At 39.2% G+C, this 72,089-nt stretch overlaps 2 protein-coding genes across 5 annotated transcripts; one reads left to right on the top strand and one right to left on the bottom strand.

Annotated features, from left to right (window-relative positions):
• Positions 1-23,022: 23,022 nt before the first annotated feature.
• On the top strand, positions 23,023-40,543 carry SUF4 (zinc finger (C2H2 type) family protein). Of its 4 annotated transcripts, none has more exons than XM_028255738.2 (8): positions 23,049-23,587; positions 24,130-24,202; positions 32,076-32,176; positions 37,296-37,407; positions 38,054-38,466; positions 39,146-39,300; positions 39,407-39,460; positions 40,173-40,543. In XM_028255738.2, the coding sequence occupies exons 1-8, from the start codon at positions 23,458-23,460 to the stop codon at positions 40,242-40,244; spliced, it is 1,110 nt and encodes a 369-aa protein (XP_028111539.2). In that variant the 5' UTR covers positions 23,049-23,457; the 3' UTR covers positions 40,245-40,543. The 4 variants fall into 4 exon arrangements, with proteins under 4 accessions (XP_028111541.1, XP_028111540.1, XP_028111539.2 ...); XM_028255737.2 differs by having other exon boundaries at positions 37,293-37,407; XM_028255740.2 differs by lacking the exon at positions 24,130-24,202 and having other exon boundaries at positions 23,023-23,587.
• Positions 40,544-41,847: 1,304 nt separating this feature from the next.
• LOC114309867 (putative NAD(P)H dehydrogenase (quinone) FQR1-like 1) lies at positions 41,848-50,153 on the bottom strand. Its single transcript, XM_028255736.2, has 4 exons — positions 49,969-50,153; positions 43,481-43,574; positions 42,497-42,759; positions 41,848-42,391 (listed from the first exon to the last, which is right to left on the bottom strand). Exons 1-4 carry the CDS (start codon positions 49,989-49,991, stop codon positions 42,160-42,162), a joined length of 612 nt encoding a protein of 203 aa, XP_028111537.2. The 5' UTR covers positions 49,992-50,153; the 3' UTR covers positions 41,848-42,159.
• Positions 50,154-72,089: the final 21,936 nt, after the last annotated feature.

The following is a 72,089-nucleotide window of genomic DNA, read 5'->3' as shown; positions in this document are numbered from 1 at the left end:
AAATCATGTTAGAATGATGGTCTAAAGCATGATACACATTAGGCTAGTTCATGGAAATGCACTACAAGTGCATGGAGCATGCAAGGGGCTATCAAACCAACCCAAAACAGATTTAAGGCATGGAAAAAAAACACCAAAAACCTACTGAAATGGACTCAAAACATGCTAGAAAGGCATGCTCAAACATGAGGCATACAAAGCTAGTTTGTGAGGATTACATTACAAGTGTATTAAGCATGCATGAGGTGACAAAACCAAACCAAAATAGTGGTATGACATGCTGAAATAACCCCAAATACATGCTAAGATATGGCCAACATAAGCTTAACAAACATGCTCAAACATGAGGCATTCAAAGCAAGCAAATAAGATACAAGAAGAGGGGATACCCTCTCCTATTTGGGACCTCAAAACACCATTTCCACCACTGAAATTCCTTTGGAATTTAGTGGTAGAAAGGTCATGCAAAGGCTAAAACAAGAGCCAAAAGGGATGGCTCAAAACAAGGCCTAAGAGAGGGTAGACTACCCCCAACACAAAAGTGACCTTAAACAAACATCTTAAGCATGCAAAAACAAAACTTTTTGTAGTTAAAAGTTAGGCTTAAATAAACATGCAAATAGGTCCAAAAGCTTAAGCAAAGATAAGGGTTTAAAGGGTTAGAAGCTCACCCTTGAAGAACACCTTCAAAGCTGTAACTCCAACAACTTCTTTGAGCTCAAACCAGTCCAAAAACTCCAAAACAAACCTCAAGAAGCCTCAGCAACAAAAGGATGGTGTTTGAGTGTGTGTTTGTGTGTTAAAGTGTGATAAAACTACACTTTTGAAGCACAAAATAAAGAACAAGAGCAAGATAGAGACAAATGTGTATGTATAACTCTCAAGCCCTAAAATTTGAACCTGGGGGAGGGAGGGGGAGGTTCTCTCTTATAGAGAACAAAGAACAAGCTTGTTGGACAAGCTTTTAGCCTAAAGCCATCCCCCCATACACGTGTATGGAGGATGGCTTCTGTGCCTTATAGCTGGCACAACTGGCCTAAAAATATCTCCAAAAAGGTGATGAAAAGCAGCCGACCACTTCAAGTGGTCGACCAGCTATTTGAAGTGGTCGGCTGACCACCACAAGTGGTCTCCCAAGACAAAAAGTGGTCGGCCATGGGGGGAGAAGGTCTACAGCATGAAAGAAAACTAATGGTGTGGTGGCCGACCAAAAAAGGTGGTCCAAAGACCAAGAAAACCAGTTGGCCAATCAGAAAACTGGCTGGCGGGGAGGAAAGTAGTCTCCTAGGGGAAGAACTGGTCTCCCACCCTTGTACCACCTTCCAAACAAGGAAAACAAGGTTTGTACCAAAAATAAACCAAAAAGGATACAAGACGAAAGTTCGGGAGGCAAAGCGCGCAGCCGAAAGCCTCGAAAACTAGTCTACTGGCATCAAAAGTGGTCTCCCAGACCACAGTGTCCCTCTAGGCAGAGGCAACAAGGCATGGTTCAAAAACCAAGCCAAACAGAGAACGTTAAGCGGTCTTGAGACAAGGCGCGTGGCCGAAGGCTCCGAAAATCAAAAACTAGTCTCCAAGCATGAAAAGTGGTCTACGACCACGAGAGGGGGTTTATAAGACCCCTCCCTCCCTCCAAGGAAGGAAAACAAGGCTTGATCCACAAACCGAGCCAAAGCACAAAAAGTTTAGAGGCCCAGAGGCAAGGCTTTCAGCCGAAACTCTAGAAACTCGAAACAAGCACAACATGCACAATCACCGAGCGCTCAATCGATGATGTCTAAGTCTTAAGGTCGGTCAGAAATGGGGTGTCTACAAGGGGTTTTCGAATTAATGTAATGGAAATGGTTATGGGAGTAGATATGAACTTCCATATTGTGTTAAAATAGTTAATTTTGATGTTTGGAATGAACTTGGGAAAAAGGGAAGTTTTACCCTAAAATGACTCAAATGATTATTTTATATAAATAAATGGCTCAAATGATTATTTTATATAAATAATGGAATTGGTATTGAACATGTGAAACTGGGAGGTTGCTTACATAAATGGTGTAGTTGGATTTGTTTAATCTCTCACCTATAGAAGTTTGGATAATTTATCTGTTGTAAAAATTGTATATCTGTTTAGAAATATTGGTCTTGGGCTATCGGCGGATGATAGCTATAATTGTTGTAGAAATTGCATGAGGATTAAGTGAATTGAAACTAATCACTTGGCCGTTGTCATTGAATATGATTATGAATTGTATACATTGTATATGTATGATATTTCGAAGGAGAAAGCGGATATACTCCATGTTTGGGAGAAGAAAAGGGATAGACTCCATTAAGTTAAGTTAGCCCATGTGTTCAGGGTGAAAATCCCGAAAATAGCACGTATACATGGGTGCCGATTTCTGTGGACGAAATTTCTGTAAAATGGCAAGTAAATGTAATTGTATGTTAATTATATTGGTTGGAGGCCTATGGGGTGTATCCTTTGTTTTGTTGATTAAATTAAGTGGGTATATCTGATGAACTGAGATAAAATAGATTGAGATGTAAGTTTGGCACAACCTGGTTTTAGAAAAGAGTTGTAAAAGATTTTGTCATTTGAGCATTGAACATGTGCATTATACTTATATGTTTGTTAAGATTCATATATTGTGCTAGATTGTCTCTATTGGGTCTTGGCTCACCCTACTTGGGAAAATCATTTTCAAATGCTGGTGACATGCCCTCCTCCAAGGACTTAGCTTGGAAGGACTTGGGAGCTGAAGGCTCTGTTTTGTTATTTTGTATTTGATATTTGTACAAGTCTAGGACTTTATATGTATGGAGCTTAAGACTCTCCCTTTTGTTGTAACTAAGCATAGTCTTGGAAAGTTGTAAGCCTGGAGGATATTTATTGGTTGATCATGAAGTTGGTATCACATGCTATAAATTTAGGGTAAAGCTTATGAATGTATATCACATGTATTACCTTTTTGTAATTTAACTCTAATTAATGAAAGTCTATTATTTTTGTTTAAGTCACCTTGTATGAGTCATTCGTAGTTGAATATTTGTAATTATTTTTGGGACGTTACATAAAAAAACAAATTTTGAATTAACATATTGAATAAAAAAACATTTCTACGTGGGTTATACGTGGGTTACAGAATTTAACTATTAACCTATTAGTAGCTTATCCATTAATTTTTCATGGGAACTTTCCCATCAAATGTAAATTGCGCGTACCACCTAATTATAGGTCTGAGAATTTAAGGTTGATTTATAAGTTGGTACCACATTTGATATTACGTATCCTTTGTGAATCCTTCAGTAGGACTATAATGTATTCATTTTAAATTTTGGACCGTTTTAAATCTTCCGAATAAGTCTCTTTTTTTTTTGTTTTATAAATATACACTAAAAACTTGTTTTTAGCGATTTTTTTTTTTTTGTAAATTAGTTAGATTTTTTTTTTCTTATCCGGTGTAAATGACTTTAAAAATATTTTTTTCTTTTTTCTTTTGAAAAAATCCAAATAATTTACTGAAAAAGTCAAAATTAATCCAAAAAATTCACTATTTTTTACTTCTTTTAAAAAAATTTCTAGAACTTTGAAGAGAACGTAGAAAAGTTTGAACCTATGTAGCTGAAATGAATTTAATGTTTACAATAATAAATGGTTAAGGCATCTCCAATGGTGTATCAATTTTGGCATTAGGAACACTTACAAAATGAAGAACTATTTGTCAAAAAACAAAAACAAAATGTGGTTGGTGACACAAATTACAATTCCATTTCACACATTACAAATAACAGGAATAATACATACAACACTAACAAACAATTCTTGACATTATTTGTAGACATCACACATCTACCCATGACCAACATGATTTTCCCAAATAGCATTAGCAATTGCGTCCCTCAAGTTTGATTGGTACGTCAACCCATGTTGTGGCAAATCTACATGCTCAACTTCACCTCCACCAAACCTCTTTGTAACCGCTTCAGCCGCCATTTGATTATCAACTTCCTTGAAGAATGGGTCCATAGCTGTATGCAAACGGATCTAATTGTGCACTACACAACATGCAATCACGAGGGGTCCTTGTCGTGTTGATTTGTAATTAGGCATGGACCACAATATTGGAAAGTGTTTCTTCAGTACCTCAAATGTTCTTTCTATAACATTCTGTAATGATGAATGTCGGTGGTTAAACAATTTCTTAGGTCTAAAACAATGACAACCATGGAACTCTTGCAATTTTTAGCATTGTGAACGAAATGGGGCAAGAAATCCTAGCATGTTGGTGAACCCAATATCCACTAAATAATACTTGTCTACATGTGAATAATGTGCTCCGTCAAATACATGTACACAAATATCGTACAAGCAAAAGTATAGTATCTTATTTTGTAACACTGACCATGGGGTGAGTATGAGAAATGTACATCAGCTCTTGTAATTAAGTCAACTAAAATTGCGTGGGCACTTCCTTCCCATCCAGAATTGATAAATGTGAACAACATGTCGAAGTTGCAAGCTGCGAGTACATTTTGTTATACCGTGGCCTTGTGACCACGGAATGTGTTCTATCTTGAGGTAGGGACCCACGCATCTACCAATGTGCCATCAATAGCACCGATACAATCCTACATCATATTAGAAGTTTTCCGTCAAACGCGTCACAAACATAGATTTCACTTTGGAAAAATAACAAACAAATTTATTTGTTGCCGTTATTGCAAATTTGCAAGTCGAACATATAGTCAGACCTTGAACCAAGGGTAAAACCTCCTATCATTTAAAATTTTTGCCGGTATTTTCGATTGGTTTCGTGGTTTGATAACCATTGATGCAAGCTTGCATAATGCCTGCATAATGATTTTAACGTGCCAACAAATTGTTTCAGTGGAGTGTTGAAATCTATCGGCCAATTACTTATGCCGGTCATTTTGTGCATATGTATATAAAAAAATAGCAAGTGATTCCTCCACACTGATATGCATCTTTTCAATATTAACAAGGCCATTTTGCAGTAAGGCGTCTTTCAATGAAATGAAGGTTGGGGCATCCATTCGCATGATGTCCATCATTGTGTTAGGGTGGCCACTTAGTAAACTGTAGATAAAATCATCACCTTTGAATGGACAAGTTCACTACGGTCATGTTGTGGTTGATGCATTCATATGTTCATTGATAGAAGCAATCATCAAGAAGTCCATGACATCTTCCATTACCTCATCCTCCTCTGATGAGCTTACCATTGCATTGTTTTCTGTATCATATGATATAGTGTTTTGGCTAAAAAACAATAAAAGCACAGTTATTCTGACTTATTACAAAGAGGATAAGTAATGTCGTTATTGATGAACATGAAATTAGCCTCTGTGTATACGTCCCCGAACGCCCCGGGAGGGTGAGTCCCGTTCTGTTCATTTGTGGGGTCACTACAGCTCGGACTCTCAAATTGTCACGGTTCTTAATCTGAACCAAAGAGTCCAAATCCGGCAAATCGTTTTGAGAAACAGATTTTTGAAAAGTAGTGCCAAACATGGACTGCTTTGCCAGATACAGAGTCGCCACCTAAATATTTTTTTAAATGGGGAAATTTAGGAAACCCTGACTCGGTGCCGAAGGCCACATGTCCGTCATCACCGGAGTTGTCTCGGCTCGGGAGCTTGGGTACGATCGGGGAAGGTCAGCTATGAGCACCCCCTTTCGCCCGGTCCGAAGACCGGCCTCTACTAACCATGATATCCGATTTTGAAAACGTTATGTGTTATTATTCCATTTATTAGCCTAGAATTACTATGTTATGCGCGCAGCAAACAAGTATAGACTAGATTGCCTAATTTGGAAAGAAACATTGCATATCCGTTCGTTTTGAAAATGCTTTGGAATTTGCTACTCGCAAGTAGGCTAAAACACGGATTTCAATGAGTTTTTCCAACTCAAACAATCTAACATTCACCCACAGGCATTCAAAACAGTTTAACACATAAGCACTTAGCCGCATGGCAAGCATACTGTCATGTTAACATTCACACACATGTGAGATGCTAAAGCATAAATACTTACATTGTACTCCGTGCCAAAACAGTAAACTAGTTAGCAAACATGCGTGTCCTAGTTCATGTTAAATTGCCTAATGCAACACATACAGGATGCAATTAGATAGGCTCGGCTAACCTAAGCATGGCATGTGAAATGCGATCAACTATCACAGATTCAATTTTTGAATTAAAGTACAAATGCGGTTAGCATGATGTACCGAGCCTAATGCATGCAATACAAATGCATGGATGCACACATGCATAGCATAAGGTATGCTAATTTTAAAGATGCCCTAATCTACCGTCATAAGCAGGTAAATAAAAGGGAAAAAAGAAGTGGGGATTGGAAGACATACACACCACCCACACACGCTTATTACAGATTTACCCTCGCTCGGAGGGACCAAATAAATATTACAAATTAATATTACAAATTGCCTAATCAACTAAGCAAAATAACTTAAACTAAGAAAAATAGGAAAACCGCCACGGGGAACGCGCCGCCATGCATAGGCTGCCTCTGTTTTCCTTCCTTCACTCCTCTGGAGGCTGTCAAAACCTCAGGACTGCATCCCTGGACACTGGGGAGTGCCACCGGCTGAGTGGAATTACCACCGGCATTGGTGTGTGGCCATCGGCACAAAATGAAGCTGTCGGCAGAGGAATTATTGTCGGTCGGCACCTTACACTGCCGGTCGGCAGAGTGTTCCTGCAGAATCTGCAAATGACAGCAACAGAGGGCAAGGCAAAGCATGGTAGCACAATTCAAGGCATATATGCACCAACCATGTCCCTTATCATGATAATGACTCAAAGGGGCATGTGCCTCGATTCTCGGACCACCAATCACGCATTTCCATGCATAATGGCCCAAAGAACCAAGTATGCAACTTTGATTTCAAATGCAATGCAAACCAATCAAACCAAACAAGGCCCAATTCCTATCATCAAGTCAAGGAACAAGGCATGCGTGCAAGATGTAATGCAACCTAAGCATGCAAGCTAAGGATGCAACATGGCATGGCAACTAACTTATGCAAGCATACAAGCAAACATAGGGGCATGCAAATGGATGCAAAGATGGACTTATGCATGAATTAGGCAGCTCTAAATAGGCCTAAAACAGTAGCCAAAATGCTATAATATGAGGGACCAAATACATGCACACATGCACCTAATTGAAGGACCAACACTTAAGCGCAAATTGAACAACCCTCAAACACATTTGAAAGGGGGATAGCATGGGCAATTAATATGCAACATGAGCTCTAAAAATGCATGTTAGGATGGTGCCAAACCAAGCAACAAAATCAAGCCAAACATGCAACAAATAGTCCAAATGTTCAAAGCAAACCAATGGGGCATTGAACTACACTTAGCAAGACCAAACATGGCATGAACTCATTGACCAAAAACAGAGTTTTGGGACATTAATACAAGGCCTAAGGACCACTTAGATGGCATCCAAATGACTCAAAAAACAAAGGCATGCATAATGGTCAAAACATGGAGCATTGCTACACAAGCTTCCAAAGCATTAAAGAGGCATGCAAGGCAATCAAACAAGCATGGAAATGGGACTGAAATAACATGTGGGGGGACCCCAAGTCACCAAATCAATGCAAAGATGTCATGCTACACATGCACATACTCAAGGCCAACAAGCCCAAATACAAAGGAGCTATATCAAGCATGCCAAAATCAACCCAAACAACCTAGGACAGACCTAGAACATGGCAAAACATGCACAAAATCTTCACAAGACTAAGCCTAAAACATGCTCCAACAAAGGCTGACAACCTAAGACATGTTAAGGCATAACAAGGCATTACAAGGCAACTATGCTAAGCATGCATGGAGTACCAAAACCAATTTAAAATCATGTTATATTATGGATATATAAGCATGAAAAACAGCCTAAACATGCTCAACACACACTCAAGCATAATGCTCTCTCAAGAGGCCAAAACATGCCCTTTTCAAGGACAACAAGGAGAGGGGGTGGCCCTCTCCTTCTTGGGACTTTAAGGCATCATCTTCACCACTGAAATCCCTCAAGATTTCAGTGGTGAAGAGACCCCAACACCAAAATCCCGGAGCTAGCACAAAATGGCTCAGAATGAGGCCTTTCAAGGCCTAAGGGGGGTCAACCACCCTCAAACAGCAAAACACTCTTAATAAACAATAAAGAGGGCCTAAAAAAAGAACTTTTTTGTATTATACAATAAGCACAAAAACAGCTCTAAGATAGGTAGAAAATCAATGCAAAAATGGGGAAAAAGGAGACTAGGTCTTCACCCTTGAAGACCCCTTCACAAATGGTGCTCCAATGGCCTCCTTTAGCTTGAATCCAACACCAAAACTTCAAAATCAGTCCCTTAGAACCTCAGTTCCAAGAGGAAGGTGAAACACTATGTGTTTGTGTGCAATAGTATGGACTAAACACACTAAAACACACACAAGAGGGAAAAAGAGAGAGGTAAGGTGTAACAAACCCTAACCCTAGATCTCAAACCCTAACAATGGCTGTCTAAGCTCTCAAAATATCTTAAAAATGTCTCTCCTCAAGCCAAGAGACAACCCCTCTCTCTATATGGCACTTCTTGTCTTGTAAAGCTTACAAGACAAGCTTCATAAGAGGGAGATCCCTCCATACACGTGTATGGAGGGGAGCAAAAGCAAGACAGCTGTCTTAAAATATCTGCAAAAGTAGATGCACAGTAATCGGCCGGCCAAAAATGCCATCTTGGCCAAAAAGAATGCCGGCCGGCACTAAAAAGTGCTGACCGGCAACAAAAAGTGCCAGCCGGCAATATACATTGCCAGTGGCAGCAAAAACCAGCCGGTGGCCTCTAGCCACTGCCGGTGATGGGTAGGGATGGTCCACAAGCCCTACCCTGCCCTTCCAAGGCAAAACACAAGTGTTTGGTGCAAAACCAGACACTAAACGGTCGAGTTCGGAGATCCTGAGGCAAGGCACGCGAGCCGAGGCCTCCGGGAACTCCAAACGAACACAAACATGGATAATCACCGAGTGTTCCAAGCGGTGACGTCCAAGTCTTGAGGACGGTCAAAAATGGGGTGTCTACACTCTGTAATTAATTATATGACCTTAGTCATTTCAATATTGAATTAAATTGAAATATGCATTCAATGTATACAGGTTAACATTTGTTTTTCTTGTTTGACATACTGATACAGAAAACAAGATAGATAGAAATTTGAATGGGAGATAGGAAAAGGGACATGAATCAATGAAGTTGTAGAAGATAACATAAATAGAAATTAGACATAAATAAATGAGACATGAATCATTATATGCAATGTATTTATGTGACAAGAGGGTCACAGAAGTAGAAAACACAAACATACTAAGAAGGAAAAAAATCAGAAGACATGAATGAAACAGAAAAAAAATAAAAAGACTAACTCATAAAAGCATGTTTCACAACCATTGAAAAAACCTCAAACCCCACCAAAGACACAGCTTCACAGTTCACTACAAAGCTTGGATCATTGATAGGCGCATATGCGAAGGAGTGCGCATAAAAAACCTCCGCCAATCCTTATCTTTGAATAGTGTCAATGCCTTAACATACTGCACTGGTGGTACGTCTCTCAGCTGAAGCAGGGCATCTTGACATACATCAAGGAAATAGTCATCACCACCTGTGCTTACAGCCTCCGTGTCTATTGATCGTGCACGGGATTGTTCCGTCTTTGCCGATACATAGGCAGTGAAAGCCGCGTAAACATCATCGAAGCCACTTGACCGTGACTTTTTGGAACGACCACTATCACTTTGGCTATGGCCCCTCCTCTGACTTTTGTCGTTACCTGTTTCCATGTACTCATCTCCACACAAATCAACAGGAATATCATCAACCGCATTGCTACCTCAAGCTCCAGGTGACCAAAATTTTTTAAGCATATCATCCTCTTCATCGAAGTCAAGGGCCCCCTGTGTGGATGCATGAGCCAAGGCCCCTGTTGCATAGCAGTTTTCAACAATTTCGGTCATTTCATGAAAATTCTCAAATCTTTTAGTCTTGAATTTCTTTACATTTTTTAATGCCTACCTCCAATTAGAAAATATGAACATAAGCATATGGTACGTGTGAAAACATTTTACAAATAAATCTAATAATAGGGAATAGGTCAATATGATACCTTATCCCAAAAGTCATCAAGTGCAATAACCGTGCCTACAATCGGATCCCATCCAAGACCAGTCTGTGCCTGAAGCCGCTTGAAAGTTAAGTAATCAGCTTTGAGTCGCTGACCCATATGCATTTTGCAACTCCGTTGCAAAATGGGTCTAATTCCTAGGCGTTAGACAGTACTACAGTCTTTTGATTGGTTTTTTTGCACCTCGTCTCTCAACATGTTAATAAGCCTTAATTCAATTCTGGAGCTCCACATTTTGTATCTTGATTATCATTTGAATTGTTGGTATCCATCTAACATAGAATTTATATTAAACTAAGCCTAGGCAAGAAATTGAAAAATAGAACTAAATTTAATCAACTTCTCTATAAGTCTTAAGAAACTTGTTTCCATCAAACCTCATCCACCACTAAAAAGGTAAGAAAATCATATGAAAATTCAAATATGATAAATGAAGATTAATCATAACAAAATTGAAAGAGTGCTGGGAAATCGAAATTTTAATATGATAAATGAAGATTAATCACAACAAAATTGAAAGAGTGTTGGGAAATCGAAATTGAAACATTCTTATAAGAAAACAGAATAAGTGCAGAAGAAGAAACCAAAAGCAGAACAAGAAGCAGCTGAACCAAAAACTAAACCACCGAGTTGGCGGTCGACCGACCAGTCGACCTGGCGGAAGTCCAGGTGGATGATCAAAGAGATGTCCTGGTGGATGACCGGCTTAGCCAATTTTTTCCCAGATCAGAGATAACCCATTACACTTCTAAGCTATTCCACAACAGATCGACTGAATGACATACATACCATAGGAGCAGAAGCTAAATAATTGTCACCGGTGACGGAATGGGTACAATTGATTGATCTGCATTGCTTCGGACACCCTCTGATTCGAGAAAACGCTTTAGAACTTTAACCTGTGCTAGACACATTTCGGAAGTAAGCACAGAATGAATCAATTGCAAAACCCATATATATTTGTGGACAGAAATTTATGAACATTGTACCTCTTTGTTGTCGTTGTTTCGTTGCTCGGAGGGTGAATCGACCACAACACACAAACTGACAGTCACTTGATTTGTGAGAGCTCATCGAAGCCAATTTATGGATGGGAAGGAATCAGTTCGCAGGCATTGTTTGGATTTGAAGGTCAGAGATTCGTTCAAAGAGATGAAGAAGTAATTGAAGAGCTGCAGCTCACCCGTGAAGTATCTTCAGCTTTGTTCTTCTTTGGTACGTGAACCTTTTCAAAATGGAGAAGACGAATCTGAGCGTATGTACGAAAATGTGAGAGCTTTGGCTTGCAAATAGTTCTGCCAAACGTGAAACGTAAGTGTGTTTTGAAAACTGTGGTGAAATTAATATTTGAACACTCTATCCAAACAAACGGTTCAGGGGAAAGGGTGGAATCATATTTCAAAAGCTCCTCCAAACATAACCTAAAAATTCCTTAGTGTACTTTTTCCAAATGTGACAACATGGCAGCTATGATGTGACACTCCAAAATTTTTACTCATTCTTAGTATACTTTTTCCAAATGTGACAACGTGGTAGGTATGATGTGACATTCTAAAAAAAATAAAAACTCCTTAATATATTTTTTTCAAATGTGATAGCGTGGTGGGTATGTGGTGACACTCTAAAAAAATTAAAAAATCCTTAGTGTACTTTTTCTAAACGTGACACGTGACACTCCAATGTGGTGGACCTAATTTGATTGAATTACTACATGTCTTCACGTCACGCACCAAAAAACCATTAGTAAGGAATTCACGTCCCACACGCGTGTTAAAAACAACCAAACTTTAAATAGATACTAGTGCGCTTTTTGAACAACGTGACACACAAACACCCCACCACCTTCCCCATACATAACCACACCACCTGTCCCCCAACTGTACTAACAATGGCAAAACAGTCAACAAATAATTTAAGGGACTACTCAGTCACCAAAAAAACATTTAGGACCTTATGGATTACAAGTCTACAAAACGTGATTTACCGGTCAATTCTCCTTCTTTTTTTTTTCATGTCTAATTTATAAGTTGAATGAAAAATGGTCAAAAATAATAAAAATTTGTAAGAAAGCGAATTCTCTTACAAAACTCATTTCACTTATCACCAAAAGTAGTGAGATTTTCTGACAAACAAGTTGATTCGTTATAAAATATTTATAATATCAAAAATGTCCCTTAACATACGATGGAGAAAATAAAGGGGAATTCTATTAGGGTGTGTACCACATGCATATCTATTTACATTTTTTGTGTGTTTAGTTATGATCTATTGTCTTGTTAGCTATGACATATTATGATACTAATTATAACTCTCTCTTTTTTTTGTTATGATTCAAGAGTTGTTTGGTCATACCTCACATATTATTGTCTAGTTATAACTCAATTTTATTTTTAATAGTTATGATTGCTATAGTGTTGAGTTATACCATTTGTGACAACCAAACTCACAAATGACATAACTTGCATCTACTATATTATTTTCCAAAAATAAATATTACCCACATTACTCCCTCATATGTTTTAATTTTTCACCTATCTAAACACCATAAAATAAAATCATTTAATTTTATTTATTATAAATTACACTTTGCACCCCTATGCTTTGCACCAAATCTCACTTTGGCCCCTACACATGAAATCATGATAGTTAACCCCCTATACTTCTGGTCAAATACCACTTTCATGAAATCCTAAGTCAACCTCCTGCACTTTTACTTAAATCCCACTTTGATTCCTACACAAGTGTTAATGTCTCTCTTCTGTTACTTCATTTTCAAATCTTTAACAATATCTAGTCATGTAACAAAAATGTGACTATGAAATGAGGATAAGAGGGGAAAATTATCCATATTTTCCACCAATACAGTTTGTCCTATGTGATAAACACATGAGAGTTATATTATATATATATATATATATATATATACATATATAATATGTTCGTATAGTAAAAATTGAGACAAAAAGGCAAGGAAGTAGAGCTTTTAAAATAATAAAAAAAATGCAACAACAAAATCAAAGAGAAAGAAAAATGAATAGATAGATAGAAAACTGTCTTACCATGAAAAATAGGGTTTCGTGATTCTAATTTATGCAAAACCCTAGTTCAATTTTTTAATTGTTCATAATCTGCATTTTGTTTTAGCCTAATACAGTCATATTTTGATGTACATTTTGAAATAAAGTGTGTATTGATGGAAAATGTAGATGATTTTCCTTTCTTACATTCATGTCGTAGTCACATTCTTATCACATGACTAGATTATGTTAAATATTTAAACAATTGAGTAACAGAAATGGGACATTGACACTTGTATAGAGACCAAAGTGAGATTTAACCAAAAGTACATGGAGTTAACTATTACAATTTCAATTTCATATGCAGGGACTAAAGTAGAATTTGACCAGAAGTATAGGGGGTTGACTGTCATGATTTCTTGTGTAGGGGCTAAAGTGAGATTTGGTACAGAGTGCAAGGGTACAAAGTGTAATTTATTCTTTTATTTATAATTCGAATGAGAAAACCATAATAATTTCTTTTCCTTTCTCACATGCAATCCAAATGAGTGTAAAAGAAATTGTGAGCACCTATAATTTGGTGTAAGTTCTTACAAATATATGTAAATTACTCCACAAAATTGCGTAACTTAACACAAATTCATGTAAGTTAACCCATAAAATGTGTCGTAAGTTCTCACAAAATTGTATTACTTAAATCACAAAAATACATAAGTAAATGATATATTATATGCCTTGTCCACACAAGAATTTTCCAAATATAATAAATTACAAAAGGCTATAATATAGGAGAATTCTACAATACACACTCCTTATCATATGCACCCTTAGTTATGTTATTTCTTTATTAGTTATGATCAATTTTTTTAATTACTCATGACATTATTTTGAGATTTTTAGTTATGCTTCATATTGTGTTTGATTATTACTTTTATTTTTTTAGTTATGACTCAAAAAGTATAGAGTTATGCCATTTTTTCTATAATTATAATTAGGGTAAATTACATTTTTCACCCTTACACTTTGCACCAAATCTCACAGTGGCTCCTACACATGAAATCATGATAGTCAACCTCTTGCACTTTTAGTCAAATCACACTTTGGTCCCTACACGTGAAATCGTGACAGTCAACTCCCTATACTTTTACTCAAATCCCACTTTGGTCCCTTCACGAGCGTCAATGTCTCTCTTTTGTTATTTCACTTTTAAATCTTCAAAAAAATCCCTGCATTTTCACTTTAAAAAAATCCCCGCATTTCCATCAATACACACTTTATTTCAAAACTCTAGTTCATCTTCTTAATTATTCACAATCTGCATTTTGTTTTAACCTAATATAGTCAAATTTTCATGCAAATTTGGGATAAAGTGTGTATTAGTGAAAAATATAGATGATTTTCCTTTCTTACCCTCATGTCGTAGTCACATTCTTATCATATTACTAGATTCTGTTAAAGAGTTAAACAATTGAGTAATAGAAATGGAACATTGATATTTGTGTAGAGACTTAAGTGAGATTTTATCAAAAGTACAGGGGTTAACTGTGATAATTTCATGAACATGGACCAAACTGGGATTTGACCAGAAGTGTTGGGGTTGATTGTCATGATTTCATGTGTAGGGACCAAAGTAAGATTTGGTGCCAAGTGTAATTTACCCTTATAATTATAAGGTGGATATGGGGTGCCTCTATTTGCACACCACCTTTTATCTCAAGGCACACCACTACTCAAAATACACCTTAAATAAATTGATAAATAAGCAATTTGCTCAATACATACCACAACTTTCCACCTTTACCCTTACTCACACATCCCACCCACAATCTTCCATCTTTACCCTCACTCACTCACTCGCACACTCCACCCCTACCCACGATCCATCACCCCCCCTTTCTCTGTTTGATTGTCACCCTCACACACCGGTGAACAAAACCAGTGGTGAAGACTCCTCAAGAAGCCGATGGTGCTCGTTGTCATCACAGTTGGAAACCACATTGGAGATACAGTAGGTGAGAATTCTCATTTGGCTTAGATTTTAGGGTTTTATGTACTTTTTTCCATTGCCATCAGATTTGTATTTGAATATTTCAGTTTGCGAACCATTCGACTCTGGACTTTTGAACCTTAACAATTTGTTCGAATTATTTCTGTCGAACCTTAGCCATTTGTCCGAAGAGTTTCTTTCGAACATTAACCATTTGTTCGACATTTTAGTGTCGAACCTAAGTACAAAATTCGGTTGTAGACTGTCGAACATAATTAGTTTGTTCGAAGTTAGAGTGTTGAACATAATCTACATAAACCAGTAGCTCCCTGATTCTTTAATATATAGAAGTACTATACTAAAAATTGGAAAATAATAGTTATTTTAAGGAAAATATTCATAAGAAGGTAAAGTAATTCTTATATGTTTGGAATTAGATTGTTAGAGTTGAAGGAATTAAAGTTAATAGATTGGCAGATCCGTTGGAAAAAGTTGCCATATGAGACATCTGACAGATGTGAATCCATGGTGCTCTGTTTAAGCATAGTGCATAGTGCATGGTGCTCTGTGTAAGCATAGTGCATGGTGCTCTGTTGAATTATTACATATGGAACCTGAAAAGTAAAGGATATGTAAGGAGAAGAATAGAAAGGGGAATTTCAACCTGGACAAAGAAAGGCAGCATAAACAGCAAGCAAAAAATCTTTTTATTTTGTGTTAAATTGAACAGTTAGCAACAAATCTTTTATTTTTCTTCAATAAACTAAACAACATGCAACAAATCATATTCATTATGTACAGATATATCATTAATTCATCCTAACACAAAAGAAATAAATTTTCCAACAAGTGATAAGCACTAGTGCTAGAAGTGTAAATTAGCTGGCGGGAGTGAGCAAAATTGACACTTTGACATAAAAGCTCAATTTGGATATAGAAGGAAAGCTGCAATGAACATGCATTGATCTACGCTCTACAACACATGAGAGGTATACAACTATCAATCGTGAGAATAAATCCCCAAAGGATTGGCCAAGTGGTAAATACTTGAGAATAAGATTAAGGTTTACCTGATTGTTTTTTTTTTAAAAAAAAAGAAGAAGAAGAAGAAGAAGATCAATGCCAACCACTTATAGCTAAACAAGATTAAGGCATTCCATTGAGATAATAATTCCAGCCCAATCCAACCACCCCAAATGGTAAGTTGAGCCGCGATAACTGCCTCAGAGAGCGTAGCTCACGAGTTTGAATTAAGTATGCTTGTTAAACCCCCCTCCCCCCCAAAGTTAATTAAAGCATTCTTTGGAAACTAATGCATAGTGCTCTATTTAATGGTGTGCAACTTAGAAAAATTACTGTGCTAGTTATGCATAAATGATTTGTGTTACTTCTGTTAACTTTACTATTTCCTGTTTCATTTTCAGAAATGGATGACCCTTTGCATATTCCATCCACTGCCTCAGAGAGACGACGTCGTGCATTAACAAATCCTACCTGTGGCCGAGGTCGAGGGAGGGGTCGGGGTAGAGGTTGGGGGGTGATGATATTATGTTAGAGGAAGCACCTCAAATCTTGCATGAGGATGTAATTGATAATGGTTCAGGAGATGATGATGATGATGATGCTGATGTCGATCAAGCTGACGAGAAGGTACTTATTGGTCCGTTTCCTGATGGGCCATCAGATCCATCAGTAGTGAAGAGCTTCAAAGCACATATTGCAGCAGCTATATGGGAGCAAAATGTATTATATATATATATATGTTCCATGTTTCATTCATTTAATTATTTATTGAACCAAATTATTTTTGTTAATTATTACTTACGTTGTAGAAGAGGAATCAATTAAGATGTTATAATCATGCGTCCAAGATTCTTGAGTGGTGGTGTTGGTTAAGAACCGACAATAGAAGGTTTAGAGACATTGTGCAGCAGTCAGGCTTATCTTCTTTGGTTCATTGCACATATCGGTTCGTGAGTAAGATTGTCATATCTACATTTGTTGAGCGCTGGCAACCAAAGACAAATACTTTCCATTTGACAGTTGGTGAAATGACAATGAGATTGGATGATGTGAGTACCATCTTGGGGATCCCTATCACAGGTAGATCAATTAGTGCTGCAACTTTGATAGATGAACAGGCACATGCACTTGTGGTAGCTATCTTAAGAGTTGATGATGATGAAGCAACTGATGAGCTATCATCTGCTAGGGGACAATCAATAAAGCTGGAGTAGTTATGGAGCAAATTCAGTGGTTCCAAAGATTCAGACACCGAGAAATCTATACCTTGTGCTGCCAGAGCGTATTTGTTATTTCTATTGGGATGTACATTGTTTAGTGACAAGACTGGGACAAAATTTCCTATTATGTACTTGCAGTTGTTGATGGATTTGGCTGATATTCATACATATGCTTGGGGTGTAATTGCATTGGCATATTTATACTGATAGTTGGGATTTGCCACGGGATCAACTGTTTGACAAATGGCTGGGTACATGACATTGTTGGAGGCATGGATTTATGAGCATTTCCGGCCATTTAGACCTCACCAAAACATGGAATATATTGTACAATTGCCTTACGTGTATCGATAGACTCCTCGTCGGGAAGCTGGTACAACGGTATCACACCTACAGACGTTACGGGAGGAGCTTGATAAATTGGCATTTGATAAGGTATAACAATTAATATTAGTTTAATTACGTGTTCTCATTACATGTCACTCTTCAAGATTTCATTTGTGTTTCTCTCTTAGGTTACTTGGGATCCATATCGAGATTGCCGTTAACATCACCCATGTCATGAGATCACATTCTATAACGGCCGTTTGAAGTGTTTGGATATAGTTGAATCCTATCATCCTAAAAAGGTTCTTAGACCATCCCACCTACGCCACTCGACCTTGTTCATGCTGTTAGAGGTGTCATAATAGGTTGATATAAAGTGATGTATCATTATCTTGATCAGATATGAGAGAGTTAGGATAATCATGTTTTATCTGCTCGGAGGAGGAGTACCCCAGTCAGACGTCTATCTAATTGTGTTAATGGTTACATGCAGTGGTATACAAGTATCACACACTTGTATATCCAAAACCCCATACATGGGTTTGGTTTTGACCCACGTACACAGGATAGTCGATATGATGTGCAGGATGCTGAGGTACGACAATATTGCACACAAATTGCTTACATTTTTTTAAAGACGTTTAGCTAATTATAATTGTATTTGTACTTAATAAAGCGTATTGATCACACGCACTACGGATTGCACATCCTATCATCGAGGCGGGCCATGATGCTAGTGTTCATGACCCAGATAGGTTATATGAGGCCATTGAGAGGATGACACGTGTTCCACAAGGTCAACAAATCGACGAGGCTGGATCTAGTTCTGTTCTATTTAGAACATACAATTATAGGAGATGAGTAGATGATAGGTAGTAGGTTTTATGGTAATATTGTTTGGTTATTTTTGTAATGGAAGAGAAGTACTATTTTGATGTCTTTGTTATTTTGTAATTAACAAGAAGTATTGAACCAAATTATTTTGTAATGAATATTTGGCAATGAAAAAAAAGTATTATGCCAATGCGTTTGATACACCACAATGAACAAGCAGTACCATGTGCATTACATTAACTCAAAATGCTAATCGACAAAAAAATGTATCGGTAACTATTTGAATTGCATAACCACAACTCAACTCACATACATCATTACTCATCAAGGTTAATACAATCAAATGTCTCGCTAGTAGCTACCCCTGAATGAACAACTTTTTTAAAATGCTCAATTCGGCGACTATATGTAGTACCCTATCCAGCCACACAAGAATGAGGAAACTTGCACCAATTGGTAGCTATCAGTGGAATTGGATGACCCGATAACATGAACACCTACATTGATAAAGCTTTAAGTATGAGATCGATGCAGTACAAAATGATAAATGTATTACACAAATCATAATGCTATACCTGGACAAAATGATTTCCATTAATAAACCCAACAGCAATCTCACGCTGTTGAACTTGTGATATTGGCACTGATCGTAGGGGGAGGAATGTAAGGCATTGTTGTGCAGATAAATGGTGCAATACCACATTATAACATGATGCAATAAGATGACCCATGTCAGGCATAGTCATCCAACGGTGATACCCTGGATTGGGCTCAAAGTATGATAGAATATGGGTCAGCTCTTCAATCCTATCATATGAACCATATAGATGACTGTAATGGTCTCTGCGTGTATGCAATTCTTGTAAGAGATCATGCTTGATTTGACCCCATTTAGCCTCTGTAAGCCCCATTAAGCCAGCAATGGCCCTAAAACCACAATTGCCATCGACATCTACATCTTTGATAAGACGTATGAATGGCTTCAATCCAACTGGGAGGGGATCAACATATGAATAAGTCGTAGCTGTATGATACCTATTCAACAGGGAAGACATCAACACATGAACAATAAAACACGTAATTTATCATCAACGAAAATGTAAGTAAAAAATGATTACATGTACTTTCTCTTTGGCAGGCCGTTTTTTATGTACTTCGACAAAATCCTGTGTGGGGATTTGGGTGCCCATAGGTGAGTGGCTATCATGTCCAGACTGAACCAACTCAAATGTACATGGGTCTCGACGCGTAGATACATCTATCTTTTTATGTCCCTTACCTCAAGGGTTGGACTTCACATCTGGCTCAATGAGAAAAGTACTTTGCAGATTTGCAATCTCTCCTAACTTATGCAGAATTTCCAACTTCATGGTATAATCAGATGCATTGAATTGCTTAAGTATGAGATCAAACTTTGGTTCATAACTTAATTCCACTTTATTATTCTTCAACTTTTGTACTATCTCAAGAGTCCTCCAGTGCAGGTTAATGCTATCAAGTGGTATTGAACGACCCTATCAGATGTAATTCGCAATCTCATGGGCACAAGGTAACTTGTGTGTTCGTCGAACAACACATCCACATACTGAAGCATCAATGCCAACATCATCCTCTCGTTTACTCTTCGCTAAGACATGATCTAATGTAGTAATAGAGATATTGCCTCGAAGCTCTCTAAAATGGGATGGATTGAACTGGTGTTGTATAACGGTTAAACTCTTCTCAAACGATGCCTTAATATCAACGTGTTGTAACTCAAGCAAACTATGGATCTTGGTCCAAGAATACTCAAAATTGATTTGATTAGAACCAAGTTGCCGTTTACAGTTTGCATGTACGCTTTCAGCCTTGTGTACAATGGAAATAATTAACATAATTAAGTTTAAATAATCAAAATCATAATGATCAATAGTGTAAGATAGACAAATATATATTACCTGTTGGTTGTAACATTCTCGAAGTGCATACAACTATCTGTCCATACGGTAACAAACTTATCCTTATATGGAAATAACCAACTTTGTGACACATATTACACTGCCTCAGGATATGTATCAAAATCCGCAAGTAGCATAGCAAGGCGTTCATTATATTCAAGCTTAGTCGAAGAGAGTACTAAGAAATTCAATGAGGAGATAAACTTGTCATATTTCTCCTTACTATCAAACATTTTCTTGCATTTCACCAGTACATTTATACTAATATGCCATCAGCATAATAAATGTCGATATGTAGAAAATACCCTGTCAATAGTATTCATCAAAGCAAGCTCCATGTCCGTGACAATCACCTCAGGAATATCAATGTCATCGAAGAGACTATGCAATGTAGTTAACACCCAAACGTAGTTATCAATCCGCTCAAATTGGAGATATGCAAAAGGCTACGGAGAATGACGTATTAGTAGATGTTACACCAACTATCTCAAGAAGATGAAGACGATATTGATTTGTCTTATATGTGCAGTCCATACTCAACACCTTTGGAAACGAATGGAGCAAATCTAAACTGACAGGATGCGCCCAAAACAAGTCTGTGACAGTCATTGTGTTGTTGTCACACCTATGTCACTCAATGTAATTATGCTTTTCTAATTCACCCAACAACTATTGCATCTGTGATCTCCTAGCTTTCTCAATAGCATTATTCCTATGACATACATTGTAAATGGTTTTCATAGTGGTTACATTCAAATCATCATTTTGTTTCAAGGTAACCAAAATCTCTTTTGGTCTGACCATGCTTTTGGACATATCCACTAAACTGTTAGGATGTGCCCAAAACAAGTCAACGACAGTCATCGTCTTGTTGTCACACCTATGATGCTCAATGTAATTATGCTTTTCTAATTCACCCAACAACTGTTACATCTATGATCTCCCAACTTTCTCAATAACATTATTCTTATGACGTATATTGTAAATGATTTTCATAGTGGTTACATTCAAATCATCATTTTGTTTCAGGGTAATCAAAATCTCTTTTGGTCTGACCATGCTTTTGGACATATCCACTAATAATGATGTTTTCTCCTCAGATAATCTCCCTGCAAATGAGTGTCCTTCAAAATGTTTAGCAGGAGCATGGTTATGCATTCCACATGCTACATCTAGCATCTAATAATCATCAGCCATCAACTTACGAGCCCTCAACTCAAAGGGACACCTACATTTCTTTATACCTATTATCTTCACAATTTTTTTGTTTGAATCATCTCCTTTAAATTTCTTATGAGCTCTGTATTAACCACTTCTCTTACAGGCAAAATATATCCTTGGTGTCCTATGACCACCACTATAGTCCGATGTCTTGATGACAATCACAAAATCATTTTTCCTTCCAATGTCTCGTACCCAACTCAGCAATTCTCCTTTGCTCTTGAAAACCTACATGTCAAATTCACCAAAGTCATTAAATATGCGGGGAAAAAAAAATACTAATTTTTGACCTCATTAGTAATAAATTGACTTGTGTAGTCAACAAGACACTCGGATCCAATATTATTGTATTCCGTAGATGCACATTTCTGGAAAAAGCACAAAAAAAAATGTTATATGTATTCGGCAGTACAGAGTTGAACGGAACGAAACGAAACCGTTTGATTTTTTATAGCCGAACATTTGTTGTATGTTCGACACTTAAAACCCGAATCATTGGCTCATTTTCGACACTACTAAATCGAACAATTACAATTTGTTCAGTTGTAGATAGTCGAAGATGAGTACTTTCTTAGACACTGGGTTACCGAATGGATACAAACGGTTTCCCATTTAGCAAGTAAACGAAAATGAAATTTTTTTTTTTTGAAAAACTAACATTTTCCTTGCTCCGTTGTTCCAAATTAATATTGCCAGACGCATCCGTCATTCAGTTCAATTAAAATCTTCAATAATATGATGTTTTTTGGTTGTTTCTTTAAGGGTATTTGGTTTTTGTCTCAGAGTTTTTAGATTCTTGAGAGAGAAGATACGGAAGTAACATTTGAGATTCTTGGTATGTATTGTATTCATTATTATCATTTATGGTAATTTTACAAAAGGTGTATATCATAACCCTTTGTCCTTTGTGGTCATTTTAAATAAGGTTAATATTGTAATAAAAAATAAACTAATTAATGGTTTGTCATAAGATGAAATGTGGTGTGCAAATAGAGGCACCGGTGCATATGATACACATGCCTAAGGCTCTGTTTGGGAAGAGAGTTGTGCTAAAATACTCTATTAAAAGACAAAAAAAGTTAAAATAATTAATAAGACAAAACGTCACATCTAACTCATAATCATATCACTTTTTTTTATACAACCATCAAATCAACTATAAAAAAAATTAATTATCTTCTAAAATACAATTATTTTAACCATATTAAAATAAATAATAATAAAAAAAAAATCAAACAACCAACTAAAATGGCTAACTTTTCAAACCAGGCCGGTCTTTCCCCAAATCGGACTAGGAGAGAGCAACACGCCGAGACGCTGCCTGGAAGAGCGAGAGAGAGAATAACGACAAACCCTAACCTCAGACGCGCTCGCGCACAAAACACACACAAACGCACACACAAACACGAGAACACAGAAAACCAGCAAACCCTAGATTGATCTCGGTGACTCATTGGTTCATCATAGCAAGAAAGTAATTGATTTGCGGAGAGAGAAGCAAACCCTAGATTGATCTCGGTGACTCATTGATTCATCATAGCAAGAAAGTAATTGATTTGCGGAGAGAGAGAGAGAGAGAGAGAGAGAGAGAGGAGAGAGGAGATTGAGAGATATGGGGAAGAAGAAGAAGAGAGCTCCATCGAAGGTATGGTGCTATTACTGCGACAGAGAGTTCGATGACGAGAAAATATTGGTTCAGCACCAAAAAGCCAAGCATTTCAAGTGCCATGTCTGCCACAAAAAGCTCTCCACAGCCGGTGGCATGGTCATTCACGTTCTCCAGGTTCACAAAGAGACCGTCACCAAGTAAACTACTTTCATCTCTCTCCATTCAACCTCTTCTAATCCTCAATTGATTCTGATTTCTTTTTATGTTTCTCATGTTTAATTGAAGATTAAAATTGAAAATGTGAAGCTCGGCAAGATTTAGTATGCTGTTCCAGTTTTTTCTAACCCGAAAGTGTTTTTTATTAAATTTTTGTGTGTATATTTTTTTATAAAAAAAAAAGTTTACAAAACCTTAAATCCTGAATAAAGTGAAATTATATGACAATTTATACATCATATGTGATATTGTCTTGATCTATACCAAGTTTTATTGGAGCTGTTTTAATCCTCGCAATTAATTGAAATTTGGAATCCCATTTTCTATGTTTCTGATTTCTATATATGTTTTTGATATTTGTATTTGTTCCTGATTGTTGACCTTTTTCTCAATATGGAAAATCTGTCCTTAATTAAAGATTAAAAGGGGGGAAAAAAAAATTGAAGCTTGGCAGGAACTTAGTATGTTGCTCCGGTTTTTTCAGACCCTAAAGTGTTTTTTTATTATTATTTTTTTTTCTCAGGAGAAATTTTTCTATTGTACTGTGTATCTGAATGGATATTTAATCATGAAGCTTGCAAGAATTGTTGTGCAAGGCAAGTTGGTTGCTGTTTTTTATTTTCGCATATACGGTTTCTCATTAAATTTTTTTCATGCTTATATTTCTTAAAAAAAATATGGGTACAAAACCTTTTTGCGAAACAGACAGCCAATGACTTGTTATTTATTTATTTTTTTTATATTAGCAATGGTATAGTGATATGGATCAGCTTTTAATGCCACCTAGTTGATGTGTCTGTTCTGTTGTAAGCTGTTGAACATAATTTTTTTATTTTTTTTAGTTTCAAAAACAAAACCCATAGTCTGCTGCATGTCAACATTTTGGGACATTGGAGTTGGTGAACCTTCTACAGTGCAAATATAACTGAACTGTTTGTGTGAGGGTCAGGGAAAGCATCATGATTCATGAGGGTCAGGGAGGGAAAAATATAAAACAAAACCAGTATTATGCTCTATGTCAATAGTTTCTCCCAACAATAGAACATTCTTGGAATCTAAGTTTAAAATCATTGATATGGTCTTCCTAATGACATTATTTAATTAATCCTTTACATGATTCTTTTTTTTTTTTTTTTGGGGGTGAAAACCAGTAAGTAATTATAGGAGTGAAAACTTGATATAATTTTAAGGGGAAAAAAACCCGATGAGTCATGGTAATAATTGTGTGGATATGGGAAAATCTTCCTTGAGTTTGGTTGATGATGTATTTATGGTAGGGGGCCTTCTATTTTGGGTTGTAAAGTGGAATCTTCGCCTTCAACTTATTTGTATTTACCTTTGTGATCATCATTTAAGGTGAGGCATGTCTGGGATTCGGTGGTAAAAAAATTTCCAAAAATGTTTGGCTGGACGGAAGAGGCAATATTTGTCAAAGTGGGAAGGCACACTTTGATTAAAAGCACTTTATCGAATTATGCAACTTAATTACATAATGGTCTAAAAACATGGGTAAAAGTCTTTTTTCCATGCCTTTTCTCCATTCCCAACACAGCCACCAACCCGCTCCATCTCTAACAACCATCACTGCCCTTCCCCTCTCTTTCCCTCCCACAACTACAACACCCTCCTTTCCCCTTGTCACTTCCCTCTTTATCTCTCACACCCTCCCTCCCCTTCTCCTTCCATTGCAAAGAGCTCAATTAGAAACCATGATGGCGACTGTGATGGCAGGTATAACAGTGACTACGAAATCAAACTAACTTGTTAATTCAAGTTGAGTAGAGGGTTCGTTGTTGACCAAATAGAAGCCATCAAAGCTTTTATGTCAAATTGAACTAATGTGGGAATAGAGATATTAAAGGGCTTGTCATTAGATTCATAGCTACGTGTGTAAAAGGTTGTAAGCAAATGAATTATTACTTATAAAACCCTCATAATATTGCAATTGATTAGCCAATGAAAGAAAAATATACGTTGTTGTTTCAATCGACAACGAAATAATCTATGAAGCACGGATACTTCAAAAAGAGTGGTGTATCTGTATCATATCTATATTATATCCATAGTTGTCAAATCAGGATTCGAATCGTGAATCGAAATGGTATTGTACCGAATCGCGAATCGAATCGTGAATCGTAAAAATTCGGTCACCTTTTTTTAATTATATAGAAAATATATCTACACACTTAGATATTAAATATATCTAATAAATATGAAATATTTAGACACAAATCACTAAAAATATTGTTTTAAATGATGATCACGTGGTCTAAGTAAGAAGTTAACATTGATTTCAATGTTTACCACTTCACCTTTTTCCCTTTTAGATACTATTTATTATCAACTGTTCTTAATGAAGAAAGCAAACGAAGACAAACTTTCAATTTTCAAGTAACAATAACTCAAAAACAATGTTTTTAACTTTTTACAAGGTTAAAAAATCAAAATCTTCATACTTTTTCAAAAATCTCACTTGATGCTTTCAAAAAATTCATTTTGTAAATGCAAGTATTTAGATAAAATTGAATATGTAAGTCTAGAATATTGTAGAGAGAGAAAGTTCTTTCCCCCTCCCGCTAAAGTTTGTGTATTTGAGAGTAAATAGGGAGGAAAAGAAAGTCAAAAGATGACATGTAGTAATCTTAGAGACCTTAAAAAGGTTGTATGAACCCTTTTCCAACAATAAAAACTCAAAAAGGAAAGCCAAATATCGATTTTAGCGAATTGAATTGATTCACGATTCACCGATTCGATTCACCGATTCACCTACGATTCATAGCTATTTGCGATTCACACAACCTTTTCGAATCGATTACCTACTGAATCGAATCAAATCGTACGATTCGAATCGATTCGAATTGTACGATTCTAATAACAGAGATTATATCCGTTTTGGATATCAATACTCCTTGGACACTTATTAAAAGTATCGAATACTTCTTAATTAAATTTTCATTAATTTTCGAGTATCGGATACTTAATTTTGAAGTATCGGATACTCCAAGTTAGTTATTTTTATTTTTATTTTTATTATTTTTATTATTTTTTTATTTTTTACGAAATTAGAATTGTATGCTTTAGCACTTCTTGCATAACATTATAATATAATACAATTTTAAGAATAAATACAAGAATAATTTTCTAATACTTTGTTTAATTTTTTGATAAAAAGAACATAGTGAATTTATAATATCTAATTCTTAAAGGTTGGTATTTTGCATTATAAATTTACAATGTGGTTTCTCAACATTCTTTACCTTATATGTAACTCACTACTAATAATTTAAAATATATATATTTTTTACGAACGTATCCTAACCATATTCGTATCCATATCTTATTTTTTAAAATTTTTTCGTATCGCCATATCCGTATCGTATCTGATTCGTATCTCATATCCGTATCCATGTTTCCTAAGAAATAATAATGAATAGTAGTGTTAATAATTTCAAACCTAGTTGACAGTGCATCAATTGCCATGAGGCAAAGATTGGTGAGAAACTTGTGTGGTTGGGGGTTCAAATCTGGTGAGGTAAGGAGCCATGGTTTAGGGAACACAAAAATGGGGGCTGAAACAGTGGGAGTGAAGGGAGCGGAAGAGTGAGGCGGTGGCTGAGGTCGCCGGAAGGGTGGAGGGCTAACAGTTGACGTGTGGAATGGAAAGGCATGGACAAAAATACATTTTTGTTCATATTTTGGACCATTTTGTAATTGAGTTTTAAGGGGTTGTTTGGGGTGGTCTAAATAAGTGGACTTTGTCTTTTTGGACTAGAAAGTTGAGGAAAAAAAGATGGATATTTGGGTTAACTTTTTGACTTTTTACGAAAAAACGTATATTTAAAAATTGTATAAATAAATGTATAGGAGAAGTTAGTGAAGTAGCCCCATACAATCTGGCAAAGCAGTGGGCTGATTAGGAGATAGGAAATGGTTGCCTCATTTTCAGGCTTGAATTAGACGGTGTTGTTCGGCCTGTGTGGGCCCATCACGGGTCTCATTTTGCTAATCGGAACCGTTCAATGTGTAGAACTCGTCGAGTACTATATGCTTGTAAAAAATCACGTTGATCGGATATCGATAGCTATCTGATCGTGTTAATTTTTTGTCAACCATTAACTATAACACCATCTATTTTTTATACAAAACTGATTTAATTATGTAGTTAGCGATATCCGATCAACGTGATTTTTTACAAGCAAATAGTATTTGACGAGTTCTACACATTGAACGGTTCAGATTATCAAAACGAGACCCGTGATGGGCCCCCACGGGCCGAACAGCATAGTATTGTTTGTGCACCCCGCTTGTGCAATTTTTTCCAAAAAGTCAGCAAAGTCTGTGGGGGAGACAAGCACCGGTTGTAATAATTAAGTGTAAAGTTAATTTTTTTTAATATTTTTTTTGGTGAATAGTGATAACTTTTTGACTTTTTTATGTATCCCAAAGCAGGCCTAAATATGAAGATTTGAGAATAAATTTTTACATACATTTAATGGACTTAGTTGTGAATGATTTCTCATTTAATTCCTTAATTATAATAATAACAATGCTAGAGACCCCAAAATTTTTGCAAAATATTTTACCAGACATGGGTGTGAGACCCACATGGTCCCACATCCATGTGAGACATTTGGTAAAAAATTTGATAAAAATTTTGGGATCTCTAGCTTTTTTCTTATAAGAATCCATTATCTTAAATCCTATTTAATGTCAAATACATTTCTACATAATTTAGAATATTTTATCTAAGAATATTATACAATATGCTATGAAGTACGGACATGGACACAGGACACAATAATTTAGAAAAAATGGGGTCACCGATTCGGCGGGACACACGACAAATTTTTTTATATATATTTGCTATGTAGATTAATATTATGTTACCAAACAATCAAAATTAATAAAAACTAATATTAAATTAATTTTATTCAAAGAAATCCATAAATAAATATAAATATAAAAATAAAAAAGTATATATTTATAAAGGCAAAAGAATTAAATAGAGAAATTAAAAAAAAATATTAGAATAAGTATATATATAGAAAAGGATATAAATTTATAAAGAAAAAAATTTAAATACAAAAATAGAAAATATATAAATATAAATACAGAAATAGACAGAGAGAAACGTGTATACGTATAATTAGAAAACAAATCTAAAAAAAGAAGAGAGTATTACAGTTTTGGGGGAGAGAGAGAGAGAGATGAGAGACGAGAGGTGAGAGAAAGACAAGAGGCGAGAGAGAGAGAGCAGAGGAGAAGAGAGGAGAGGCAAGAGAGAGACGAGAGAGAGAGAGAGACTTACTAGACCGATTGAGGTTGTTGAGATGGAGGTCAACTAGAGCCTTTCATCAAGGTTCAAAGTTTGATTCGAAGCTTTTTGTTGCCAACAGGTTCTCTACTTCACTCTATTTCTTTTTTTCTCTTTTTGTTCTTCTGATTTTGGGATTTAGGGCAAAAGCAGAGAAATGAAGGGACACGTGTGTCCCCTGCCATGTCGCTTGCAAATAAATAATAAAATTAAAAGGACATGCCAGTGTCCTTGGCGTGTGCTCGTGTCCCTAGCATGTCGGCGTGTTCGACACCACTATGATGCCTATTTTCAAGTGTCCTTGCTTCATAGAATATTTAATATATTTATACTATGTGTTTCTTATATTTATGTATACACACATAAAATTATATGCTTTTGCCAGACAATAATGTTTGTGCCTAGAGTGTGTGAATAAGACAAAACCCTAATGAATTATTAGCTATTAAAAAATTAAATTTAATGTTTAGTGTTCAAAACTAGTTTCAAATTAACTTCGAAAGTTACCAACCATGTCAATATTGATTAAAATAAGTGATAGCAATGTCAACCAAACATAGTAGACATGACGATTTAAGAAGAAAACACTTCTCAAGAAAAAAAAATCACGGACACAACCAAACAAAAACAATTCACTACCCTGCTAACATGTTCATGAGAAGAATGTAGTTGAGATAAGGATATTTAAATGAACATGTGGTAAGTCCAGGAAAGACAAAGTAGCAATGAATATATTGGTGAAATGGTATGAGTTGTACCAATTAAGAATAAATTGAGTGCGAATATATATACTCAGGTGGTTTGGGCATGTACAGGAACACTAGTAGATGCAATGGTAAGAAAAAGTGATATGATCGTTGTGAACAAAAATATTATTAAGGGAAAGGGAAGACCTAAATTGACATCAGATGTAATAGTAAAAAAAAATATGAATATACTTAATTTAATTGAACATATTTTTTTATAGGTAAAATTTAACTAATGTGACTTTTTATAAATTGTGATGGCTGAAATTTGTTCATGTACGTGGCCCCATCTTTTTGAGACACAAGGCTTAGTTTAGTTTGATTTGGTACCATATGGTAAATTTTAGGTAATCTATTCTATGTCATGTGATCATGTCTTGTTTGCAACCACCTATTTATGACAACTCTTGCGTCAAACAATATCCTTAGGAAGGGAAAACTAGTTAGGGTTTTGACTGCTACAAGATGATACATATCTGACTATAGTTTACAAAGATCTATTTGTGGCAAAGTCTCTGGGTAGCTTTCTAATTCTCTAGTCCTTGTGCATCCAAAAGATGTTGCCTGGCTATAATTAGATGAATTTGGGGAGAAGGCTTAGAAGAGTTGCACGATTAGGAATTTAAAATAATATCTCACCTTGTATTTAACGATACAGTGAAACTCTGATCTTTTTCTTTTTACTGACCTAAAGCTTAGTCTTCTAGTTGGTACTTGACTAAGAGGCACAAAAAAGATATTGAATTCATAAATGAGAAAAATGACGTGAAAAATTTGACATGAAAATCAATAGGAAAATAGATTCTGATGGGTGGCAATGTTTTGTGGAGTCAACGATGTGTGCATTATATATTTAAACTTAACATGGTTTTTGGTGTAAGTGGCTTCTGTTGATGATTTTTATTTTTCAAATTTGGTTCTTTTTCCCCCCTCTATAGTTGGTACTTCTATTGGGAGTGATGAATCTGCTCAAGAATCATGACTGTGATTTAGAGCAAGAATCAAGTTGGAATTTCTCAGCTGGGATGGAACTTTTCAAACATATGAATATACAATTAAAAGAAGAAGAAAAACTACCGACCTAGAGAAAATTTCTAATAGTCATCAGATTATTGGCAAAAGTAAACAAAAAATTATTCTATTACTTAACATTTACACAATATTTATTTATATTTACCAAATAACAATTTGCAGTTTGATACCAATCTCCAATTTATTCAAACTAGCCTATCACCCATGCTATGCACGGGACAATTATAGATATTTATATTTGTTTTAATTTTTTTAATATATAAATTATGTTTTTTAAGATTTTTTATAAAAATAATTTAACAATCTTATCACTAACCATAGTGTACAGGAGAAATTAAAAAGGCTACTGCAGTAATTATGCACGGGCTGTATCTATAATTATTTGTATGAGGGGATTTTAAATGCTAATTAGGGATTTTGACCAAATCAATAAATGCAGGCATGTGGATTGAAAAAAGTTAATAAATGCTGATCATGAGATTTTGACCAAATCAATAAATGCTGAGGTTTTTTTTTTTGTTTTTTTAAATCAAAAATTTAGAAAATTAAGATTGAGAGATTAGAGCTCCCACAAGGCTTGGGATTTAGAAATCCCATTTTTCTTAATATATTTACAATTATCTATATATGTGAATTGCGATTTTTAAATGTTTTTTATTTTTTTAAATGTCTTCTTTTTTTCCTTTTTTTATATTATATTAAAGTTTAATATTTTGATAATAATCATATGTGTTGGACTTTTCAAGGAATTAAATGTCTTTTTTTTATTTATTATATTATATTTAAGTTTAATATTTTGATAATAATCATGTGTTGGACTTTTCAAGGAATTAAATGTCTTCTTTTTTTTTTATTATATTATATTAAAGTTTAATATTTTGATAATAATCATATGTGTTGGACTTTTTAAGAAATTTTTTTTATTCTTGTTCTTAATGCATTACAGTGTTATTATGAGGGTAAGACTTGGGGGTTGGGAGAAGTTAATAAATGCTAAGTTTTTTTTTTTTTAAATCAAAAAATCAAGAAATTTAGATTAGGAGATTGGAGCTCCTACAAAACTTGGGTTAAAAACCTCCTTTTAGTTAATATATAGTATAGATTTCAAACTATATATTACAATATTACTATATATTTTTACAATATATTAATGTTATAAAGTATATAAGCTAGGCACTCCTAACCTTTGACTCTTGTACATGCCCCTACTCCCCTGGCCCCCCATTCCCGCCCCCTTCCCCGCTTCCTTATCCGCTTCATGCAACTAAGAGCTGGTAAAAATAGTATGAAAAAGACATTACTTTTCTTTTAAAGTTTCAAATCTTGTGTAGTTGTGGAAATGCTTGTGTTATACTGATTCAAGATAAATTTGTATAGGGTGCCGAATGCAAAACCTGATAAAGAATCTACTGACATTGAAATATATGGAATGCAAGGAATCCCACCTGATGTCTTGGCAGCACACTATGGGGAGGAAGGTATAATTGTCATTAATTTGTCATTGTACATTTTACCTTTTGCACTGTGTTTGTGATTGTATGTATGTTTTTGCATTGTCATACTTAAAGCTGATTAAGAAGCTTGTTTTGGTTTGGATCAACTTATTGGAGGCTGTGTTCTCACTAAAGAGATTTAGATATTTGACAAATCAGTGGATATGAAATTTTATATGATTTGCCAAATTTGTGGTCTTCTAAAATCTGGATCTTAAAAGTATATTCTAAGACTGCAAAGTCAAGTTCATCTATGGTGTGGTACGTGGATGGCTTGGAACATTAATTTCAGTTAAGAGTGGCTAAGTGATGTAGGATGCCTTAGAAAGAAAGAGAAGAGAGAAGAAGGGGAGAGAAGGAGAGGGCCACAGCCTTAACACAAACGGCCACAGCCTAATATCTCGCATTCTCATTAATCAAAAGCTGACTATTACAATGCAACCCTAATATACATAGGCTAGAAAACCTAATCAAAATAGAAAACTAAATCATAATCTATACTCCTAATAAAACTCAATTAACTTAGGGAACTAAATTCTAATAGAATAAGAGCTAATATTAATAAAAATCTGTTAAAACCTATCACCTACTTCACCCACTTAAACCTACTCCACTAAACCTAACCCACTACACCACTACCACCTCACCTACTCCACTAAACCTAACCCACTACACCACTACCACCTCCACTTCACCTACCACCTACTACCACCTACTACCACCTACTCTTCTATATATAGGAATCATTGTAACATTCAATATATCAATCTATCAATAATACAATCATTTCTCTTTATACATTAAATTTCTACATGGTATCAGAGCAATAGGTTAAGCTCTTGGTATTCTTCGCCTTCCGGCGGGCGGCAACCTTGCCTTGACCGCCCGCCGGACCTCAACCAATTTGAGACCTCCATCAACTCGCAAGACCTTCTGCAAGAGCTTCAGTGCCTCCTCAGGTTCATTAAAAGATTCATAAATGGCTGAAATTTCTGTCATCCCACTTGCAATCTCTTCTGCAGTGGTTCCAGGCACAGGTTTTGCATATATCCTAAGGGCATTTTCACAATAGGATCTGGACTCTCGCAGCTTCCCTGTCTTGTAGTATAGGTCAGCAAGACGTACAAAAACAGAGGCAACTGAAGGGTGGCTGTCACCCTTTGATGATTTGAAGACAGTGAGTGCCTTCGGGTAGGAGAAGACAGCCCCATCAAAGCGAGATAGGGACATGTAGATGTTGCCAATGCTGACATCAATTGAAGCAACCTCATTTTCTTGTCCATTGGCAATCATTGCCCTGCTGGCAAGGACAAGGTGTTCAAGAGCTGATTTGTAATCTCCTTTAGCCTCACATATGAGGGCCATCAACCTGCGGTCTGCCATTTCCTCGAGAGATGCTGGTGGACTGTGCACACGATGGATTTCAAGAGTCTTCTTGCTCAAATTTTCTGCTTCATCAAATTGCATTGCTTGAACATGGGCCTCAGCCAAATACCTGCAAGTCTCTGCAACTCTCGGATCTGTGTCTCCCAAAGCCTCCATCTGAATTTTCAACCCCTCTTTATAACAATCGATCGATCGATCCAGCTACCCAAGCATTGAATGCGTGTCGCCGAGCTGCATATACCCTGAAAATGCCGCGAGAGCATGATCTGCACCTCTGGTAGGCTTCTTGCGGTCTCTCTCTCTCTCTCTCTCTCCTCAGTTTCTATTGAGGGTTTTCCCAGAAAATCGTCGTTGGAGCTGATTGGTGATGGCTCCAAAGCAACCTAACACTGGCCTCTTTGTGGGTCTAAACAAAGGACATGTTGTGACCAAGAAGGAATTGGCTCCACGCCCTTCTGATAGAAAGGGGAAAACAAGTAAAAGGGTCCATTTTGTGAGAACCCTCCTCAGGGAAGTTGCTGGCTCTCATATCCTGTTCCTCACCCTCTATTTTTTTATTCTCTTTGTTCCCACCATGTCTCACCCACCACTCTGACCAACCACCACTCTTCTTTTATTTACACATAAAACCCTCTCTCCACTCATTCATTTTATTATTATTATGCACACACTCAGCATCCACAATCCATGTGCTCTTTGACCCTTTTTTTATCAACCCTTCCATCCAGACCCACACACCCACATATATATATTTTGATTACTTTTCATTAGTATATATCTTTTACTTACTTTTCATTGAACAAAAAAAAAAAAAAAAAAAAAAGAAGCAGAAGAAGACGAACTGCACACCAAACTCATTTTATTCATGTCGGGGCTGCTCCCCCCGATCACCATTTTACACCCAAAAAAAAAAAAAAAAAAAAAAAAAACAAACAAACAAACAAACCAAAAACAACCACATCCACAGTGGGATTTTCCCTTCTCTACTCTGCCGCCGGTCTCTTCTTCTTGCCTCCGTCCTGGGCGGCCCTTGACGGTGTTGCCTCCGTGTTTCCCACTCCACTGGGCACGATCACTCCACCCTGCTCCTCCACTACAGCATATGGCGGACCTCCAAATCGGAACATCACGGTGGCCTTCCGCTTCAGCTCCTTATTTTCCGCCTTCAGCACACTTATCTCTGCTCACGCATCCTTATACATGCGTTGGAGCAGAGCCAGTTGGGCGTTTAACTGCTGCACCTCATTTGTCCTACTCAGTAGCCGGTGCAACAAGTTTGTGACCGCAGTCATGGTTTCAACACATGACTTCAATGTATACTGATTCGCCTCAATATCTGATTGCGCTGCCATTCTTTGCTCCACAGACCACATAGGAAAGGTCAACGGAGCAAACTCAGGGGCGTTTGGTTGAGGTTCAAGGGCAACCGCACCGGTTATCTCTCTTGTGGACTCGTTGAGGTCGGGAAAGAGAGTAAGCAGACCACGGGAAGAAGAGGCCATGTTATGGGTAGCTGGACGGGAAGAAGAGGCCATGTTATGGGTTGCTGAGTGTTTCAGAGAAGGGTTGGTTACAGAGTGTTACAGAGTATCTCTCTCAAGACAACGAAGAGTTTCTCAGAGGTTTTTAGCCAGTTTTTTGTCTTAGCCTCTGCCTCAGCCTCAGCATCCGTCTTGGTTAAATAGCCAAGGCAGACACGCGCATCGCGCGCCACTTGACGCCAGACGACAAAACGGGCGCGCAAGCCAATGTGGTGACGCGCCTCGCCATCATGTCCGGCACATCTTTTTATGACTTGGGCTCGCCTTTTGATGGCACGCCTTTTTATGGATTGGGCACGCCTTTTGATGGCACGCCATTTGAAAGATTGGGCACACCTTTTGAGGGTGCGACTTTTTAGGGGTCCGACAAGACTCTGTAAACTGTCCTGACATTGATTCCGGTTAGCTCCTTCATGGGTCCGACAAGACTCAGTAAACTGTCCCGACATTGATTCCGGTTAGCTCCTTCATGGGTCCGACAAGACTCTGTAAACTGTCCCGACATTGATTCCGGTTAGCTCCTTCATGGGTCCGACAAGACTCAGTAAACTGTCCCGACATTGATTCCGGTTAGCTCCTTCATGGGTCCGACAAGACTCAGTAAACTGTCCCGACATTGATTCCGGTTAGCTCCTTCATAGGTCCGACAAGACTCTGTAAACTGTCCCGACATTGATTTCGGTTAGTTTCTACAAGGGTCCAGCAAGACTCCGTAAACTGTCACAACAACTGTCACAACATTGTCTGCTACAACGGTCCGACATGACCCCATAAACTGTCTTCTACATCGGTCTGACACAACCATCCAATGTCCTCTACAACGTTATGACACCACCATACAGTGTCTTCACCATCGGTCTGACACGACCATACAGTGTCTTCGATCCTCTTTTCTTTTATGTATTCGTCTATTTTCTTGTTTTGTTACTCTCTCCAAACTCAAGTTGGCTAGTTCCTATCCCCCTTGAGTTTGCGGGGGGCTGTTAAAACCTATCACATACTTCACCCACTTAAACCTACTCCACTAAACCTAATCCACTACACCACTACCACCTCACCTACTCCACTAAACCTAACCCACTACACCACTACCACCTCCACTTCACCTACTCCACCTACTACCACCTACTCTTCTATATATAGGAATCATTGTAACATTCAATATATCAATCTATCAATAATACAATCATTTTTCTTTGTACATTAAATTTCTACAAAATCCTAACTAAAATAAAATTCTAATTAAACTATTATTTAAAATAAATAAATTGAATAAAATGATAAATACATAGGGTGTGTTTGGTTTGTGTTTGTAAAGTAGTTTTTGAGATAAAAAATACGAAAACTTATTTAGTTTGCCTTTTTTCAGAAATGGTTTTGGAAAATTGTTTTGGGGAGAGAGTTTTAAAAAAAGTGATTGATTTTATGTGTATGAGAGATAGTGTGATTTTAGAAAGTAGGTAACTAAGCAAAATTTTGAGATTTTTTTTGGAAAATTTTGTTTGGTTTGATTACTCATGAAAATTTGTTTGTAGAAAATTTTTCCCAAAATTTTTTCTGAAAAACAGACCAAACAAGGCTATAATCTCCATATGTGCATGTTCTGCATCACTAACATTTCAGGTATTAACAATCTGATGAGCAGCAGCAAATACGAGATCTCCCTCATTAAATTTGCATGAGATGAGAGTAGGGCGTTGGAGTTTTCTTGTTCAAATAGCCACAATGGAATTTGATTCATCGTACTGAAGCAGTGGTATCTCTTGGCCATTTGATGTTATAAGGGAGCCAATATTTTTGTTTTGTAGACAAAACCTGTTCCCATTTGATGTTTTATAGTAGTTCTGCACTTTGCGATGTATTGGCTAAGCGTCTTTTATCTTTCTTTTGTTCTTATTTTTGCTAGGCATTCTCGTATCACATTATTCTCTATATATTTTTTTTGTATGTAACTGTACAGTCTACACAAACTGCTGATGCAATAGTACTTCTCACTTCATGCATCGTTTTTTTTTTTTTATCTAATGGCAACTGTTACCAAATTTATACGAATTGAAAGCTTGCTTCTACAGGAAATATGGTGAGAAGGAATTTTTTAGATGTTTGCACATGTTATGGGTCTTATGGCACCATCCATCTCAATTTGGTAACACAATGATGACTTATTTTTCTAGCAGAAGACGATGCTCCATCAAAATTGGCCAAAGTGGAGATTCCTTCATCTGTTACACCTGGTTCATTAGGCGTTGGGTTTCCTCCTCAGCCAACTTTAGGCACAATGCGGCCAGTGTATGTTTTCTGTTTTTGTTCCCAGATATTCTTGCTTCCCTCTGTGGAACATCTGGTTTCTCAAAAATTATGTTTTTACTGCATGAAAAACTTGACACATAGTGAAGCTGTTCATTTTGCCAAATTAAAGTGACTGCAATTTTATTTTATTATTATTATTATTTTTTTATTATACATTTTGGGATTTCACTTTAGAGAGTGAGAAATTTATATTCCCAGTGATGCATGGCTTATTTAATGGCATTGATGCAGTTCTGTTTTTTATCGAAAAAAAAGTCTGGGTTCATGTGATTGCCTTGGCATGCCAATAAGTACATTTCTTTTTGTTTAAGCATATCATAGCTCTCCTAGAGCGAACATTGGGAATTTTCTATCGAGAGTGGACCACTTGTTTTTTTCTTTTATATTGATTATAATCTTATCTCTTTTCGAGGATATATTTTTTGGTACCAAACATTCTAAGCACTCTAGATTTGTCTACTTTGTTGATTTTATTGATTTGTTTGTTGTGACTGTTTTTTGTACAAACTATAGAGTAGAAGAATAATTTATCTATATGCAACTGCCATTCTTTAGATGATTTTTAACAATTTATACACACAACTGAACCTTTTCTTACTGATTTTTCTTGGTTGTTTTGTTGCAGTTACAATCCTGCTTTAGCTGTCCGTCCTGCTGGTTGGCCGGTCCCACCTCGTCCCCAACCTTGGTTCCCACAGCATCCAGCTGTTTCAGTTCCTCCTGCACCATTGGGTTTAGCACAACCTTTATTTCCTGTACAGAATATGAGGCCTCCTGGGCCACCCACTACATTGCCTGCACTTCAACCATCTTTGCCCAACGCTCCTCCAGGACTGCCTCCAGCCTCCCCCGTTGCTGTATCTCAGCCATTGTTTCCTGTTGTTGCCAATAACAGTATACCTACGCAAAGTTCACCATTTTCTGCACCTATGCTTTCAGCAAATATTCCATTAAGCTCCCCTGCAGAACTCAAAAGCTCAATCGACGCAAGCAACACTTCTTTTATGGCAAATAATTACCACACACCTGGCTTTCAAGGTTTGAATCAGCTTCTCATTTTGATTCCTCGTAAAGGTGCTTGAAAATCCAAAGAAATGATCCTTAATGTGCTTTAGATATGGGAAAATATCTTGAAATACATGATTATCAAGTAGAAAAACCCAGATTCCAAATGAACCAATTCAATCTTGAAAAGGATCTTTCTGATTCTTGAATAAATAATGATGATTGTTCTTGAAATTGGGAGGAATTGGTGATAATCTCCTTATACTTCTGTTTTTTCTCTTTTCTTCTTTGATCAGCTTTTCATAGTAGAACATTATGTACAGTCATCACAGATTTAAATCTTCTGTTAAACAATTACTCTGCATGTGAGTGGCTTTTGCTTGCTCTCCCCCGCCCTCCTCCCCCCTCCCCCCCTCTCTCTCTCTCTCTCCCTCCCTCCGTGTGTGTCTCTTTCACACACAAAATCATGAAACACATTCACAGGTAAATTAACTATTACTGCATACCAGATTGGAATGCTCAAAAGGAAATCTTCTATTTGGTTGCCTTTTAAGTTAGTTTTGTTTAGAGGGTTAGACAATAATTACAAGCACCTATCTTAAATACTTATTTAACTATCAGTTGTGGTCTGTCAGTTTAGGCATGCCCAAATACATATTGAATTTGTATAATTATTCGATTTTGATGTGTTCTTTGCATTCATTTACTGCAGGTGGGCCATCAGTCAATTCACATTCTTATGCTTCTGGTCCAAATACTGGTGGTCCATCAATTGGACCACCTCCTGTAATTGCAAACAAAGCTCCTGCTAACCAGCTAGCCACAAATGAGGTCTATTTAGTTTGGGATGATGAGGCAATGTCAATGGTTAGTTTTTCCTGTTTTCCTTTCTGTCTCCAGGTCCGTAACCCAGATGCTTTTTTTTATTATTTATTTTAACCTTGCCTACTGTTGTGAATCTTGGTATTTGCAGGAGGAAAGAAGAATGTCCTTGCTGAAGTATCAGGTGCATGATGAAACTAGCCAGGTAAGTTTTTAAGTACCTCCCCTTATATTCTTTCAATGGAAATGGAGTTGCTTTGCACATCTAGTAACCAGAGATGGGTAGGTGTTACCTTCCACGTTTTCAGATTTGGTTGTGTAAGCATTTTACATATTTTCCATTTTTTATTCACTTTTAAAAAACAATACACTGCAAAGAATGTATGAGCCTTCCACTGAAGTTCCTTTTGACTTTCAACTCACATTGATTGATGGGTCTTGATTTATCTTTTCCTACCTGGTAAGCGATCCTACCAATTTTGTGTCCATCAAAGATTCTACTAGGTATTTACGTTATGTTTGCTGGTAGTTAGTAATTACAATTCTAGCAAAGCTTGCTGCGATCAACACGAGGATGCTCCCCGTTAAGAACAGTGTGTATGTATTTGCTCTTTAGATAATTTTCTTCATTTATTGTTGTATATTCTCGCTATGCTTGATTTTGAAGTGTGGGGGTTGAGTGGAACAAGAATATTACCCAACAGAATTTTGCCCATTGATATCGTCAATTCCAATTCCAGTATTATTATTATGATCGAACAGTGAATTCAAAGTTGGCCCAGGTCAGCTTCTTTCGCAAAGTTTGGTATCTCTTGTACAGAAGCAAAAGCTGTAATACTTTTAATATGGTTTCTTCCGGGGGAATTGTTTTCATGGTTGTGTTCTAATATTTTTTGTATTGTCATTGTACGTTCCAGATGAGCTCGATTGATGCAGCTATTGACAGAAGGATATTGGAAAGCAGGCTTGCTGGTCGCATGGCTTTCTAGATCTGCTAGTAGTCTCTTTCTCTGAATGTTGAAGTCCTTTAAATATGGTGGAATTTACTTAATTTACATATCCTGTTGGGATCTTGGTCCTGGCTCTCGAGTTGCGTGTTGCATTTTCTTTGGAAGGGATGTTGGACAGCATTCTTTCAACCATTAGCTAATTGTTTAGAAAGGGGGAAGAAGAAGATAATTGTTTTATTTTTCATGGGATTTTGTAATCTGTTAGGATTTTGTAATGATATTACAGTGTTTTGTATTTTATAATAATTAAGTTGAGGGCTTGGGCACGTTAGCAGTTCGTAAGTTGATCTTTTTCTCGATAACTTTGTGTTGCGAGCATATATTGTGCGCAGGGGTTGGACAAGCCAAGATAGAAAGATGATTGCACCAGGTGTTGGTTGTGGATGACTGTTGGTCTCCTGTGTTTTATGATGCTTAATGTATTCTTTGAAATGAGTATACAAAGCAGATGTTAGAAGTGAAGATCTCTCTCTCTCTCTCTCTCTCTCTCTCTCTCTCTCTCTCTTAACATGATCCATCAGTGCGAGTCTAGATCCTTTAAGAAAGTTTTTTTTTTTTGTGGAATGATGAGATTTAATTCTACAAAAATTAAGTGTACAATGGTCATTTGACATTTCAACTCCCAAACTGTAACCTTCCCAAAAAATTACCGGGACTCGGTGCGAAATATAGCACAAGGAATAGTAATGTTAAATTGTAGCAATGGTTTTACCTTACAATTGAAGATGTGATTTAGGAACTTATTTTTTTGGGAATAGCGAGAGTTCTATATATTCATTGGAGAAGCTCTAATTTCTTGTCCGTCATGCTAATAATTTCTATGCAAAATCAAGGCCGCCTTGATGGAGTAAATATTTCTAGGACAACTCCCAAATTACTTATCTTCCTTTTGTAGATTATAGTTTTCTTTCTTTTTATCTAAAATCAGATGATTATTTCCAGAATTTGAAGCAAATCCTTGACACTTATGGTCTTATGTTTGGTTAAATAATTAATTTTCATAAATCTAGTCTTTTGGTCAGTACCAATACCCCTTGGATTTATTTTATTTTATTGTTGTCTCCCTCCTCAAGTCTATACAACTCTCCTCAGTCAAGGTATATTTGGGTTTTGAGCTTGACAATGTTAGTCATAGGAGGGATATTTTTCATACCATCATTGATAAAGTCAAAAAATAGGTGCCAAGCTTGCATGTCACTTTTCCTTAATAAAGTCGGTTGCATCACTCTAATAAATCCTCTTTTCAATACTTATCTATTACATCTCCATCTATCATTTTCCACTTTTGTGTCTAGTTTTTCCAATTTCTCTTGGACTTGTGATTCATCTTGCATTGAACTCCATTTTCTCATATCTACAATTTTGAATAAAAGTACCAGGATATGTATTAGCGTCGGTGATATGGTTATATATCGACCGATATCAACGAATAACAGACAATATTGGCTGATATATCAACCAATACGATACGCAACGGTTGATATTTAAAACCTTTCTCATAGCTGAATTAGATTTGTGGGAACCTTTTAGATGGCAATTGGACAATTATATTCTTATAGGAAACAATCATGCCCTTCACATATTTCTCAAACTTATAAACATTCATCTAATGTTATAGGAAGTAATGAACAAGAGCATTTCTGATGTGCTGTGAATGCTCTAATACAAAGAGAAGTTCAAAATCAACAATAACAGAGGAAGTAATGCAAGGAAATTAAGATACTTATCGGCCCCTCCAGCTAGTGAACGGTGGAATTGGTCCCTCGGATTAGTCGGTCCAACGGCTGGATACCGAGTCATAAAAAAGCATGATTTCACAATTGATACTAATTGAAATTCAAAAGAAAAATTGCAAGTATAGAATGCCAACAATGGGGTTATGGCAAGAGAAAATTCAAGCCGATCCCTTGAGTTTCTTAGCAATGCCAGCAATGTACTTTCCTTGGTAGAAAGCTTGCTCGAGTTCAAGCTCCGAAGGCTGCCTCGAGCCATCCCCGGCAAACGTTCCAGCTCCATAAGGGCTACCACCCTTCACCTTCTCCATTTCGAACATGCCGGCTCCAAATGTGTAGCCAATAGGCACAAAGATCATTCCGTGGTGAACAAGCTGAGTAATGGCTGTTAATCTGTGTGGTATAAGAAATTTCATAAGATGAGTCCTTTTTCATTTCTGAATTTCAAATTGTACGATGAATGAGAATGTGAAATTTCTTTGAAAGATTAGAACTTACGCTGTAGTCTCTTGACCACCACCTTGAGATCCGGTGCTGTAGAAGATGCCTGCGGGCTTTCCAGCAAGCTGTTGAGTTTTCCATAGACCTCCGGTTGAATCCAAAAATGCTTTGAATTGGGCAGCCATCATTCCAAATCTAGTGGGGAAGCCAAAAATAAGCCCATCTGCCTCTGCAAGCTCGTTGGGTGTAATGACCGGCGCATCACCCTTTGGTGGTGCGTTCATCTTTGCTAGAACCTCATCAGGCAATGTTTCCGACACCTGGTATTCCATTTGGTCACATATATACATAATCACGGAACTTGTTTCCAATTACAGAGTCTTAAGCTGTGTTTGGATCTAAGATTTGAGGAGGGATTTGGACAGGAAAAGAAAAAGAAAAGGGAAATGTGACAAAAATTTATCTGGGTAATCAACATTGTTCTGAAACAAGATCTCTCCATCCAAACTATCTAACAAGCAATGTTTTCTCTAATAGTCATTTAATAAATAATAAAAAACTATAGTAATAATAATTTGTTTACTTAATTAAAACATTGTTGACAAAACTAAGTGATGAATGCAGAGAAAAGCACAGACTAACCATAGTTTCCGACATCTGTTCAATTTCGCCACCAATGTAAATAAGCATGGAACTTCATTCTAATTTACAGTCTTGCTTTGCATGATAATCTTTTGGTGCTGTCTAGAACTATATCTAGGTAATCAACATTGTTCTATACTTCTTTTTCAACAACAAAATTTTAACATGTCTGAAAATTTTGACAACAAAAGTTTAAGAACTCGTGAAGGTGTTAGCATACAGAGAAAATTAGCACAGTCCCTATGCAATAATGATATGCACAAATCAAGAAATGATCCATGATCTATTCACTCAAACTGTGAAATGTTTTCTCTAACAATCATTTAAAGAAATTTAAAAGAACACAAACTAAAACATAGTTGACTAGGCTAACAGATGAATACAAAGAAAAGCACAGACCTGCCATAGTTTAGTCTCAACTCCTTCAACAGAAGCAGCTCCTTTCTTTATCTCTTCTGCGAGTCTTTCGACATGTCCGTACATCGAGTAGTAACTACATCAACAATAAAATGCATATCTTCATTAACCCATAGTGTATAAAAAAAAAAAAAAAAAAATAGCAAAATAGATCAAACCAACAGTAGAAAACAACAAATTTACGCGATATCCTATTTGAAATAATAATTGGAGAAAGTGAGAGAAGATAGAGATGAGCAAATGGAGAGAGAGAGAGAGAGGCACAATTGTTTCTATGAATTGTACATGTTTATTACACAAAGAAGGCACTCTATTTATAGAGGATGCCTTGAATGTTTGAACAATTAAATAACTAACATAATGCTACACTAACATAATGCTACACTACACTAACATAATGCTACACCAACATAATGCTACACTACACTAACAAACACAATGATGATACACTAATATACACTAACATAATGCTACACTAACATAATGCTACACTACACTAACAAACACAATGATGATACACTAATATACACTAACATCACTAACATAATGCTACACTACACTAACAAACACAATGATGATACACTAATATACACTAACATCCCCCCGCAAACTCAAGGAGGGAAAGCATCAACCAAGTTGAGTTTGGAAACAAGATCATTGAAGCGGCCAGGAGGATGAGCCTTAGTGAAGATATCAGCGGGTTGATCGACGGAAGCGATAGGGAGAAGACGAACAGTACCACAGGTAACATGCTGGCGAATGAAATGACAATCAATCTCAATATGTTTGGTGCGATCATGAAAAACATCATTGTGAGCAATCTGAATGGCACTCTGATTGTCACAATAGAGAGGGGTAGGATCAGAAGAAGAAACACCCATATCAGCAAGGAGCCAGCGAAGCCAGAGAAGTTCCTGAGTAGTATCAGCAAGAGCTCGGTATTCAGCTTCGGTGCTAGAGCGGGCAGTGAGGGATTGTTTTTTGCTACGCCAAGCAAGAAGAGAGTCCCCTAAGAAGAAGCAGAATCCCGTGGTGGAGCGTCGATCCGTAGGATCCCCAGCCCAATCAGCATCGGAAAAGGCACGCAGTTCAAGAGAGGAGGAAGCAGAGAAGTGAAGACCATGGAACAGAGTGCCTTTGAGGTATCGAAGGATGCGGAGTAGAGCAGTATAGTGGGGAGTGCGAGGAGCCGACATGTACTGACTGACAATGTGAACAGCATAGGCAATGTCAGGACGAGTTACTGTGAGATAGACAAGGCTGCCGACGAGTTGGCGATAAAGAGTAGCATCAGAGAGAAGAGTCCCATCGAGAGGAGTGAGACGAATCTGAGGATCAACTGGAGTAGAGGTAGTTTTGCAATCAGTCAGACCAGCACGAGCCAGAAGATCGGATGCATATTTGGCCTGGGACAAATATGAACCAGTAGAATCATGAGAGACTTCAAGGCCTAAGAAGTAGTTAAGAGTACCAAGGTCCTTCATCTCAAACTGGCGGTGGAGAAACTGTTTGAGGTGGAGAATACCAGCTTCATCATTACCAGTGATAATCATATCATCCACATACAGAAGAAGAAGAGTGGTACCATGAGAAGTAGTCCGGATAAAAAGAGCAGAGTCATAGGAGCTAGAGGTGAACCCAAAATCATGAATGGTAGAACTGAACGTAGCAAACCAAGCACGAGGTGCTTGCTTGAGGCCATAGAGAGCACGTTGTAGTTTGCAAACCTGATGAGGGGGAAAAGTGGACCCAGGTGGAGGTTGCATGTAGACCTCCTCAATAAGATGACCATTGAGGAAAGCATTTTTGACATCCATCTGAAAGAGCCCCCAGTGGCGAGCAGCAGCAACAGCAAGTAAACTGCGAACAGAGGTTAGCCGAGCAACAGGAGAGAATGTCTCCTCATAATCAATACCATATTCCTGGTTGAAACCCTTGGCAACAAGACGAGCTTTGTAGCGTTCAATAGAGCCATCAGAATGTGTTTTGATTTTGTAAACCCATTTGCAGCCAATGGCAGTCTTGCCAGGAGGAAGATCAACAAGATCCCAAGTATGAGCTTTGTCCAAGGCCTGTAGTTCATCGGTCATAGCTTGCTGCCAAAGAGGATTAGTACAAGCCTCACGATAGGAGGTAGGTTCATAAGTAGAGAAGGCAGCAGACCCAACAATATAATCACGAAGATGGATAGGAGGTTGAGTTACCCGGCGTGGTCGACCTGTAGGAGGATCGGTGGGAGGAAGAACCGGTGGAGAAGGAGGTGTGGCAATAAGAGGTAGACCTTCAGGGAGAGCAGGCTGGACAGGATCAGGAGTGAGCAAGGGCGTCTCGATGGAGGAGGAACCTGTATCAAAATCAGCAGAGAAAAGATCTACAGAAGGATTAGTAAACAGTACAGTAGTGGAGAGTGCGGGCAAGTGAAAAGAGGATAGCGAGGAAAACATTTGGTGCTCCCAGAAAACGACATGGCGGGAGATACGAAGACGTTTAGAGAGAGGATCCCAACAGCGAAAGCCTTTATGTTCAATTCCATACCCAAGAAAGCAACAAAGACGAGAACGAGGTTCAAGCTTGGTGTGTTCATGGGATTGAAGTAGAACAAAGCAGGCAGAGCCAAAAACCCGGAGATTGGCGTAAGGAGGGGGAGTGCCATGCAGACGTTCAAAGGGAGTTTGATTATGGATGACAGGAGAAGGAGCACAGTTGATAGTGTAAACAGCAGTGAGGGCAGCTTCCCCCCAAAAGTTTTCAGGGCAGGAAGAAGAAAGAAGAAGGGCGCGAGTAGTGTCAAGAATATGCCTATGTTTCCGTTCAGCACGGCCATTTTGCTGGGACGTGCCAGCACAAGAACGATGAGGCAGTGTACCATGATGCTGAAGAAAGGAAAGGAAATCAGAATCCCGATATTCCATAGCATTGTCAGAGCGAAAAATTTTGATGGTTTTGGAGAATTGGGTGTGGACCATTTGGGCAAATCTATAATAAATGTGTTTAAGTTCAGACCTAGTTTTCATGAGAAAAAGCCAAGTAAACCGGGAAAAATCATCAATAAAGACAACAAAATAGCGGGATCCCCCCATAGTAGTAGTAGGGGAGGGCCCCCAAATATCGGAATGGATAAGATCAAAAGGTGCAAGGGAAACTGAAGTACTTTTATTAAATGATAAAGCAGGTTGTTTGGCAAGTTGACAGGGGATACAATCGAAATTATCGGGAATTACATGACCCAACTGTCCACTAGAAACCAAAGACCGTAAGCGATTAACAGAAATATGCCCTAAACGACAATGCCAAAGATGAAAGGGAGATAATGAGGAAGTAGATGTAGGAGCAGCAATCGGAGGAGAGGCAGGAACATGAAGGTGAATGAGTTCATAGAGACGTCCATGCTTACGGCCGATCCCAATAGTCTGCCCCGTCTGAGGGTCCTGTACCAAACAATCAGTAGCAGAAAATGTGACAGTTAGACCAAGTTCACATAATTGACCAATGGAAATAAGGTTTAAGGTAAGAGCAGGGATATGATAAACTTGAGGGATAGATAAAGAATAGGTGGAAACAGTACCAACATGACGGACAGACATGAGGGAACCATCAGCAGTATGTATTGAGGGAATATGAGGAGATGAAGAGAAGGAAGAAAAGATAGTAGAACTGGAGGTCATATGATTACAACAGGCAGAGTCAAAATACCAAGAAGAGTTACCTGGGATTACAGACAAAGCAGTAGGAGGAGGTGTACCAGATGGGGAGAGAAGTTGTTTGAGCATGGCCTCTACATCCGTTGGAGAAAAGCGAGGGGTAGACGGAGCAGACGACTCAGAGAACCCCGCAGAGGTGACAGCATCAGTGTGGGGAGACTGATTCCCGGAAGCAGCAGCAGCAGTGGGATGAGGCTGATTCCTAGAAGCAGTAGTAGCAGTGTGATGAGACTGATTCCCGGAACGATGAAAGCTTCCCCAGGCAGAGCCACCGCGAGAGGAGTGGCTATTGGACGATGATCGGGATGGATTGCGAAAACAATCCTGTTGCAGATGACCAGGACCAAGTTTGTTGCAGTAGCGGCAGGATCTGACGGGGCAATTGACCAGGAGATGGGTTGAAGGAAGACCCCGATTCTGACAATAGAGGCAAGTAGTGGTCCGTGGGGTAAATGATGGCCGGTACGAAGGAGTGGCCAGAACAGAGTCCACATGATGAGTTTGAAAAGTACCGAGACGCGTCTCCTCTGATAGCAACTCAGAAATTGCTTGTTCAAGAGTGGGCAATGGATGGCGATGAAGCAGAGAGGCACGTACGGGCTCAAAGGAGGAAGTAAGAGCCATAAGAAAATGCACCAACCTTTGCTGGTTGCGATAGATAGTAAATAAAACAGCATCTTCAGGGGTATACCAAGTTGGTTCTGAAAGAGCAAGCTGATCCCAAACAGAGTACATTTGAGAAAGGAAGTCATTAATGGACTGAGTGGATTCTTGGCGCATGCGATGAAGTTGGTTCTGAAGTTGATATTGGTGGGCAAGACCAGTAGTCTGGTATCGAAAATAGCCAGGAAAGGTATGCTGGACAGAGATGATGTCAGCAAATATGTCAGCGGCGCACGTTAGCAGGAAGTGGCGGTGCACGGTAGCGGTAGGCGCAGACGCGGTGCACGGTAGCGGATTCGGCGCACGCGGGTGCACAGTAATGAAACGGCGCACGAGAGGCGCACAGTAGCAGGCGCGGCGTACGGGAGAGGCAGGGCTGACGTCAGCCGCGGGTCGTGTGGGCGCGTGTAGGCGCGTGTCGGAAGGGAGAAACAACGGATGGCGCGTGCGGGCGCGTGTGAGAGTAGTGGCGGAAATGATGACGCGCAGTGGACACTGGCGGCGCGTGTGGGCCCGTGAAAGGTTTTCTGAGGCCGGGCTTGGTGCCGTTGGAATCGTGAGGAAATTCCGAGTGGTTTGATGTAGTGCCGCTGTGGATGGGACTAAACACCAAAATCGCAAATTGCCAGAAATGTAACACTGTGCTCTGATACCATGAAATAATAATTGGAGAAAGTGAGAGAAGATAGAGATGAGCAAATGGAGAGAGAGAGAGAGAGGCACAATTGTTTCTATGAATTGTACATGTTTATTACACAAAGAAGGCACTCTATTTATAGAGGATGCCTTGAATGTTTGAACAATTAAATAACTAACATAATGCTACACTAACATAATGCTACACTACACTAACATAATGCTACACCAACATAATGCTACACTACACTAACAAACACAATGATGATACACTAATATACACTAACATAATGCTACACTAACATAATGCTACACTACACTAACAAACACAATGATGATACACTAATATACACTAACACTATTAATAGCTTTAATTTCCAAGTACAGCCACAGTTGATTAAGTTTTACTACTGAATATTGATAGGAAGATTACCATGAGGCATAGCATAAAGTGCATCACTATAAAGACATATACCAACATCATATCCACTTTCGAGGGAAAGAAAAAAAATGATCTGACATGGAAAATAACCAAATGGACAATAGCTACCACAAATTGGGTCCTAGGCATCAACCACAACCGAGTGTCTAGAAACAAATCTTTTGCACCACTCATATCCATTTCTTCTCTCTCTGTCTCTCTGTTCTAGTTTCTACTATTGATCCATCACAAATGAAGATCCAACATGTAGCTAAGAATAATATATTTTGGAATTTTTCTGTTATTTATCTGAAAGACTAGTAATTTTTTTTTTTTTACTTTTTCTAAAAACCAATTGGGGCTTACCCAGTTGCAAAACTCTTGCACTTTACTAAGAGGTCAAGGTTCGAGTATCCTTTTATTCAGTTTACGGACTCTAATGTACCAATATATAATATATACACTAGCGGTGTGTGCATAGATTACAAATTTTGATACGAATCTGAATTTTATTAGTTATAGGAGGCTTTGAACTGAATAGTTACAGCATACAGAGCAGTTACATGAGGGTATTTTAAAAAAATTAAAAGAACGTGACATCTATACCAAGTGTGTATATATATAATTCTGAATTAATAAATTAAGTTGAGATCTCTATTTTTGGAGCTACCAAATGTTCAATTGAACATTTACCAAATGACTAACAAAAATGTTCAAATGAGTTCTTTAGATTTAATATATCTGAGTCAAAACTATAGAAAATCAAGAAGATTAAATGGAGAACACTAATGAAAACAATACTTCTTTTTTTAACTTCCAAACTAATTTTAGAATTGTTCACACTGTCATTTCCACATGACTAGTCAACAGAAAAAAGAAAAAAAAAATCAAAAAAATGCAAATCACAGATCCATTTATCATAAAAAGAGTCTCATATAACACAAAACAAGAATGAAAAGTGCTATACACAATCAAATATATGCATATATATATATATATATATAGAGAGAGAGAGAGAGAGAGAGAGAGGGAGAGAGAGAGAAGCATACACAATATAGACTTTGGTGGCCATTGGAAGAGTGTTCTGTTTCTCACTCTACAAGCTTTAGTTTGGTGAGTTCAATGTTAGACAGAAGATTTCATGAAGGAAGAGAGGGAAGACTTTTCTCTATTTATAGTGCAAGTGAATATTAATCAAAAGCTCTGCCTTTGTTCTTTGTTAGTTAAGTGCTTTGAAATAATCATAATTAATGGTCCAATTTCATAATTAGTGGGGTCACCTTCAAATTAAAAAAAGAAAAAGAAAAGAAATTAGGCATAAAATGGAGTGTTGATGTCATGCCCATCATCATTATGGTCATAATACTGGCTTTTTGTTTGTCAAAATAAAAAATAATCAGATTCTATTTCGACTTGGCAAACTCTTAATTATCATGTTTTCATAAATAATGGGATTAATTACATTTTACTCCAAATAGTACATTTATACCATTTAATTATAAAAATCGTACAAATATCCCATTTTGAAAGGTAAAAGTAAAATAAATTTTTAAACTTGAGCAATCGAAATGTATAACATTAACACTGAAAAGGGCACTATAATATTAATAATATTTAATAATAATTGAAAGAAAATATAATGAACACTAAGGGTTGTTTTTATTTAATTCACATTTAATTTTTTATTAGGTGATTGCTATATAACATAGTCACTCAATCATATAGCGATAAGTTACTGATTCACATACGGACGAAAATTTAAACCCATACTCTTGATAGGCTTTGTCCATACTTAAAAAGCTCATTCTAACAATTATATATATTATCATCCGAATAACTGATTTTGAGAAGAGTGCAGCCTGGACTTTAGAGCTTAGGTTAGAGTTGTTACAATTGGGACCCCCAAGGCAGTTCCTCTCACATGCTATTTTGGGGGTTTGCCAATATATCAAAATAAACAGCTTGTAACTTGGGAACTGGGATTGGTGGTTGCGCGTAAAGCATAACGTAACAGTTGTTATGTGTTTGATGAGGAGTGCGGATCCTCTGCCGAGTTACCTGTAGGGCTTCTTACAGGGTAGTCAAAACGATTTGATAAGATTCATTTCAGGTTTTATTTGGATAGTCATTTACTTTTTTTAGTGTACATTTTGTAAAAAATTAAATTACTCTGATATCGGATCAATTTAATTTTAAAGATATATGTCATACACGATGTAACTTACAAAAAAATGTATCAGATCATAAAAGTGGGATAAAAAATAGATTCCATCAACTGCATAATAATGAACTATTATATTTCACGCACAACAGCTACTTCGATTCTTTTTAACTTGTAAGAAGGAGAAATTATTACATAGCTCCACTACACTATGGGTCCACTATACTATGGGCTGTGTAGGAAAATGGGTTGATGATTTTTTGATTAAAATAGTTAATAAAAATAAAATAAATTAAAATAGTTAATAAGACAAAATATTATATTCAAATTATAATCATTTTATTTTTTTCTTTTACAACGATTAAATCAACTACACAAAAAGGTCAACTATCATCACAAACACAATTTTTTTAGCTAAGTTAAAATAGTTAAATAGTCAAAAAATCAACTAAAACAGTCAAGTTCTCAAACAAGCCTTATGTAGCTGTATGTTTATTTATTTGAATTTTTTGATTTATTTATTTATTATTAAACAAGCATACACTTAGCCTTTGTTTGGCATGTGAGTTTGAGGGGTTATCAAGCTAAAATAGTCACAAAAAAAACAAAGTAAGTTAAAAAATCAGTAAGACATACCTTTTTTTCTCACAAAAGTTTAAAAAGTTAAAAAGACCATCCCAAATGAGACTTTTTAATTCTAAATTAAAATAGTCAAAAAATCAACTCATATTCCAAACAAAACCTAAGATATTACCAAAACAAAAGATAATTATTTGTTAGGGAAACGCGTGAAGTGTTAAATTTATAAAGTTCAAGGAAAGGTCAGCTGGTGTTTCTAGACACCATTGCAGTAGAAGTTCATGAATAACATATTAACATCAACTGTTGGTCGGTTGATTTATTTATTTAGCTCTGGTTTGGCATGTCTTAAAAAAAGATAAAAAGTCAAAAAAATTATTTAAAAAGTTAAAAAGTTATCACTATTTACAAAAAAAAATATATAAAAAAACTAAATTTACATATAAAAAAATACAATTCAACTTTTTGCTAAAATTATGGGCTGTCCGCGTGATTGGTTTGCTATATTAGTCTAAAAATGATTGCCACCTTCGCAGGCAAACATTTAGACTATGCTTTTCAGCTCGTGGGGCCCACCACAGGTCACATTTTGATCATCTGAACCGTTCAATATGTAGAAATCGTTGAGTATTATATGGCTGTAAAAAATCACGTTGATCGGATATCGCTAACTATATGATCAAATTAGTTTTGTATAAAAAAAAGGGGAAGGTGTTATAGTTAACGGGTGAACAAAAACTAATCCGATCAATGTGATTTCGATATCCGATCAATGTGATTTTTGTAATTATATAGTACTCGACAAATTCTACATATTGAACGGTTCAAATTATTAAAATGGGACTCGTGATGGCCCCCACGGGCCGAACAACAAGTCCAAATGGTTGCCCGCGAAGGAGGCAATCATGTTCTTATCTCCTACATGCCCAGAAAAGGTGTCGTATAGCCTATTACACTTACTTCTCCTATACACTTATTTATATAATTTTTTATTACAGATTTTTTCGTAAAAAGATAAAAAAATTAACCCAAACATCCATATTTTTTTCTTCAACTTTCTAATCTAAAAAGATAAAAAGTGCATTTATTTAAGACACCCCAAACAACCTTTATTGTTTTGTCATATGGAATTAGTAGGCCTTACGAATATTTAAGGGTAAATTATACTATTAGTTTTTACAATTTAAGAAGAGTATCATTTTAGTCTTTATAGTTTTAGTTTGAACATCTTAAATTTAAAATTTTTAATTTTGTTGTAATGCGATTCTTCCATTATTTATTGTCAAAATTTTGAATAGAAAATATCACTTGTAAAACTAGAGAGATTAAAGTGAAATTCAAACAAAATTATTTTTATAGTCCCTATAGTTTCTTTTGAATTTCACTTTAATCATTCTAATTATATATATATATATATATTTACATTCAACATATTAACAAAGTATAACGGAGGGATTACATTGCAATGAAATTCGAAGAGTAAGAATCTTGTTCAAACTAAAACCACAAAGACTAAAGTAAAATGTTATTCAAATTAGAAAGACCAATAATATAATTTACCTAATGTTGATATAGTTTATCCCAGTGAATGGAGCAAACTGGTCCAAGCTCCTCAAGCCCAAGCCCAAATGATCGAGCCCACCGGATAACCTGCAAACAAGTTCAACGGGGAATGGGGTAGTCCCCCAGTGAACCCTCCGACGAGCAAGTTAGGAAGAGAAGTAGAGTATATGGAGAAAGATTAGAGATGGAAAGCTTAACCTTTTTCTTGTCTTCAACGTTCGTTTATATCCTTTGGCAATCATTTCGCTGTCCCTTCCGACCAGCTCTCCTCGCCGAAAGCCTATGCTGTAGCTTACCTTGCTCAGGGTAAGGGGGTCCTGTTCCGGCGGAGAGGTGTTGTCGTAATAAATGCTGTGATGGGCTGCATTAATGGTGATGTGCAGTGGCAATAACTTTGCAGATCTTTGTTTGTTGATGTGGCTCGTCCTTCTCTTGCCGTGTGTCTGAATGTCATTGGCTCTTTATGCCATGTTGGACTCCAGCTGTCCTGGACCTCACCAGTTAGGTTATGCACTGGGCTCCAAGTGATGGGCTTGGATTGTCCATAGGTGATTCGTGGCCTTTATGGGCTTATACATATCAGTAGTCCCCCATTCCCGAGTGCAGCTTTAGTCCAACGAAGGGAATATTAATGACGTTTATGAGTGTGTTAGGGATTGGCAGGATGGAGGTCGACCGGAATGGGTGATCAAGGGGGGTGAATCGACCGAGAGGTGGTCCGACTGCTCAGGGCAACCGAGTGAAAGGGCCGATCACGAAGAGGACCGACCGCAAGGTTGGCCGAGTGGGATGGTCGACATCAAGGAGGGCCGACATGGCATAAAGAGCCAATGACATTCAGACACACAGTAAGAGAAGGACGAGCCACATCAGCAGATAAAGATCTGCAAAGTTATTGCCACTGCACATCACCATTAATGCAGCCCATCACAGCATTTATTACGATAACACCTCTCCGCCGGAACAGGACCTCCTTACCCTGAGCAAGGTAAGCTACATCATAGGCTTTCGGCGAGGAAAGCAGGTCGGGAGAGACAGCGAAATGATTGCCAAAGGATATAAACGAACGTTGAAGACAAGAAAAAGGTTAAGCTTTCCATCTCTAATCTTTCTCCATATACTCTACTTCTCTTCCTAACTTGCTCGTCGGAGGGTTCACTGGGGGACTACCCCGTTCCCCGTTGAACTTGTTTGGAGGTTATCCGGTGGGCTCAATCATTTGGGCTTGGGCTTGAGGAGCTTGGACCAGATCGCTCCATTCACTGGGATAAACTGTATCAACAGTTGGTGCCGTCTGTGGGAACGTTTTGCTCCTCGCGCCAGTTGTGTTCACTGTCGCTGGAGACCCCGTTCCAACAACCTCTTTCTCCTACCCGTCAAAGTGCATGGTCACGACTAGATCCATGGCTTCTCACAATAATGCTGCCGACCATCAGGCCGACCCCCCCAATCCAAACAACCCACCACAGTATTTTATCGAGCTTACCAACAGCATTAACCGCATGGCCGAGCAAAACCAGGCCTTGATAAATGCTTTACTCCAAAGAAATCTACCGATGCCTCATCCACCACTTCCAGATATTTCCCCCAACCAAGAAAGAGCCCCGAGCCATACTGCTCCACAACTCCACCTACCCAACTTGGAAGGTTTGCAACCTCCCCACCCACATATAAATCCACCACCACCACCCCCATACCCGTCAGTCGTAGCACTAGCCCCTGAATGGGAGGCCAGCCGTGTCCAGCCTCCATTGACTGACCACGGTAACCACGTTCCCCTCTGGGACGCTGAGCTCCGAGCAATGAAGCTCCAACTCCAAGGGGTCATGTAGAATATTCAGCATAAACCCTCTATTACGGAAAATTCACCATTTGTTGCCTCCATTCGGGACAAACCTTTGCCTGCCAAGTTCAAAATGCCCACCATTGACTCCTTTGACGGTACGACGGACACAGTCGACCATCTGGAGACCTACCGTACCCTCATGATCCTCCATGCCTTCCCTGACGAGATCATGTGTCGGGCTTTCCCCGTGACACTGAAGGGGTCAGTTCGACTGTGGTTCAGTCAGTTACCAGCGGACTCTGTCTCCACTTTCCAGCATCTCAACGACTCCTTCCTCAGCCATTTCATTGGAGCCCAGCGCCAACGCTGCCCTGCAACCCAACTCCTCAACATTCGTCAAACTGAGGGGGAGTCACTGCGCAGCTTCGTTACCCCCTTCAATACCGAAGCCCTACAAATAGCGGAGAATGACGATACGGTCATCTTCACGGCTTTCATGGCCGGGTTACGATCGTCCAATTTCCTCTTCTCCCTCTCCAAAAATCCCCCGACCTCCATGGCTACCCTATTATCCAAAGCCCAGAAATACATGAATGCCGAAGATTCACTAGCTGCTCGGCAGGAACCAATATCCAAAAACCTGACCCCCAGAGAAAAGAGAAAAGACTCGGAACCCAGAAACACCCAGTATAACAGCCAAACACCCCAATATACCGACCGACCTCCTCGCACTAACCAGTCGGCACCAGCCCGACTGCCCGATCGGTTCGAGCGGTACACGCCCCTTAATTCTCCCATGGAACAAGTCCTCCATTAGATCCAACAGGATTACCCCCTCAAATGGCCCCTACCCTCACGGACCCCTTCTAACCGGAAAGACCAGTCCAAATATTGTCGTTTCCACCAGGACCATGGCCACAACACTGATAACTACATCAACCTCAAGGATCAGGTCGAGACCCTCATTCGTCAAGGGCGTCTCCGCCGGTTCACGGACACCCGCCCACAACAGAGGCAAAGAACCGAGCCCCTCAGAAACAACTGCCGGTGTACCCCACTCCGACAGCCAGCCCAACCTAACCAAGGCCATGACCGCCCCCCACAACAGCCTCGACCCCCAGGTAATCTCCCTCCGCCAGTTGGTGAAATCCGAGTCATTTCTAGTGGCCTTGCTTGTGGCGGACCATCCCGCTCCACTCAGATGGCAGAGCTCAGGAAGATAAGGCAAGGCTCGGACAGAGCAGTGGACACGGTAGACCGACCCTCCAAACAACCCAAGCAATGGATAGAGCCCATCACCTTCACGGACGCTGACTGTACTGGCATCCGTTATCCTCATGATGACCCTCTCATCATTTCTGCCCTTCTCTCCAACTATAAGGTCAGACGAGTTCTCATCGACAACGGCAGTTCTTCAGAAATCATATTCCTCAGCTGCTTCCGCCAGCTCAAAATTGGAGAGAAAAGTCTGTCTCCCCTCCAAACCCCCTTGGTCGGTTTCACTGGTGACCGGGTGACCTCCATCGGCTCCATCGATCTCCCCATCACCATCGGCGAATACCTATGGCAGGCTACCAAGTTGTTCACTTTCCTTTTGGTCGACTGTCCCTCTGCCTACAATATCATCATTGGTCACACCGCCCTCAACGCTTTTCAAGCTATCACTTCAACCTACTACCTCGCCATAAAGTTTCCCACCGACCAGGGCGTCGGGACAGTACGGGAAGAGCAGACCATAGCCAGGGAATGTTATGTCGCCTCACTCAAGGAAGTCAAGCTGAAGGAGGCCCTGATCATTGAAGGACTTAACGCCCGAGATGAGGACGAGTTGGTCAGAGGCGAGCCGGTGGAGGAGCTCGTTGAGATTCCCATCGATCCCACCAATCCAATGAAAACTACTAAGATCGGCAGCCAACTATCCCCCCAAGCTAAGGCCGACCTTACTGCCCTTCTGACCGAGCACAATGATGTATTCGCCTGGACTCATTCAGATATGTCAGGCATCGACCCTTCTTTCATAACTCATCGCCTCAGCATTGAACCTCATTTCCGACCTTACCGCCAGAAGCAGCGCATCTTTCATCCGGAGCGCAATACTCTTATAGCTGCAGAGGTCGACAAACTCCTTGAGGCCTAATTTATCAAAAATGCCGACTGCCCTAAATGGTTGTCAAACGTGGTCCTCGTCCGCAAGAACAATGGCAAATGGCGACTCTGTGTCGATTACTCTGATTTGAACCGAGCTTGCCCCAAAGACAGCTATCCTCTACCCCGCATAGATCTGTTGGTCGACACCACGACCGGTCATCAAATGCTCAGCTTCATGGATGCTTTCTCCGGCTACAACCAAATCCTGATGCACCCGTCCGATCGGGAACATACATCCTTCATCACCGACCGAGGTACCTACCATTACCAAGTAATGCCATTCGGATTGAAGAACGCTGGGGCCACCTACCAACGGTTGGTCAATGCCGTCTTCTATCACCAAATAGGTCGGAATATGGAAGTATATGTCGACGACATGCTAGTCAAGAGCAAACTCTCCACTGATCATCTGGTCGACCTGCGGGAGACCTTCGCCACCCTACGCAAGTACCAAATGAAGCTCAACCCAGAGAAGTATGCCTTCGGCGTAGGATCGGGAAAGTTTCTGGGTTTTATGGTCAGTCAGCGGGACATTGAAGCTAACCCTGAAAAGATCAAGGCCTTGGTCGAGATGCAGTCACCCAGAACGGTTAAAGAGGTCCAAAGACTCACTGGCCGAGTTGCAGCCCTCAATCGTTTCATTTCCCGCGCCACAGATAAGTGCCTACCATTCTTCAAAGTTCTTCGGCAAACTTTTGAATGGACATTTGAATCCGAAGAGGCTTTTCAACAGTTGAAACAGTGCATGGCCAACCCTCCCCTCCTTTCACAAGCAATCGTGGGGGAGTCCCTCTTCCTCTACTTAGCCCTGTCAAACACCGCTGTCAGTGCAGCACTTATCAAGGAAGACGGCTTTGTCCAACGACCGGTCTATTACATCAGTCGGGCCCTCAGGGGAGCGGAACAGAACTACCCACTGTTAGAAAAATTGTCCTTGGCCTTGGTCACCGCCTCCAGACGACTCCGTCCTTACTTCCAAGCCCACTCCATAGTGGTCCTCACCGACCAACCCTTGAAGAAGGTTATGCAGCAACCAGAACTTTCCGGCAGACTCATGCAGTGGTCAGTGGAACTCAGCCAGTTTGATATCTCGTACAAACCTCGAACAGCAATTAAGGGGCAAGCTATAGCCGACTTCATCCTAGAATTCACTAATCCCACCCCAACCACTGCCTTTCCACCCCCACTAGCTCTCATCGAACCAGAAGACCCTCACTCTTGGACCCTCAACATCGACGGATTATCCCGCAAGCAAGGTAGTGGGGCGGGCCTCATCCTCATTGCCCCAGAGGGTGGCTATTTCAAATGTGCACTCCGTTTATTGTTTGAGGCCAATAACAATGAGGTTGAATATGAGGCACTGATAGCAGGCCTTCGCCTAGCTAGGGACATTGGTGTCAGCCACATTCGAGTGCTTAGTGACTCCCAGCTCATCGTCGAACAGATCACGGGAGACTTCGATGCCAAGGAGGACACAATGCGGGCTTACAGGGATCTTGCACTTTCCCTTGTTCGCCTCTTCAATACCTTCCACATCAAGCACATTCCTCGGGCAGAGAACTCTAAGGCAGATGAGATGGCCCAGTTGGCTTCTGCAGACCAGTCCGACCTCAGCAGTGGTGTCCGCCTTGAATACCTATCCCACCCCTCCATTTCCCCCGACCAGCATGAAATGCAATTCCTCCAAAATGAGCCCATCCCTTGGGCGTCGGACATCGTTCTATTTCTGACAACCGGGGAACTTCCAGACGACCAATAGCGAGCCGCCAAAGTCAGGGCCCGATCGTCCAATTACATCCTCGTCAGCGGCATTCTGTACAAACGTGGTTTCTTACGCCCTTATCTGCGGTGCCTCAATCCGACTCAAGCAACTTATGTGATGCAAGAAATTCATGAGGGTATCTGTAGCAATCACTCGGGCGGCAGGTCCCTGGCCTACAAGATACTTCGCACTAGATATTTCTGGCCTACTCTCAACCAAGATGCGGCTGACTTCATGCTCAAATGTGATAAGTGTCAGCGTTTTGCCAGTATCCCCCGTGCCCCTCCTACTGAACTGATCACACTTTGCAGCCCCTACCCGTTCGCCAAGTGGGGGATTGACCTAGTTGGCCCCTTACCCACCGGCCGAGGCCAGACCAAATTTGCCATTGTCGCCATTGATTATTTTACTAAGTGGGTAGAGGCAGAACCCCTTGCCATCATTACTGAGCGGAACACAACCAAGTTCATCTGGCAGTCGATCGTTTGCAGATTTGGCATTCCCCAGGCCATTGTTTTCGACAACAGCAAACAATTCGACAATGCCAAGTATAGGAAGTTCTGTGCGGACCTCCAAATTCAACCATCTTTTTCTTCCCCCGGACATCCCCAAGCCAATGGCCAAGTTGAGGTCACCAACCGTTCTCTTCTGAAGATCATCAAAACCAAGCTAGAAGCTGCCAAGGGGCTTTGGGCCGAGGAACTACCAAATGTACTTTGGGCTTACCGAACTACAGCACGGACTCCCACTGGGGAAACTCCTTTTCGCTTAACATACGGCGCTGAGGCAGTTATTCCGGTAGAAGTCAGTCTACCTACCCCTAGAGTTTTACATCTGGATCCAACACTAACGGAAGAGCTCCGTCGGGCAAACCTGGACCTAATTGAAAAACTCATAGAAACCACTGCTGTCAGACTGGCCTCATACCAACAGAAAATGAGAACACACTACAACTGCAAAGTCCGACCAAGGGAGTTCGTTGTAGGAGACCTTGTCTTGAGAGAAGCAACCCTTGCCACCAAAAATCCGATCGAGGGTAAACTGGCACCCAAATGGGAAGGACCTTACGTTGTAAAGGCCCGACTGCGTCCGGGCACTTACCGACTTCAAGACATGGAAGGTCGAGATCTCCCCCACCCCTGGAACGCTGAACACCTGAAGCGCTACTTTCAATAAGTCCCTACTGTTGTATTGCTCAGTTATTGTATTTTCTTTTTTGTTTTGTTACATAATGTAAACTTGTATCGACTGAATTACACTGATCATGACAACAATTCTACACATTGGCTATCTATGTGTTGCCTCAATAACATTCTCATTTGCAGCACTTATTACAAGTCTCAGCCTAACCGACCGTCAACAGCCTCAGCCAGACTAGGCACTAAAAGCATCAGCCAGACTGAGCACCAAAAGCCTCAGCTAGACTGAGTACAAAAAAGCCTCAGCCAGACTGAGCACCAAAAGCCTCAGCCAAACTGAGCACGAAAAAGCCTCAGCCAGACTGAGCATCAAAAGCCTCAGCTAGACTGAGCACGAAAAAGCCTCAGCCAGACTGAGCATCCAAAGCTTCAGCAAGATTAAGCACTAAAAGCCTCAGCCAGACTGAGCATCAAAAGCCTCAGCCAGACCGAGCGTATTTCAAATGTGCACTTGAGCATCAAAAGCCTCAGCCAGACTGAGCATCCAAAGCTTCAGCAAGACTGAGCACAAGAGCCTCAGCCAGTCTGAGCATCAAAAACCTCGGCCCGACAGAGCACTAAGAACCTCGCCCAGACCGAGCAGTAAGAGCCTCTGCCAGACCGAGCAAGAGGCACTCGGCCTGCCTAACAAGTCTTAGCCAGACCGAGTGCCACAACCCCAGGGTCAGACACAGGTTATTTTTTCCTCAATCAAACCCTCACAAGTTAGCTCTCTCCTCCTCACAAACCACGCCTCCCTCCATGAACCACCAACTTACTTGAGCAATGTGGCAAACACACACTTGTAATTTTACTACATTTTACATGTTTAACTTTACTCTGCATTGAGTTTTTATCACAAGTTTAACTTTACTCTGCATTGAGTTTTTTATCACAAGTTTAACTTTACTCTACATTAAGTTTTTATTACAAGTCCAATTTCGCTATGCCTTAAGGAGTCTACCCAGTCCTTATTACAATTTCAATCCCACTCTGTCTTGAGGAATTTCTAAATACAGCTTTTATCACAAGTTCACCACAAGTTTTTATCACATGTTTTCATCCATTTCAGACGCACAAGCAAAAACAGTGAAATGCACAACACAACTGAAATTTTATTTATCCACAACTTTATACAAAAGTTCATTACAGCAATTCAAAAAAAAAAAAAAACAACAACAAAAACAATGTCGATGCACAGTCTCCTTCTTCTTCCTCCCCAGTTACTCCTCCTCACTGGAGAGGAGGTCTTCTTCTTCAATGCCCTCATTCAGGGGGGTTTGGGCCACATCGTCTTCGCTAATCGTTACACTACTAAGGTCTAAGTCTGGGAAAAGCTCTTCAGCTCTACATTTGAACGTCTTTGTAATAATCCACATTCATGTCGTAGTCATGTCCATGTACATTTGCATGATTTTGTTTGTTAAGCTTGCATTTGCAGATTTTGACTTGTTTTGCCTAAGTGAGATCCATGCCTTGTTTTGATGCCTTTGTGATTTGTCTAAGTGTTGCTTGCATGCTTGCTCCTTTCTTGATGTGAAGCCTAGGTCGCGCCTTGCCTAAGTCATGTTAGCCGATGTTATGCCAAGCCTAGGTTATGCTAAGCCTAGATCATTCCAAGCCGAGGTCATCTTCAGTTTAGAAGTATCTTGGAATCCCTTCGTTTGACCTCCACCTTTGCTTTGACATATTGACCGAGATGTCATTATCTAGGCCGAGGTGTGAGTCGCCAAGGCCGAGATATGCATTATCTAGGCCGAGATGTTACCTTTGCACCCGAGTGATCTTGTCCTGGAGTGGTATGACCTAGACCGAGGTGTGGCACATCTAGGCCAAGGTGTGGCACAGCTTAGTCAAGTGTTGTCCTTCCTGGCCGAGGTCATTGTCACCTTACTTGCCGAAGATTTGTTGTTAGCCGATGTCACCACTTGTCGGAGTGCCTTACCGAGTAGCTTGTTAGATACGCTTTGTCAGAGCCTTGTCTCATCAATCCATCACCTTTTTGAAGAGAACCAACCATCTGTTGCCACGTGTCCGAGCTGAGAATTAAGTCAGCCGATAGAGAGAGAGAACCTATCATTTGTTGTATATTGTTTTGGAGAGTAGAGAGAGAAGCTTTAGAAGAGGGAGAAGAGTTCTTGAGAAAGAGTGGGTTTCCAAGCTTGATTTCCTAGAGATCGAACCGTTAGATCCGCGTTCTAAGGTTAGATTCTTGATCCGCTCATGATGTTCTTTATGTTTATGTTATTGCATTGCATGATTGAAAATGATTTGTAAGCCATGCATTGCTTTGAAGTTCGGTTTTAGAAAGAGAAAATGACATTCATGTATTCTTCAAGAAAAGTCATGTTTTGATCCGAAAGCTCATGCCAAGATTCATGTTTTTGTGTTTGTTTTCACATGATTTTCAAGTATGGGTACCCAGGTCCATGTTTTCGAACTCATGGCATGAAATCCCAGATTTTGTAAATAAAGAACTTATGATTTTGGCATTCGTGTTCTTCATGATCTTCATGTTCATGTTCTTCATGTTCTTCAAAGGGAAACCTAGGTTTTCCCGACCTTGCTTTTGAATGAGGCCGTCGGGACCACACCTCGGCAAGGAGGTGTAGGACCTCGGCAAAGACAGTGTTTTGACTTCCTGCATGTTTTCCCGAGATTATTTGCGTGCATGTGAGACTTGTTTTGAGAAGTATGTTCAGTATGCTTGCTATGTGTTTGTAGGACTTGGACCTTTGCCTTGATCCCGACGTCCTAAGAACTATGTGAGTGGTATTTTTAATAAAGATATGCTCTTAAGGTTTTGATAAAGCTTTGCCTTGTTTTGATAAAAGTATTTGCTAAGCATGAATGATATCCCTATTTTAGTTATCAAGTATAAGCTTTGTTTTGAATGACAAGTTATCAAGTAAGCTTTGTTTTGATGTCAATCTTTGGAAATCCGTATGTGCCAGGGGACTTTAAGCATTGGTGGCACAAGTCCGTACGTGCCAGGGGACTTTAAGCATTGGTGGCACAAGTCCGTACGTGCTAGGGGACTATAAGCATTAGTAGCACACATGTAAAGTCCGTACGTGCTAAGAGACTATAAGCATTAGTAGCACACATGTAAAGTCCGTACGTGCCAGGGGACTCTAAGCTTTTGTGGCACCTTTGTTTGTTTGGTCCGGAATGTCATCACCCCATGTTTTAAGCCGACGTATGTTAAGTATTCCAAGCAAGTTTTGAAAGATCAAGTTTGATGAACAAGGTTTATCTCATGTTTTGTACAAGCTATGATAAGTATGGTTTTGACAAGATATACTATGTATTGTTTTGAAAAGATCTCGGTTATCATTCATTTAACCCCTTTATTACTTGTACCATTCACTGAGTGTCCAAGCTCACCCTCCCTATGTAGATATGTAGGTAACAAGCAAGAAGTCGGCTACGCCGAGATGTGTGTTTTGTATGCATGTTTGGTCGGCTGTAAGGATGTCGGCAATCTGAAGATTTTGTACTCTTGATTTGTGTTTCATGTGTTATATTTATGTCGGCTTGAGAAGCCTTTTTGCCAAGATGTATTATGTACTTTTGTACTCAAGTTTTAAAGCTATGTAAAGATGTATGCCATTCCATTTGACTTATGTACTGCTCTTATGGACCACTTGTATTTCGATTTATCGCTTCCGCATCTGTGAGCCCCGTATATTATACTCTGATTGTGTGTGAATTTTGGCAGTTGGCCTTCGGTAATTACGGATTACTGGCCATCACAGCACCAAACTACTAGGGGCGGTTTGGGGTCGTGACAGTCTTCCAGCCACTATCCCAGTACTCAACCATTTCGTGCTTATAAAGTCTGACTGCTGGAAGCTCTCAATAACTTCTGCTTCAGTTCTGCCTCTAGCAGTCGTCCTCGATAGGCCCGCCCCCCCAGATTCTTGCCTAGAAGTCAAGCTGCTCGCGACCGCAGCATCAACCGCTATTTGGAATTCAGTAGACCCTTTGAATTGCTCCACTACTGCGACGCACAGATCGGGATAAGCCGCCCTTTCAAAGGCTGCCTTCGCTCTCTCTTCGTCCAGCTCTTTCTGCAGGGTCGCCCTTTCTGACGCAGCCTTTGCCTTTTCCGCCTCCAATTCATTCTTCAGGCTCTCCTTCTCCGCCGTCGCCTGCGCTCTCTCTGTTTCCAACCCCTTCTGAAGCCTCCCCTTCTCCTCTATTGCCTTGGCGCACTCGCCCTCCAGTTCCTTCTGGAGATTGCCCACTTTGCCGTCGGCCTCATCTTTTTGCCTGACCAGCTCTTCATTACTGCTCATGGCCTCTTCATGTCGCTCGACCATGACGGTGCAGGCTCTTTGGGCCTCCTCCAACTTCTTCTGCTCGCCAGCAAGTTGGAACTTGAGCGACACAACCTGGCGGCGTGTGCTCTCCAGTTCCACCTCAACTGCCTACAGATTAGCATGGGCAGCTTTCCAACTCGCCCTCTCCCTCTCCAACTTCGTAAGCTGGGCCTTAGCCTCATCTGCCTTGAGTTTGGCAGCCCCTGCTTTTCTCAACAGAGCCCCTGCTAAGGTGGTTACCTCCATTTGGGTGGAGCATAACCCCCTCAGCAGTTCAGCCTCGTTGAATCTGGATGCCGAGCGCAGGGCTGCCTCTTCTACGATCCCCACCAGGTGGTCTGTCCCTGCCCTAGCTGGGCCTTCTTCTCCCTCCAGCCCACCAGTCACCGCGCGAGCGTGGTAGATCGCTGTGGTTAGACTAACTCCCCTTCCTTGGGGTGTAGGGCCCTCCTAGGGCTATTCTTCTCTTCTTGAGCCAGGGCCGCTTGCCCCATCTTCTCCTTGCCCTTCAGGGACGGCCCTCGCGACCCCCGCGGCGATCGCCGCCACCACTGACACCATCTCCATGCCCTCTGAAGCAACATCCACCGCTTCTGGGCCACCTACCCTTCCTGGGGTCCCCTCCACTTCTCCCCCCTCAGCCCCCTTGGCAGCACTGGTGTCCTTCACACTTGTTTCCCTCCTCCTCTTCTGGGCAGGCACTTCCTCACTCTGCCTCACCCTCTTCTTCTTCTTCCCCACGCCCAACGCCTCCATCTCCTTCAAAGACCTCTCCTTCAAAGGGTCTATTGGGGGCGGCCATGGCACAAAATTGCCTAAGTTTTTCTCTCCCAAGGGTTTGGGGCGAGGTCGAATCCTCTTCCTCGCAACCGGTTTTAGTGGTCGGTCGGCCTGGGACTCTTTGAATTTTTGGGCTTTAGCAAGGATGGCCTGATCCTCCGCCTCTTGAGCCATTCTCCTCCCCTCCAACTCTGCTCGGTCGAGGTCCCCACTACTGGGCTTTGGACCCAACCCTGCCTCAAACAATGCAGACGGCTGAACAAGCTCGTCCCATTTGGCCCCTTCTTTCTCCCTCCACTCCTTCACCCTTTTCACCCTTCCCTCCGCAGCTGCTCCCAGTTTCGGCTCCACAGACCTGATGGGCACTTTCCAAATGGTGCGCACCCCAAGCCTCCCATTGGTAGATACGTAGAACCATCGTGGTCGCCACCCCTTGATCGACGACGGTAGTCCCGCCACCAACCCTTTCCCCACTGCTACCTGCAGAGTGACCCACATCTCCTGCTGCCCCGAGGCCTTATAACATGCAAAGAATTCGTCTACTGTCATGGCCTTCCCTCCATTCGTTTTCGGCCACACACTTGCATAGGCCAGCAGGATCTTCCATGCATTGGGCATTAGTTGCCTCGGTGTTACCTCCAGACGGGTGAGCACATCCACTACCACCTGCGGCAGTGGCAACCTCAGTCCACCCTTCAGAGCTTCCTCATAAAGGGAAAACTCTCCTGGCCTGGCGTCAGACGGCCTTTCCGTTGATGTCAGCAGCAATAACTCCACTTCCCTAGGGATCTGGTATTTTTCGTGGATAGCCTCCAACTCCGCCGCAGTAATCGTGGATTTGTTAGCCTTCGTGTGCCAATGATCTGGTTTCGCCTGGCTGATTGGCTTTGGAGCTGCTATCATGGTGGGACCATGGGATCGTACCACCGACTCCCCCACCCTCTCTGTCCTATACTGCGCCGCTAGCTCCACTGCATCATCATCTCCAAGTGGGTCCACCCTGACAATCGCATTTCCTTCTTGGACCATTTCTGTGGTGTGTTTGCGAATCGCTTCGGCGGCAGGTACAAGGAAATCGAAAAAGTGTTGCAGAGGTGTATTGTGAGCAACAAAGGAATTCACACTTGGAATATTTTGATTTTTCGTAAACAGGTAGGTGAATCGAATAATGCCAAAAGCCCACGGTTTGCCCGTATTCCAAGGATCCCAATTAATTTTTGCCAGTTTGAAAACTTTTCAAAATCATCCGCCAAAACTGTCTCTTCAACACCCATAATGACTTACCGTTTCATTTCTGATCCAACGCCTAATCTTCCCCCCTACGGGATGTTGCCACGTGTACGACCACGATCCACTGTCTCCTCCCCTTACCCTGTCTTTTCCACTTCAACTCACCACGTGACACGCTGCGTCTCGAACCCCACGTCCCTCCACCTCACCCTTCGCGGTCGGCCCTCCTTGTTGTCGACCATACCACTCGACCAACACCGCGGTAGGCCCTCATCGCGGTCAGCCCTCCCGCTCGGCCAAACGCCGCTGTCGGCCCTCCTTGCTGTTGACCATCCCACTCGGCCAACACCGCGGTCGGCCCTACCGCTCGGCCAACCACCGCGGTCGGCCCCCCCTTCGCGGTCGGCCCTCCTTGATGTCGACCATCCCACTCGGCCAACCTTGCGGTCGGTTCTCTCCGTGATCGGCCCTTCCACTCGGTCGCCCTGCGCAGTCAAACCACCTCTCAGTCGGTTCACCCCCCTCGATCACCCCTTCCGGTCGACCTCCATCTTGCCAATCCCTAACACACTCATCTACGTCATTAATATTCCCTTCGTTGGACTAAAGTTGCACTCGGGAATGGGGGACTACTGATATGTATAAGCCCATAAAGGCCACGAATCACCTATGGACAATCCAAGCCCATCACTTGGAGCCCAGTGCATAACCCAGCTGGTGAGGTCCAGGACAGCTGGAGTCCAACATGGCATAAAGAGCTAATGACATTCAGACACACGGCAAGAGAAGGATGAGCCACATCAGCAGACAAAGATCTGCAAAGTTATTGCCACTGCACATCACCATTAATGCAGCCTATCACAGCATTTATTATGACAACACCTCTCCGCCGGAACAGGACCCCCTTACCCTGAGCAAGGTAAGCTACAGCATAGGCTTTTGGCGAGGAGAGCAGGTCGGAAGGGACAACGAAATGATTGCCAAAGGATATAAACGAATGTTGAAGACAAGAAAAAGGTTAAGCTTTCCATCTCTAATCTCTCCCCATATACTCTACTTCTCTTCCTAACTTGCTTGTCAGATGGTTCACTGGGGGACTACCCCGTTCCCCGTTGAACTTGTTTGCAGGTTATCCGGTGGGCTCGATCACTTGGGCTTGGGCTTGAGGAGCTTGGACCAGTTCGCTCTATTCACTGGGATAAACTGTATCAACACTTAATATTTAAAAATGAATCCCTCTATTGGTAGAAAAATAAGATAAAAAAAGGAAAATTGACCAATAGGTCTTATATTTTAGACTTGTTATTTATATTAAGGTTGAGTAAGGAATCCGTGAAATTCGTAATCCGATCCAGTCCAGTCCAGTCCAATCCGATAGGTTTGGATTGATTTTTTGAATCTGCGGTTCGGTTCCAGATTGAAGAATTAAAAATCCGTAGTCCACGAATTGGTTTCGGATTGAACCCCACGGTTCCGGATTGGAATCGATCCGGACCATATACAAATAGTCTATATTTTTATTATACATCCTCCCCCATAGTATCTTCTCTTATTCTATATAAAATCTAAACTCAAACCTAAAACTGTATAATATCTTCTTTTATTACTTTTGTTTATTGGTTTTTAGTTTTAATTTGTAATGGTCTAAATACTTATGGTGAAACAAGTTTTCTTATGATTATTTAAATTCTAGAACAGTATGTCGCTATTATAAAAAAACATGTTGCTATTGTGGAACTAATATAGCGCTATGTTTATATTTTTATGAAATTAAAGTGTTATATATATATATATATTTTTTATTATTTAATTATGTGAATCCGTGGTCCTAAACCGATTTTAAATGGATTGGTTCGGATTGGTTCTATGATTTAAACAGATTGGATTGGTTCTAATTTTTCAAAAACCATAGATAACGGATTAATCCTAATTTTACCTCAATCCGGTCCAATCCGGACCATACTCACCCCTAATTTATATAGTCCAATATTTTTTCTTGTGAACTATTTAATCTTTTTGGATGTATAATGACTCATTCACCCGCCACATTAGAGTGTCATATTTGAAAAAAGTACACTAAAATTTTTTTAGCGTCATATTATACCTGTCACGTTGGAATGTCACATTTAGAAAAAGTACATAAAAAGTTTTTAATTTTTTAAAATGTCACATTATACCCGTCACATTGGAGTGTTACATGTCACATTTAAAAAAAATGCACTAAAGAGTTTTTATTTTTTTTGAGTGTCACATCATACCCGTTATGTTGTCATATTTGAGAAAAATACACTAATGAGTTATTTTTTTATAGTGTCATATCATGCCTATCACATTGTCATATTTGAAAAAAATACATTAAGTAATTTTTAGTTTTTTTGGAATGTCACATCATATTTGTTACGTTATCACATTTGAAAAAACTATACTAATGAGTTTTTAATTTTTTTTTTTTGGAGTAAAAATCTTAGAGTGTCACATCATACCCTTCATATTGTCACATTTGGGAAAGTACATTAAAGAGTTTTTAATTTTTTTAGAGTGTCACACTAATACTTGTTACATTAGAATATCACATCATACATGTCACATCAATAAAAGGATATAGTTATCTACCAAAACACTACCAAAATAAAAAATAAGACTACATAGAAAAAAAACTCTCTATTAATAAGATTTCATAGATCAATAAAAAAAATTTAAAACTAATTAAAATACTTATTTATAAGATGAAATTTATTGATAAATACCCCATAAAAAAATTGCATTTGTGCAACACTACCTATATTTATTTATTTATTTATTTATTTATTTATTTTGGCATAGTAGATTGGTTGACCTGACATCATTGACTAGTAAATAATAAATAAAAAAAATCTTGAATTATAAGCAGCGATTGGGTGCCCAACGTACGATCGGTTGTGCTGTGTCCTCTCAGCGGATCTCATTTTGGATTCATCTCCCATCTCAAAATATTGTATTTTGTTAGGTGGTGGAAGAAAGTGTTAGTTGTAGCCAAAGTCAAGTGCGTGTAAGAAAAGATTGTTAGAAATGATTTTGAAAGTTTTGAAAACATAGAATTTTTTTTTAAATTTTAGTCTAATTTTTAGGTAGGATTTATGCGTTGAATTTTGCGAGTCTAAGTGGTAATACATTTTATGTCGTGTTGTGATTCACGTGGTATATTTGGTTACTCAAAACCATTATCAGGTGAATGAAAAATTGAAACCAAAGAGAGCTCCATAAAAATAGTGTTTTTGGTAAAATTTCCTAAAAGTTTGAATAATGACTTGTCCCACATTAATTTGGTGGGAAACTTTGAATGGGTTTATAAGACTTGAGGTTGGAACTTGGGGTAAACCCCAAGGGGCACCCAAGTTTTGTAGAGAGAGAGGCTATGGACAAAGTGGGCTAGACCCATTGGACCCAAAACAAACACAAGTGTGCGCCGTCCAATCAGGTGGGCTGAGCTGGACTAGGCTTGGATGCGTGGTTGGGTTGGGCTTGTCTGACCCAATACCTATCTTTTTTGAGCCAAAAACATTTCAAATTTATTTTCTAAAATTAAATTCTAATTTTTTAGAATTTGAATTTCGGAAATTGAATTCAAAATGGGCTCCCTTTTTTTCCCCACCCGGACAAATTCACAACAGATTTGTATCTGTCTATTCAAACCGAACAAGTATCATACCTGTTCATTCAAATCTATACATGTTTAATTCAAATTAAACAGCCACCACTCCATCTATAAATAGGCAGCCACCCATTTGATGTTTTCACTTCAATTTTCGTTCAAAATATTCTGCAATTTCTCTCTATATTTTATTGCATTATTTTTTTTTGTGAGAAAGAGTATAAATTCAAAGTGTGTTCGTTGTGCAAACAATTTGTAGTGTTACTATTGTTTGTTGTTGATAATTTTATCCTAGGAAATAGACGTCGATATTCTGAAAGCACCGTGGAGATGACGAATCTGTCTTAAGGACACAGTGTTAAACACTGGATTTGATCAGAAAATTTGTTCAAGAAATTAATTTGCTAAGCAAATAATTTATTTTTTGTTTTTTTTTACTTTTTTATTTTCTGGTTTGATTTTTGTAATCAAACAAACTCTCTCATTTCCTTTATTTTTTCTGTATTCCGTTTGTTGTTAAGTATAGAAACAGAATTTATTTTTTAAATACAGTGAAGTTTGTCCAACAATTTAAGACAGACTAATTTTTTGGTGTCTTCATTGTATTTAATTTTTTGTAATTTCACAAAGTGATATTCTGGTTGGAAAATACAAATAATAGTAATATACTATTTATTTTCTTTAACAACTAGTAGTAATATACTGGTATCATTAATAATTGCAGAATAAGAATTTGTGTTACAAAAAATTATGGTGGCATTTTATTTTTCTAGTTTTAGTAACGAAGAAAATAAAATTATTTTGTGTTTTGATTTTTTCTGATTTTTGTAATCAGATATTATGGTTGTTGAAAGTAGTACTCCAAATCCAATCATTACAACGACTTCGGTCCCTATCCAGAATCATGTTCAAGTTCCGATAAGTCATGGAGAAAAACCAAAAAAATTTAATGGCGCTGAGTTTAAGAGATGGCAGCAAAAAATGTTGTTCTATCTTACAACTCTAAATTTGGCCCGGTTTCTCCGTGAAGAGGCTCCAGTACTTAGAGAGGATGAAAGTGATCGGCAAGTTGTTGCCACTGTAGACGCTTGGAAACATTATGATTTCTTATACAGAAACTACATCTTCAATGGCCTTGACAACATACTGTATAATGTTTACAGCCCTCTGAAAATAGCAAAAGAATTATGGGATTTTTTGGAGAAAAAATACAAGATAGAGGATGCCGGCACAAAGAAATTTGTTGTCGGTAAATTTCTAAACTTTGTTATGGTAGACTCCCAAACTGTAATTTCTCAAGTTCAAAATTTTCAGATAATTTTGCATGATATTCATTCTGAAGATATGTCTCTTAGCGAGTCTTTCCAAGTCGCTGTTTTAGTGGAAAAGTTACCACCAGTTTGGAACGATTTCAAAAATTATTTAAAACATAAACACAAGGAGATGACAATGGATGAATTGATTGTAAGATTAAAAATTGAGGAAGATAGCCGAAATGTTGAAAAAATGAATGATAAAAATCTCATTGAGTCCAAGGCTAATGTGGTTGCACAAGTTTACAAACCACATAGCAAAAAGAGGAAGTTTACTGGAGATGATCCTGAATAAGGCGACAACAATGGCAATAAGAAGTTCAAAGGTATATGCTATAACTGTGGCAAGACCGGACATCGAGCTTCTGATTGTCGCCGCCCTAAGAAGGATCGCAAAAGTACAAGCAAGAAAATCACCAATCAGGCCAATGTGACAGAATTAGATTACATGTCTAACGAGATAAATGACATCAATCTCTTTACTGTGGTGTCTGAGGCTAATTTGGTTGGAAATCCCAAGGAATAGTGGGTTGATATTGGAGCAACTCGTCACATTTGTGTGGATAAGAAGATGTTCACTATCTACAATGATGCTACAAATGGTGAACAACTTTTCATAGGGAATTCTTCTACTTCTACTGTGGCTGGACAAGGAAATGTGATCTTGAAGATGACATCAGGGAAAGAATTTACCCTCAACAACGTACTGCATGT

This window comes from Camellia sinensis, chromosome 9 (genome assembly GCF_055761805.1).
Source record: "Camellia sinensis isolate YWXY chromosome 9, ASM5576180v1, whole genome shotgun sequence".
Classification (NCBI taxonomy): Eukaryota; Viridiplantae; Streptophyta; class Magnoliopsida; order Ericales; family Theaceae; genus Camellia; species Camellia sinensis.
Note: the sequence above shows the minus strand (reverse complement) of the source record. Positions and strands in the feature narration are given on the sequence as shown.

Bases quoted from the DNA above. Each gene is read 5' to 3' on its own strand.
- SUF4 (XM_028255737.2), top strand. From the start codon at position 23,458: ATGACGAGAAAATATTGGTTCAGCACCAAAAAGCCAAGCATTTCAAGT. The intron at 32,177-37,292 runs GTATAATTGTCA...TTATTTTTCTAG, and splicing joins AGCACACTATGGGGAGGAAG to CAGAAGACGATGCTCCATCA. The intron at 37,408-38,053 runs GTATGTTTTCTG...GTTTTGTTGCAG, and splicing joins TTAGGCACAATGCGGCCAGT to TTACAATCCTGCTTTAGCTG.
- LOC114309867 (XM_028255736.2), bottom strand. From the start codon at position 49,991: ATGGCCACCAAAGTCTATATTGT. The intron at 42,760-43,480 runs GTCTGTGCTTTT...ATGGAATACCAG, and splicing joins TTGAGACTAAACTATGGCAG to GTGTCGGAAACATTGCCTGA. The intron at 42,392-42,496 runs GTAAGTTCTAAT...TATACCACACAG, and splicing joins GGTGGTCAAGAGACTACAGC to ATTAACAGCCATTACTCAGC.